Genomic DNA, 72,089 nt, shown 5'->3' on the forward strand with positions numbered 1-72,089 from the left:
TAGAAATTTTGAGTCGTTATCAAACGGGTTTCTTTGCTCATAAACTTGTTTGGGGAATAGAAATTAAGAAATTGATTTCTAGCCAGAAATCAATTTCTGTTTCAAAATTTTGTCATACGCAGCCTAGGAATCCCACCATATCTTGTCAAAAGCAATCTAGGTTTTCCCTTTAAGCAATCAATTGTGAGACCGGCACAATATGCACATGTCGCGTGTAGAACTATGTGACGAAGCATAGAAGCAGGGATGATTATACAATTATCGCGACATGGAATTTCTCTAAATCCATCTTGTGTTTTGACAACATATGGTGATATTCAGAGACCGACTCTACTTCCACCCTATAGATATCTAAATCAACCCCATTTTCATCAAAATGACAAAATCGTTCTCAATTTTTCAATCGCGATGTAAAGTGGATTGCCATACTCTTTCTTTTTTCTATTTTTTTTATTCTTTTGAGAATTTGTTATTATAATTAAGTATTACATATAATTTATTTTTTAGTGTATTAGAGGAAAGTACATAAAAATATTCCTATAACATTTTATATGTGTTTGTCTTTTTGACGAAAACTAGATGGACTTAGTTGTGTATAACAGGTAGAAGTAGCACCACCCTATCTAATTTAGCTCATTTAAGAGAGGTTTAGCCAAAACAAAGAGTGATATTCAAAGGCCGGCACTATTTCCACTCTATCAATAATTGAATCCACCCCAATTTTACCAAAAAGAGAATATCGTCCTCAATTTTTCCACTGCAATTTAAAGTGGATGGCCACACTCCTTTTTTCTAGTTTTACTTATTCTTTTGGGATCTAATTACTATGATTAAGAATTTCACATATTTTAAACTATAGTGTATCAGAAGTAAAGCATGTAAAAATATTCCTATAACGTTTTACATGCTTTGTCTTTTTTATGAAACCTCAATGGACTTAATCATGTGCACATTGTGCAGTAGGTGGAAATAGCGCCGCCCTATTTAAATTACTCCATTAAAGAAAGTTTACCCCCAAACCAATTCAACTTAAAAAAAAAGAAAAAAAAGAAGAGAGAACGTCCGATTGCCGGGGCAAGAAAGGAAACGCATTTTGACTTTTTCCCACTCCCAGTCCCAGTCCAAGTCCAAAATACCCAGAAAAGATAACGCCAAGTGGCGAACGTGCATCCCGCCACGTGGAAAGCACCCGGGGGCACGTCTCCCCAGAACCCCGCTCAAAGGAACCGTTCAACTCCACGAGGACGTCGTTCGCGGCTTCTTCTTCTTTCCTTCCTTCTCCGAAGCGAAATCCCGAAGCCGACCACCACCACCACCACCTCCGTTCTTCCGAGGTCCGACAATGGCGGACGGCGCCGGCGCGTGCGGCTCGGTGGAGGAGTTCCTGGCGGAGTGCGAGCGGTCCGGGGACGCCGCCTACGCCGCCTTCCTGGAGGTCCTGCAGCGCCTCGAGGACCCGGCCACCCGGGCCGGGGCGCGGGCCTTCCTGTCGGACCTCCAGCGGCGGCTCGGCTCCCGGCCGCCCGCAGCCGAGCAGTGCTTCGACCGGTTCCACTTCTAGATCGAGGAGATCGTCCTCGACCAGTACCAAGGTAGAACTCTCAGTCTCTTCTCGTCGTCTCGTGTTCGGAGCCGCCGGTGTGGCGCGGTGTCGGAAGCCTCCGATGAGGGAGCTTTCTCGGAATGCGATGAGTGGATCGTAATCTGAATCGGCGAATCGCGCTGAAATGATCGGAATATCGCTTTCGTCGATTGGAGCTTCTTTTTTTTTTTTTTTTTTTTGTGATTTCTTGTGCGAATGTGAAGAAGAAAGAACCGATGAGCTGCGACGGCATTGCTCCAAAGTTGATTTTTTTTTTTTTTTTGTCGCTTTTATGTTGAGGTTCGATTCGGAGGGAGACGATCGGAGGGATGAAGTCAGCTTTGAAATACTATGTGTGGTGCATGGATTAATTGTCTGTTGTTTTCACGAGAAAAGAAAAGGTGAAGTAGGATTGAAGACAGGACAAAAAGATGTTCAGTGGTGTACTTAGTCGGATTCGTCCTGGACAGAAACAGTTCAAACTGCTAGATCATTAGATGTGGTGTCTCGTTTCTGCCCAAGGCGGAAGCAGAAATTTTTTATCAATCCAGTCGATTTAGGAGAGGACGCCATTTTCTTGGCTGTTGAACATGAGCACCCTTTCGATTCGTCCTGAAATATACTAAACCATAGATAGCTAGCTGTAAGCATGAAAAGAAGTGGAGCCAATTTCGTGGTGGTCCACGAGCTAATTTTGATGTGTGAATTGGGCGAAATCCCCATCCAGGTGTTGGTGAGAGACCATACGGTACTTCAACGGGCTAATAGCTTTTACCCATGTCTCTTTTGTAGGTACCCACGGTGGAAACGGAACAGATCAGGGTAAGCGTTCCCTTTGACCGAGCACAGTACTGGCTCCACTTTCCCAGTGCTAGTCGATGATTAGAAGACGAAAATGAAGATATATTTTCCAAAATTTCTGCAGGATCAGAGAAGCTTTCTTTGATATTTTAGTTTATGGAAGACCGATGACTTAAGGGTGAGATATATTTTGGTACCTCAGCATATAAATTTTCCTTTTGCTCTTTCTTCACCTCAAATGTAATCACATTTTCATAGTATTAGAACCAAATCGGATCTATCATGAAGCTCCTTACATATAAATTCCAAACTAATAAGTAAAATTGTAGCATTTTCTTGATGTATCAGCCTTCCAAACTTTACTATCTCTGTGGCTAAGTCTTGCTTTCAGAATGTACTATAACAGGAGTGGTCAGTTACCTAGAACTTATGCTGGAATTGAAACTAGTTCTGATTCCGAAGGAGCAGTATTCATACATAACCAGTTACTTTCCCGGATAATTAGGATTTCATGGATCTCCAAGTATTTATATATAACTTGTTGCTTTTCCAAATTATTAGGATTTCATGGAGCACCGAGTGGTTTACCACTTATCATCTTTCTGTGAAGTCAGCTCCACTAGACAATTTTTGCAGGTTATCAGGGAAGGAAGAAGCTGACAATGATGATAATTCCTAGCATTTTCATCCCAGAAGACTGGTCATTCACCTTTTATGGAGGACTAAATAGACATCGAGATTCGATCTTCAAGGATAAGACTGTTGCTGAGCTTGGCTGTGGCAACGGGTGGATTACTATTGCAACTGCTGCAAAATGGTCACCCATGAAGGTGATTTTCTTTTCTTTCACCGTACTTCATACGGAGAGTTCTCCTTTTTGCTATTCTTGTTATATTTGGATTTTAGAATGCACTTGTAGATGTTCTAGCTTCTAGGATCCCAGATTAACTTTTATAAGCAAAAGAAGTTGGTTTATATGTGTCGATGTTGCTGCAAAATATCCTTGTGATGTGTTAGCGTAGTTTTGGTCCTCTTTGTTCAGAAGTTTCAGTTTACAATCTGATCTGAAGTTTGTCTATGATTGTAATGCAGGTGTATGGTCTTGATATTAATCCTAGAGCAGTGAAGATTTCTTGGATAAACTTATATCTGAATGCTTTGGATGAGAAGGGTCGACCTATATACGACAGTGAGGGGAAAACTTTGTTGGACAGAGTGGAGTTTCACGAATCTGATCTACTATCTTACTGTAGAGATAACGATATCAAACTTAAACGGATCGTCGGATGCATACCTCAGGTTCTGTTACAAGTGACAGTTTGTAGTTCTTTCAATGTTAATAACATGTCCTAACGGCTATGATTTCCTCTTGCTCCTCTTTACAATAGAGATGCATTTGTTTTGTGGAAAATGAATAATTTCGATAATACTTTCCTAAATGGATTGCTTGTATCTCTTACAAAAGTGAATGTGCAAAACAATATTTTTATCATCCATGGAAATGTTTAGACATAAATTGTTGTCGTGACTAATTATTTTAAGCAATATAAGCAATTACTTGTAGGATGTTTTCCATATTATTCATTTTCCATGAAACAAACAAGGCCTCGGTTTCATTTAGCTGAGCAGTTGTAGTTATTGTGAATTTGGCGTGTGCATAATTGAGTGACACTGTCAGAATTCAACCTCTTTCTGCTTTCCTTGTGCAGATCCTCAATCCCAATCCTGATGCTATGTCTAAGATGATAACGGAAAATGCAAGCGAGGAATTCTTGCACTCCTTGAGTAACTATTGCGCTCTTCAGGTTCATTTAGATTTCATGCTATAAGCTTTTCCATCTACCGCAAATTCAGATTTAACTGCATAATGAAACTATAGTTCTAAGTCTATGGTCTTTTGCTGGAAAACTTGCTTCTTTACCTCATCTACATATTGACAGTTTAGCTGCATTGAGTTTAACGTTCCATATTTACTTCAAATTATCAAACGTCTCCCGATTTCTTTGGGTGATACTGAAAACAGAAGTAGTCTACTGTTTGTTATCTTCATATTGGTTCCTTAAGTAGCTTTTACCTTTTGTTACCCTTGAAGAAAGTATAAAATCATGCCCGATAATTTTGATGTTGTTCTAGTGGAAACCCATCATGGTGAAAAGCCATGGTTTCACCCCCTTTGGTAATTAATTTCAAAGAATGGGCTAGTTTCTCTGCTCAAATCATCCTCTAAGGTGTTTGATCCTTGTTGAATTTGCTGGTTTTCAGCGTGCTTATCCTTTGTAGCAGCATGTCACCATATAGGTGCTCCATCAGTAGCATCCCTGCTATTTGTGTCCTATCAATCTTCTATTAACACGTTTTGGGTAGCATTTCGGAAGGATTGAAGAGACTACTTGAACACAATTCACCGCAATTGCAAGTTACTGAGAGAAATTTAAAGTTTGCATCACATGAACATGAATGACTACAAATTGACACCTGAAAATGTTTCGACCTATCTTGTTGAAAATCATATTAATATCACATGGGTCAAAATTTGAGCTATTTATGCAATGACACAAAACAAAATGAAATTCAACATGAGCATGGTGACACAACAGAATCTGCCATCCTTTATTCAGAACAGATTACAATATGAGGAAGAAGTTCATGAGCCAGTCCTTTTCTTGTCTTGATATACAATATGGGAATGAATTGAAGGTTGTTTGCAACCTCCTATTTGAGTTTTTGGCTATTTCTTAACCTATTCATTGCTTCCCCACGAGAAGTAGACAACGAGACTCGATTTTAATAAAGAGTTAAACTAGCAATGTAATAAAAATCTACAATAGTAAACAAATATCATATCGGATGAACAAAACATTTTATTGCAAAATGATAAGAATTACAATATACGATTTCACATCCCATCCATTCCACTCAAATGGCCATCATCAAGTGCAAAAACCAAAAGAAAAAGCCAAGGCAGAATCATCACTTCAATTGCGGTCCCTCCAAATAAAATTTCCCGCCCCCAAAAACAAAATCATCATGCCAATCGATGCTTTGATCATGATTTCGATTTTGTATCCAGTATCCTCTAAATTCGCGGGCAAGGACGCTTTTACTATGTGGGAAAAAGTTAGGGCGAAACAAAATATGGCTGTGCAAGTGAGCCAATATGCAATAAACGTATAGACTTCTCTTCTCCACAGGAGCCCAATGAGCAGCAAAGTAAGGGCGGAGAGGGAAGTAGCCAACGCCGTCGTGTTGACGGCGAAGGCTGGATTCAGGGAAGGTCGTGGATCCACCGCGACCTTCCATGCATTATTGGCGATCATCGCGGCGACGAACATTAATGAAAGCTGTTGACTCCTCACGGCTTCCATTTCCTCCTGTCAAGAGTACGAACGTCTCACAGAGAGAGATATAGAGAGAGAGAGAGAGAGAGATATATATATATATATATATATATATATATATATATATATATATAGAGAGAGAGAGAGAGAGAGAGAGAGAGAGAATGACAGCCGTACGGTGATGCGCCCCGAACGAATCGCTCCTTTCACGTACATCACCAAGGAAAACCCAATCAATAGAACGGTCCAAAGAGGGGCCCAAGGGGATGCTAACAAGTGTCGTCGGCCCCTTGGTTTGTGGGTGTTGAATGAATTCAATCCTCTCGATTTTGTGCCTGATTTAACGAAATTTTAGCCGCAACAATTTTATTTTTCTTGAGACCGAATATGGCAATTTCGTTGAGCGAACTGATCTCTAATAAAACCAGCACCAGTTGTCCCCGAGAAATTAAATCTTCACGACCACTCATTTTTCGGTCATCAGAAGTATCAGTTAGCGGCATCTCAGTTGACTATATAACATGCAGAGGTTGATTTCGAATGTTCGATTCAGTACTTTTTATATATCATATTTTCGACGATTGAATGGAAATAAAATAGTTGAAATTCGAGGATTTCCACAACCTGAATTTACTACTTCAAACCGGCAAAGAGGCCTAGCTTTGCAACCGACAAATTTGTATGAATATCTACTCTCCGTTTACTTCACAATAAATAAATAATTTTTAATAAAAAATTCCTAAAATATATCATTTATATCGTTCGCAAAAATGAATGAATAAAAAATATCACTTATATCGTTATCACTTCAAAAGAAGAAATGTGATATTAAATCAAGTAAGTGGATTTGTTTTAATCAAATAATGAATATGACATGAACATTAATATTTTAGGTAAAATAAATAAATGAACAAAATAATTAGCTTCGTGCATAAAAATATCAACGAAAATATTAGACATGAGATTTTCTATAATTAGCAAAGTTTACATAACAATGCAAGGCAAGATTTACAACACACACATATATACGTATATATTTTGGTGTGATTCATTATTAATTATACTAGTGCTGTAACTATTAATTATATCAATCTCCCTGAAGTAATACTTTTTCCATCTGGATGGTTTCATTTCGTGTTATTACCAATTTTGCAAAAGAAGTAATAACTTGAGAAAACTTGCTGTTGAGATTCCCGGGGTGGTCCACGATTGTTAGCACGATATTTTGCAAATTTACTACGTTGATTTCATTCCATTTGAAATTCCCATGATCTGATCCACCATAATCGAATTTGTTCACATTTTCAATAATCATTTCGCGTGAATCCAAGCAATAGAAAAATCTACATAATCTTGGTTTCTTGACAATGTTTCTACGACATGAATCTCGCCATTACTGCCTTATATCACGCCTTGAATGCTCCTTGCCCTTTTTGTTCTATTCTCTCCACTATATAAAACAATTGATTTCTTCATATATGTTCATGGAGATGAAGCAACCCGGGAAGCCTATGGAGATGGCACTGAATTTTGCGAACGATCCGAGATAGTCTGAGCAGCCGACCGCTTACTAGTACAACGTTCAAGATATAGCGACGTCATTCTCGACCATTGAGAACAACATTTTCCAGTTCCGAACGGCTGTTTTATTACGTTTTCTCATGGAAAGAGTGATCAGAGCGTTGCTCGAAACCATCAGTTGGCAACTGATCTCTCTCTCTCTCTCTCTCTCTCTCTCTCTCTCTCTCTCTCTCACTCTTTCGTTCGGCATATCAAACCACGCATGCTTCACATAAGTGTCTCAATAACATTTTCTGTCATTGCCCATGATTTGTTTTGAAATTACTTAAATGTCATGTCAAACTCTCGTGCGAGCCGTGGCGAAAAGAATGCGATGGAAAAGCTAGTGTGTAGCACGCTTGATTGGTGTTTTGAGAAGCCGGGTTCAGTTCTAATTCGTGACTCATGGTTTTGAATTTCATTCCTTTTTCTCTTGGGCATTGAAATCATGCATGCTTCACATTAGCATCTCCGTCGCATATTGTTTGTCATGGGATATGAACGATGATGCAATCCAAAATGACTCAAATTGAAATGCGACCTAGATCGAGGTGACTATAGACGATCGCGGTAGGCAAAAGGTACATACACAAATTTGTTTAATATTTCGGAAGAATTTTCTTGTTCGAATCAAGAGAACAGAACATGTTGATAACAATGCTACTCGAGCATGAAAATGTGCTTGGCATAAAGTCATTTCGAGCTCTCATGCAAGCAATGGCAACAAGAATACGATGGAAATGCCAATGTGTAACATGCGTGGTTTGGTGCATAACGATATGGGTTTGGATCAATGCTCCAATTTTATTTGGGATCAACAATTTGTCCATGTGCATTGTTTTAGCTGTCCATTCATGTATGGTCAAAGGCAAAAAGTATTCCCAAAATCCCTCTCTCTATCATTCTCTTCTTATATTTTCCTATTTTAACATTCTAGTTATCTCAATGTACTTCATGGACTTTGATTTTATTGTGAAGATCGAAAATTTTTTCTTGTTTTGTCCGTTGGCATACGGGTGTCTAAGTTCAAATCCAATTCAAATCTCTATTTTCTATAAAAAGCCCTCGACCTTTTTGTAACATTGTTCAGTTAGTAATGTTTATGTCCAAAATGATTTTTTGTGGGCATAAGTGTGCGTGGCAATGTAATCTGTAATACGTACATTTGTTATTTATACATCTCTATATCACTAAAATAGGTCAATTGACCACAACATAAGGGAGAGCAGGTTCCAACACTACTTGCTTATCTATCCAATCTCAAGTTCCATTTGTTTCGTGGAAAAATGGATAATTTGGAAACCGTTTCTCTAAAAATAATCATTTGCATCGTTTACAAAAATGAACAAATAAAAACATTCGCATTGTCCGAAAATATTTATACATATTTTCTATTGAATAATCGTTTCAATCGAAATGGATGATCATTTTAAAGAAAATGTTTTAAAAATTGTTTATTTTAGGCATAACAAATGGAGCCTCACTTCATGTTCCACTTTCAAGCTTTATTTCCTTTACTTTTGATCTGCTCCTGGTCGGCCCGGCCCGGCCTGGCCCCGCCCATTCACATATTCCCCTATGAGCTTCCGTTTATATTTTTTAATTCTAAATCTACTTATTTAAGAAAAAAATAATATGCGCCATTCTGAATTATTTTCTCAGCACACAAATCACTACTTTGTACGACGAAATTCTATAAATCTACACTTCTCACTTTTAGAATCCAGGGAAAAAATAATACATAAAATAGAGCAAGGAAAGGATGATTTTTTTTTTTTGGTGATTTTAACCTGTAAGATTAAGTCATTTTATTCCACGGAATATATACTATGACTTATAAATTGGATTGTTCCAAATTACTAATCTTGAAATTTCTGAGATATGGGTGCAATTTCCCCTCCTCGAGGAACGGAATGCATTAATGCTTAATTATTCAGGATTCCCTTTTAGTATGCGAGGCATGATTAGTGTCCAGAAATTCATGGGATCATATGTTCGACTTTATTCAAGCATGCGCAAACCTACTGGACGAATATGATTCGCATGCTTCCCAATGAGGTGAATGATTGCACCAGAATATCCCTTTAATAAATTAAATAGATTGCTCTAGAGGAAACATGACTTCATACAGTTGGTATTGATGTAAATAATTTTTCGCTAATGCGGATCTGGATGACTGTTACCTATGTGAGAAGAGACCTCGGGTGAGAGCCACAACCCTCGCTAGTAGACAACGATGACAAAGAAAGAAGAAAAATACTCAAAAAAATTAAAAATTGTTCATGTTAGCATTACTATGTCACATAAGACAGTTAATATCTACGTTGATGATTTTCAACTAAAAGGTTTATGACTAAATTAATCAAATTAAAATATTAATAATTAAGTTGGCATCAATACACTAAGTTTAGGATTTTTTTTTTTTAAAAATAATTTTCCCTCACTTATTGTTATGCATGAATCCTTTAACAATCATGTACATCAAAAGAAACTCTAGACTAGCCTAATTACTATAGGGTAAATTCTTTTCTTATAATTTTAGATTAATGTCACAAAAAATCTTAAATTGAAAATTGATGAACCCATCGTACTATATTTATTTTAAATTAATTTTCACATCTCAAAAAATCTACACCCATTGTTAGGTCTTTAAAGGAAAAGAGGAGATGATGACGACGGTGGAGGAGGAATAACTAGTGTACCACTAGGAATCCCACCACGGCTTGTCAAAAGCAATCTACGTTTTCCCTTAAAGCATTCAGTTGTAAGACCAGCACAATATACACATGTCGCGTGTAGAACTATTTGAAGAAGCATAGAAGCGAGGATGATTATACACGTAGCGCGACGTGGAATTTCTCTAAATCCAACTTATATTTTTGACAACATTTGGCGATATTTAAACCCCCCATGCTATTTCCACCCTATAGATTTCTAAATCAACCCCATTTTCATCAAAATGACAAAATCCTCCTCAATTTTTCAATTGCAATTTAAAGTGGCTTGCCATATTCCTCCTTTCTCTATTTTTTTTATTATTCTTTTGAGAATTAGTTATTATAATTAATTATTACATATATTTTTATTTTTTAGTGTATTAGAGGAAACGTACATATAAATATTCCTATAACATTTTATATGTGTTTGTCTTCTTTATGAAAACTGGATGGACTTAGTCGTATGTAACAGGTAGAAGTAGCACCGCCATATCTAAATTAGCCCATTTAAGAGAGGTTTAGTCAAAACAAGTAGTGATATTCAAAGGCCACTAATCGTCCTCAATTTTTCCACTGCAATTTAAAGTGGATGGCCACACTCCTCCTTTTTCTATTTTTATTTATTCTTTTGGGATCTAATTACTATAATTAAGAATTTCACATATTTTAATCTTTAATGTATCAGAAGAAAATCGCATATAAATATTCCTATAACGTTTCACATGCTTTGTCTTTTTTATGAAACCACAGTGGACTTAATCATGTGCAGCTCCACCCTATCAATGACTAAATCCACCTCAATTTTACCAAAAAGAGAAAACCGTTCTCAATCTTTCCATTGCAATTTAAAGTGGATGGCGACACTCCTCCTTTTTTTCTATTTTTATTTATTCTTTTAAGATCTAATTACTATAATTAAGAATTTAACATATTTTAGTCTTTAGTGTATCAGAAGAAAATCACATATAAATATTCCTATAACGTTTTATGGGCTTTGTCTTTTTATGAAACCTCGGTGGACTTAATCATGTGTAGCAGGTGGAAATAGCTACACCCTATTTAAATTACTCCATTAAAGAAAGTTTATCCCCAAATCAATTCAATTTTTTTATAAAAAAAGAGAGAATATCCGATTGCCGGGGCAAAAGAGGAAACGCAGTTGACTTTTTCCCAGTCCAAGACCCCAAAAAAGATAACGCCACGTGGCGAACGGACAGCCCACTACCCGCCCGCCACGTGGAAAGCCCCGGGGGCACGTCTCCCCAGACCCGCTCAAAAGAACCGTTCAACTCCACGAAGTCGCCGTTCGCGGCTCTTTCCTCCCTCCTCCTCCGACCCGAACTCCGAATCGCAATCCCGAACCCGAGCCTCCTCCGAACCTCCGAGGTCCGACAATGGCGGACGGCGCCGGCCACCCGGGCCGGGGCGCGGGCCTTCCTGCCCGACCTCCATCGGCGTCTCGGCGCCCCGCCGCCCGCGGCCGAGCAGTGCTTCGACCGGTTCCACTTCCAGATCGAGGAGATCGTCCTCGACCAGTACCAAGGTCGAACTCTCAGTCTCTTCTCGTCGTCTCGTTCGGAGCCGCCGGTGCGGCACGGTGTCGGAAGCCTCCGATGAGGGAGCTTTCTCTGAATGCGATGAACGGATCGTAATCTGAATCGGCGAATCGCGCTGAATCGATCGGAATGTCGCTTTCGTCGATCGGAGCTTTTTTTTTGGATTTCTTGTGCGAGTGTGGAGAGGAAAGAACCGACGAGCTGCGACGGCATTGCTCCATAATTGATCCTTGTTTTTTTCTTTGGATTTCTTGTGCGAATGTGAAGAGGAAAGATCGATGGGCTGCGACGGTATCGCTCCAAAGTTGATTTTTTTTTGGTCGCTTTTATGTTGAGGTTCGATTCGGAGAGATGAAGTCAGCTTTGAAATACAATGTGTGGTGCACGGATTAGTTGTCTGTTGTTTTCACGAGAGAAAAAGATGCTCAGTGGTGTACTTAGTCGGACTCGTCTTGGACAAAAACAGTTCCTTTTGCTCTTTCTTCACCTCAAATGTAATCACATTTTCATAGTATTAGAACCAAATCGGATCTATCATGAAGCTCCGTACATATAACATTCCAAACTAATAAGTAAAATTGTAAAATTTTCTTGATGTATCAGCCTTCCGAACTTTACTATCTCTGTGCCTAAGTCTTGCTTTCAGGATGTACTATAACAGGAGTGGTCAGTTACCTAGAACTTATGCTGGAATTGAAACTAGTTCTGATTCCGAAGGAGCAGTATTCATACATAACCAGTTACTTTTCCGGATAATTAGGATTTCATGGAGCACCGAGTGGGTTACCACTTATCATCTTTCTGTGAAGTCAGCTCCACTAGACAATTTTTGCAGGTTATCAGGGAAGGAAGAAGCTGACAATGATGATAATTCCTAGCATTTTCGTCCCAGAATACTGGTCATTCACCTTTTATGAAGGACTAAATAGACATCGAGATTCGATCTTCAAGGATTAAGACTGTTGCTGAGCTTGGCTGTGGCAACGGGTGGATTACTGTTGCAACTGCTGCAAAACTAGAGAAACCAGAAGACTAAAAAGTAGACCAGTAAATTTAGGAGACGGATTATTATAGTGATATGCACTAGAAAACAAATAAATTTACACGACCATAAATTATTTTTTGCTTACAGTTCTTGAACAGATGTAAATTTGTCGAGATTTCCAGGGACTGCACTTACTTATAAAGTACTCGCCGCCGCCAAAATCACAATCATGAGGGCTACCCATCCCTTCATGATGACTTCTGTTCGGTACCCCAAATACTCTAAATTTGGGGGCAAGGAGGCTTTTACCAGATGTGGATATGTAAGGGCGGAAAAAAGTACGGCCGAGCAAATGAGCCAACGTGCGATCGTCATGTAGGCCCTCCTCCTCGACGGGAGCCCACTTAAAAGCAATGCGAGCGCAGCGAGCGAGGAAGCCAACGACCCCGTGTTGACGGCGAAGGCCGGACTCAGCGAAGGCCGCGGATCGATCGCGACTGTCCATGCATTATATGCGAGCATCGCCGCGGCGAACATAAACGAAAGCGGTTGACCCCTAAGCGAATTGAGTTTCCGAGCGTTGGCATTTCGCCAGGTCCTCATCGCTTCCATTTCTGTACTGTAAAGAGGACGAACGTCTGAGAGAGAGAGAGAGAGAGAGAGAGAGAGGAAAGACGAGAGTTGAACGTCTGAGAGACATAGAGAGAGATATATATATATATATATAGAGAGAGAGAGAGAGAGAGAGGGAAAGAGGAGAGTTGTTAGCGGGGATGAAGGAATGACGGCCAAACGGTGATGCGCCCCGAACGAATCGCTCCACCCCGAACGAATCGCTCCTTTCACGTACATCACCAACGAAAACCCATTAATAGAACCGTCCAACGAGGGGGCCCAAGGGGACGCTAACAAGTGTCGTCGGCCCCTTGGTTTGTGGGTGTTGAATTCAATTCTCTCGATTTTGTGCCTAAATTTAACGAAATTTTAGCCGCAACAATTTTATTTTTCTTGAGACCGAATATGGCAATTTCGTTGAGCGAACTGGTCTCTGATAAACCGACTCCAGTTCTCCGCGAGAAATTAGATCTTCACAACCGCTCATTTTTCGGTCACCAGAAGTATCAGTTAGAGGCATCTCAGTTGACTATATAACATGTAGAGGTTGATTTTGAATGTTTGATTCAGTACTTTTTATATATCATATTTTGGACGATTGAATGGAAATTAAAATTATTAAAATTCTAGGATTTCCGCAGCCTGATTTCACTACTTTGAACCGGCAAAGAGGCCTGGCTTTACAACGCACAAATTCTTATGAATATCTACTAAACTTAAGGGTCCGTTTACTTTACAAATAATGAATAATTTAAAAAAAATCCTAAAAAAGATCACTTATATGGTTTTTGCAAAAATGAATTAATAAAAAAAATTTCATCATCTACAAAATATTGAAACTCAAATTGTTGTTTATAATACAAATATTTTTTGGCTAATTAATTCAAGTATTGTAAGTCATCATTTTGAGGAAATTATCCTTCAAATCATTCATTTTGTGTGAAAAAGATAGAGCATAAATATAATATGTCCACTCATCTTATCCTTCTATGGGTTTTCACTTCCGCGTTGATGTTAAGAAAAGTTATCACTTCAAAAGAAGAAATGTGATATTAAATCAAGTAAGTGGATTCATTTTAATCAAATAATGAATATGACATGAACATTAATATTTTAGGTGAAATAAATAAATGAACAAAATAATTAGCTTTGTGCATAAAAATATCAAAGAAAACATTAGACATGAGATTTTCTCTAATTAGTGAAGTTTACATAACAATTCAAGGAAAAATTTAAAACACACACATATATGTATATAATTTGGTGTGATTCATTATTAATTATGCTAGTGCTGTAACTATTAATTATATCAATCTCCCTGAAGTAATACTTTTTCCATCTGGATGGTTTCATTTCGTGTTATTACCAATTTGGAAAAAGAAGTAATAACTTGAGAAAACTTGCTGTTGAGATTCCCGGGGTGGTCCACGATTGTTGGCACGATATCTTGCAAATTTGCTACGTTGATTTCATTCCTTTTGACATTCGCACGATCTGATCCACCATAATTGATCATTTAGGAAAAAAGAAAAAGTTTATTTGTTAGTAGTTTCAGTTCAAATTTGTTCATATTTTCAATAATCATTTCGCGTGAATCCAAGCAATAGAAAAATCTACATAATCTTGGTTTCATGGCAATGTTTCTACGACAGGAATCTCGCCATTATTGCCTTATATCACGCCTTGAATGCTCTTTGCCCTTTTTGTTCTGTTCTCTCCACTATATAAAACAGTTGATTTCTTCATATATGTTAATGGAGATGAAGCAGCCCGGGAAGCCTATGGAGATGGCAGTGAATTTTGCGAACGATCCGAAATAGTCTGAGCAGCCGATCGCTTACTAGTACAACGTTCAAGATATAGCGATGTCATTCTCGACCATTGAGAACACATTTTCCAGTTCCGAACGGCTGATATACTATGTTTTCTCATGGAAAGAGTGATCGGAGCATTGCTCAAAATCATCGGTTGGCAACCGATCTCTCTCTCTCTCTCTCTCTCTTTTCTATCATTACTTATTATCTGTTTTGAAATCACTTAAATGTCATGTCAAACTCTCGTGCGAGCCGTGGTGAAAAGAATGTGATGGAAACGCTAATGTATAGCACCCATGATTTGTTGTTTTGAGAAGTTGGGTTCGGTGCTAATTCGTGACTCATGGTTTCGAATTTCATTCCTTTTTCTCTTGGGCATTGAAATCATGCATGCTTCACATTAGCATCTCCATCACAAATTGTTCATCATAGGATATGAACGATGATGCAATCCAAAATGACTCAAATCGAACTGCAACCTAGATCGGGGTGACTATAGACATTCGTGGTAGGCAAAAGGTACATACACAAATTTGTTTGATATTTCAAAAGAATTTTCTTGTTTGAATCAAGAGAATAGAACGTGTTGATTACGACACTACTCGAGCATGAAAATGTGCTTGGCATAAAGTCATTTCAAGCTCTCATACAAGCAATGGCAACAAGAATACGATGAAAATGCCAATGTGTAACAAGCGTGGTTTGGTGCATAACGATATGAGTTTTGATCAATGCTCCAATCCTATTTTGGATCAACAATTTGTCTATGTGCATTGTTTTAGCTGTCCATTCATGTATTGCCAAAGGCAAAAAGTAATCCCAAAATCCCTCTCTCTATCATTCTCTTCTTATATTTTCCTATTTTAACATTCTAGTTATCTTAATGTACTTCATGGTCTTTGATTTTATTGTAAAGATCGAAAATATTTTCTTGTTTTGTCCGTTGGCATACGGGTGTCTAAGTTCAAATCCAATTCAAATCTCTATTTTCTATAAAAAGCCCTCGACCGTTTTGTAACATTGTTCAATTAGTAACGTGTATGTCCAAAATGATCACTATAGAAGCGTTTTGTTGGGCATAAGTGCGTGTGGCCATGTAACTTGCAATATGTACATTTGTTATGTACCCATATCTATATCACTAAAATGGGTCAAATGACCACAACATAAGGGAGAGTGGGTTCCCGTGCTACTAACCCATCTACTTAATCTCAAGCTCCATTATGGAAAAATGAATAATTTGAAAACCATTTCTCTAAATATAATCATTTGCATCATTTACAAAAAATGAATGTACACAAATATTTGGACATTGTGACACTTGGAGTGCCATAACTTGGCACGGAGGGACACTTGAGTGCCATAACTTTAAAATGGTACACTTAAGTATCAATATCGGAGTAAAATGGGACACTTAAGTGCCACTTCGGCGAAAATCCGACCAAATGGCTGACGTGGCCATTTTCCGGCGAGTTTGGTCCAAAACGGCGTCGTTTTGCAAACTGACGTGGCGGAGAAAATGCAAAAACGATGTTGTTTCGTGTCTACGTGTAAATAATAATAAGAAAATTTAATTAAATTAGATTTAAAATTAATTTTATTTAAAATATTCAAAAAATTAAAAAAAAAAATTTAAAATTTTTAAAATTAAGAAAATTTTAAAAATTTTAAAAAATTAAGAAAAAAAGGGGGAGTCGAATGGGACAGCTGAGGGCTTTTCTAATTTTTTTTTTAATTTTTTAATTTTTCTTTTTTTTTTTAATTTTGTGAATATTTTAAATAAAATTAATTTTAAATCTAATTTAATTAATTTTTATATTATTATTTACACGTAGACATGAAACGGCGTCGTTTTGCATTTTCTCCGCCACGTCGGCGTGCAAAACGATGTCGTTTTGGACCAAACTCGCCGGAAAATCGCCACGTCGCCCATTTGGCTGGATTTTCGCCGACACTTAAGTGTCCCATTTAACTTCAAACCGGCACTCAAGTGTACCATTTGGGCTGTTCTTCTGCCCAAATATTTGCATTGCCTGAAAAATATTTATACATATATTGTCGTTAATAATAATTTTATTTTTCATCGAATAATAATTGCGATCAAAATAAATGATTATTTTAGAGAAAATATTTTAAGAATTGTTTATTTTACGTGAAACAAACTGAGCCTCACTTCATGTTCCACTTTCAAGCTTTATTTCCTTTACTTTTATATCCTTTGATCCACCTGGCCCGGCCTGGCCCATTCATGTATTCCTCTTTTAGCTTACGTTTTTATTTTCTAATTTTAAATCTACCTATTTAAGAAAAATAATAATATGCAGCATTCTGAATTATTTTCTCAGCACAGAAATCACTACTTTGTACGACGAAATTCTATAAATCTACACTTCTCACTTTTATTAGAATCCAGGGAAAAAATAATACATAAAATAGAGCAAGGAAAGGAAGGTTTTTTTTTTTTTTTTTTTTTTTTTGGTGATTTTAACCTGTAAGATTAAGTCATCTTATTCCACAGAATATATACTTTGACTTATAAATTGAATTGTTCCAAAATACGAATCTTGAAATTTCTGAGAGATGGGCGCGGTTTCCCCTCTCAAGGAACGGAATGCATTAATGCTTAATTATTCAGGATTCCCCTTTTAGTATGCGAGGCCTAAGTAGTGTCCAAAAACTCATGGGATCATATGTTCGACTTTATTTGAGCATGCGCAAAACTACTTAATAAATATGATTCACATGCTCCCCAATTAGGTGAATGATTGCACAAGAATCTCCATTTAATAAATTAAAAAGATTGCTCTCGAGAAAACATGACTTTATACGGTTGGCATTGATATAAATAATTTTTCGCTAATGTGGATGTAGACAGTTGTGGCCTATGTGAGAAGAGGCCTTGGGTGAGGGCCACAACCCTCACCTCGCCGGTAGTTGACGATGACAAAGAAAAAAGAAAAATACTCAAAAAAAAAAATATTATTCATGTTAGCATTACTATATCACGTAGGATAGTTAGCATTTATGTCGATGATTTTCAACTAAAAGGTTTATGACTAAATTAATCAAATTAAAATATTTATAATTAAGTTGGCATCGATACACTAAGTTTAGAATTTTTTTTAAAAAATAATGTTCCCTCACTTAGTATTATGCATGAATTCCTTCACAATCATGTACATCAAAAGAAACTCTACACTAGCCTAATAACTATAGGGTAAATTCTTTTCTTATAATTTTGGATTAATGTCACAACAAATCTTAAATTGAAGATTGGTGAACACGTACTATATTTATTTTAAATTAATTTTCACATCTCAAAAAATCAGTTGAGTGCTCAAAAAATCTACACCCATTGTTAGGTCTTTAAAGGAAAAGAGGAGATGATGATGACGGTGGAGGAGGAATAACTAGTGTACCACTAGGAATCCCACCCTAGCTTGTCAAAAGCGATTTACACTTTCCCTTAAACAACAAGTTGTAAGACTAGCACAATATTCACATGTCGCGTGTAGAACTATTTGACGAAGCATAGAAGTGGGGATGATTATACATGTATCGTGATGTGGAACTTCTCTAAATCCAACTTGTGTTTTTAACAACATATGGTGATATTTATAAACCCATGCTATTTCTACCCTATAGATGTCTAAATCAACCCCATTTTCATCAAAATGACAAAATCCTCCTCAATTTTTCAATTGCAATTTAAAGTGGCTTGCCATATTCATCCTTTCTCTTTTTTTTTTTTTTAATTCTTTTGAGAATTAGTTATTATAATTAAGTATTACATATAATTTATTTTTTAGTGTATTAGAGGAAAGTACATATAAATATTCCTATAACATTTTATATGTGTTTGCCTTTTTTTTTATGAAAACTAGATGGACTTAGTCGTATGTAACAAGTAGAAGTAGCACCACCCTATCTAAATTAGCCCATTTAAGAGAGGTTTAGCCGAAACAAAGAGTGATATTCAAAGGCCGGCACTATTTCCACCCTATCAATAACTGAATCCACCCCAATTTCACCGAAAAAGAGAAAACCTTTCTCAATCTTTCAATCGCAATTTAAAGTGGATTACCACACTCCTCCTTTTTTCTATTTTTATTTATTATTTTGGGACCTAATTACTATAATTAAGAATTTAACATATTTTAGTCTTTAGTGTATCAGAGGAAAATCACATATAAATATTCTTATAACGTTTTACAGGCTTTGTCTTTTTTATGAAACCTCCGTGGACTTAATCACGTGTAATAGGTGGAAATAGCGCCGCCCTATTTAAATTACTCCATTAAAGAAAGTTTATCCCCAAATCAATTCAATTTAAAAAAAGAAGAAGAGAGAATGTCCGATTGCCGCGGCAAAAAAGGAAACGCAGTTGACTTTTTCCCAGTCCCAGTCCCAGTCCAAGAGCCCCAAAAAAGATAGCGCCACGTGGCGAACGGACAGCCCACTACCCGCCCGCCACGTGGAAAGCCCCGGGGGCACGTCTACCCAGAACCCCGCTCAAAAGAACCGTTCAACTCCACGAGGTCGCCGTTCGCGGCTCCTTCCTTCCTCCCTCCTCCTCCGACCCGAACTCCGAGTCGCAATCCCGAACCCGAGCCTTATCCGAACCTCCGAGGTCCGACAATGGCAGACGGCGCCGGCCACCCGGGCCGGGGCGCGGGCCTTCCTGTCCGACCTCCGGCGGCGGCTCGGCTCCCGGCCCCCCGCCTCCTAGCAGTGCTTCGACCGTTTCCACTTCCAGATCGAGGAGATCGTCCTCGACCAGTACCAAGGTAGAACTCTCAGTCTCTTCTCGTCGTCTCGTGTTCGGAGCCGCCGGTGCGGCGCGGTGTTGGAAGCCTCCGATGAGGGAGCTTTCTCTGAATGCGATGAATGGATCGTAATCTGAATCGGCGAATCGCGCTGAATCGATCGGAATGTCGCTTTCGTCGATGGGAGCTTTTTTTTTTTTTTTTGATTTCTTGTGCGGGTGTGGAGAAAGGAAAGAACGGCATTGCTCCAAAGTCGAGCTTTGTTTTTTCTTTTGCGAGAGGAAAGGCATGAGCTCCAAAGCATCGCTCCAAAGTTGTTTTTTTTTTTTTTGGTCGCCTTTTATGTTGAGGTTCGATTCGGAGGGATGAAGTCAGCTTTGAAATACTATGTGTGGTGCACGGATTAGTTGTCTGTTGTTTTCACGAGAAAAAAAAGGTGAAGTAGGATTGAAGACAGGACAAAAAGATGTTCAGTGGTGTACTTAGTCGGATTCGTCCTGGACAGAAACAGTTCAAACTGCTAGATCATTAGATATGGTGTCTCGTTTCTGCCCAAGGCAGAAGCAGAAATTTGTTTTATCAATCCAGTTGATTTAGGAGAGGACGCGTTTTCTTGGCTGTTGAACATGAGCACCCTTTCGATTCGTCCTGAAATATACTAAACCATAGATAGCTAGCTGTAAGCATGGAAAGAAGTGGAGCCAATTTCGTGGTGGTCTGCGAGCTAATTTTGATGTGTGAATTGGGCGAAATCCCCATCCAGGCGTGGGTGAGAGACCATATGGTACTGCAACGGGCTAATAGCTTTTACCCATGTGTCTTTTGTAGGTACCCACGGTGGAAATGGAACAGATCAGGGTAAGCGTTCCCTTTGACCGAGCACAGTACTGGCTCCACTTTCCAGTGCTAGTCGATGATTAGAAGACGAAAATGAAGATATATTTTCCAAAATTTCTGCAGGATCAGAGAAGCTTTCTTTGATATTTTAGTTTATGGAAGACTGATGACTTAAGGGAGAGATATATTTTGGTACCTCAGCATATAAATTTTCCTTTTGCTCTTTCTTCACCTCAAATGTAATCACATTTTCATAGTATTGGAACCAAATCGGATCTATCATGAAGCTCCGTACATATAAATTCCAAACTAATAAGTAAAATTGTAGCATTTTCTTGATGTATCAGCCTTCCAAACTTTACTATCTCTGTGGCTAAGTCTTGCTTTCAGGAATGTACTATAACAGGAGTGGTCAGTTACCTAGAACTTATGCTGGAATTGAAACTAGTTCTGATTCCCAAGGAGCAGTTTTCATACATAACCAGTTACTTTCCCAGATAATTAGGATTTCATGGATCTCCAAGTATTTATATGTAGCTTGTTGCTTTTCCAGATTATTAGGATTTCATGGAGCACCGAGTGGGTTACCACTTATCATCTTTCTGTGAAGTCAGCTCCACTAGACAATTTTTGCAGGTTATCAGGGAAGGAAGAAGCTGACAATGATGATAATTCCTAGCATTTTCATCCCAGAAGACTGGTCATTCACCTTTTAAGAAGGACTAAATAGACATCATGATTCGATCTTCAAAGATAAGACTGTTGCTGAGCTTGGCTGTGGCAACGGGTGGATTACTATTGCAACTGCTGTAAAATGGTCACCCATGAAGGTGATTTTCTTTTCTTCCACCGTTCTTCATACAGAGAGTTCTCCTTTTTGCTATTCTTGTTATATTTGGATTTTGGAATGCACTGCTAGATGTTCTAGCTTCTAGGATCCCATTTAGAAGTTGGTTTATATGTGTGGATGTTGCTGCAAAATATCCTTGTGATGTGTTAGCGTAGTTTTTGATCCTCTTTGTTCAGAAGTTTCAGTTTACAATCTGATCTGAAGTTTGTCTATGATTGTAATGCAGGTGTACGGTCTTGATATTAATCCTAGAGCAGTGAAGATTTCTTGGATAAACTTATATCTGAATGCTTTGGATGAGAAGGGTCAACCTATATACGACAGTGAGGGGAAAACTTTGTTGGACAGAGTGGAGTTTCACGAATCTGATCTACTATTTTATTGTAGAGATAACGATATCAAACTTGAACGGATCGTCGGATGCATACCTCAGGTTCTATTACAAGTGACAGTTTTTAGTTCTTTCAATGTTAATAACACGTCCTAACAGCTATGATTTCCTCTTACTCCTCTTTACATTAGAGATGCATTTGTTTTGCGGAAAATGAATCCTTTCGATAATATTTTCCTAAATTGATTGCTTGTATCTCTTACAAAAGTGAACGTGCAAAAGAATATTTTTATCATCCCTGGAAATGTTTAGACATAAATTGTAGCCGTGACTAATTATTTTAAGCAATATAAGCAATTATTTGTAGAAATGTTTTCCATATTATTCATTTTCCATGAAACAAACGAATGTTATCTTCGCAAGAGTCTTAGAATCCTTCATTGATCTTCATTCACAGCAGGTTACCATTCAGATTTCTGCAAGGTGAGATACATGCTACGTCATTTCTTGATTCTAAGAGCCGTGCAACGTCATTTTAGGCAAGCTAAGCTACCTCGGCTCGTTCGACGTCGTTTAAGATGTTTACGTGGAGTGGTTTTTAATAATAATACGCCAACTCATTTTATAGTTTTTATCATAAAAGCCACGTAAAATTTTTTACTGAAATTTCTCGCCAAAGGCGTTAAGTGATATTTCTTCTCCGATTTGATATTTAAGTGAGCCGACAAATATTTTTTTTTGTACTAAAGCAAACATCATATATAACACTTTTTGTATTATTATACTCTTGTCCTTTATCGACCTCAATTTTTTAAATCAACATTACTACCTGTCATTGCAAGCCCCTTACTCAAAACTTGGGATAGGAACACCATAAATGTCATATCTTTCGTATAAAGCTCACTTGAATGTCATAATTTTTTATTGACCTATTAAGTATCATAAATTCTAAAAAAACGTTCACTTGAATGCTATAACTTTCAATTGATTGCTTGAGTGCCATAAATTTTAAAAATATTCACCCAAGCGTTGCAAGTCCCACATGGCATAGCACTTGTCTTAAATGTTTTTAAAAAAAATTATAATACTTAAATGATCGATTAAAAAAATTTATAGCACTCAAATGATCAAAAAAGAAATTATGGCGTTCAAGTGAGCACCGAACATAAGTTATAGCACTTAAATGATAGAAAAAAAAAAACTATGTTACTTAGGTGAGTGCCGTACAAAATTTATGACATTTGTGACTTTTTTGCCCCCAAAACTCTAACCTAACCTACCCACAGCTCAATCACTCACCTTCCCAGCGTGGTCCACAACTATCGCATCATCATTGGTCCGCTGCCACCTCTTTACCTTAGCCATTTCCCTATTTCTTGACTCGAGCTTGAGCATTCATGGTTTTGATGGCCGTGGTCCTATCTCACATTGTAGTGTTAGAATATGTCTCAAGTTTGAACTCAAAGCAAAAATTTAGTTTTTGAAAATAAATAAATGAAAGGAGGAAAAGGGGAATTTATGGAAATTTACTTTCCTAATCTACAGGGGTTGGGTTGGCGGCCAAGAAAAGAAATAAAAATGGAAAATAAGAAAAGAGGAAAGTTCAACTAGGACTGTCGACCGAACTACACAATTTCCTATTCATGTTGAGTCGGCCACTGTACGCCCTTACTCGAGTTTATGTGTGTATATATATATGCTTGGCTTGTGGGATTTCGCCTGCGGCTGTTGATGTGCGGAGGGAACCTTATCATGGGGCTCCAAGTTCGATATACATCCAAGTGAAAATTCTGCTTGTGTTTAATAGCCAATTAAATCTTATAGTAAGATTTGTATGATTATTTCGTAAAAAAAAATTATAATGATTAAATACCGTGAGTTATTCAGTATAATTAGGAGTCGGGAAAAATCGAGATTATTTGAGTGATTTTAGTGTAATTGTAATCCTCATTATATCATGTGATCTATGATAAAATTTATTGTTACTCTTTCCATGAACATAAATCACTTTATCAAATCGGCTCATTTATTTATTTTATTGTTCAATCATTTATTTCCACATCACAGAGCTCAGATATAGTGGCCATGGCCCCAAGGAGAGAGAGAGATTAAGACTTTTGGGTGTGTTGGATGGGTAGTGTAATCTTTTTAGTTGTCTTTGTCCGAAAATGTAGATTACAGATTAAAAAGACAAGAAGTATATAACAATATGGTATCAAGTTGAGAAAGGTTCATGAAATTTTTAAAAATTAATGTTTTTTTTTATAGAAGATCCAATTAAAGTGAAAACCTCATTTAGTCCAATAGAATTGCCTGGGAAATAATATGTGAACAACATGATTAAAAATAAAAATAAATAGGAGACATGGCCAATAATATTCTAGGTTCACTTCTTCCCGCCTTTTCCGCCATTAGGCCTTGATGGTCACTGCTCCGTGCCGCCACGACGTCGCTGCTGCCAAGTCTGCTTCATTCCGTTCATGCCATCGACGCGGCCACCGTTGGACCAGAACTAGAGAAACCAGAAGACAAAAAAGTAGACCAGTAAATTTAGGAGACTGATTATTATAGTGATATGCACTAGAAAACAAATAAATTACACGACCATTGCTTACAGTTCTTGAACAGATGTAAATTTGTCGAGATTTCCAGGGACTGCACTTACTTATAAAGTACTCGCCGCCGCCAAAATCAGAATCATGAGGGCTACCCATGCCTTCATCATGACTTCTATTTCGTACCCCAAATACTCAAAATTTGGGGGCAAGGAGGCTTTCATCAGATGGGGATAAGTAAGGCCGCAACAAAGTACGGCCGAGCAAATGAGCCAATATACGATCGTCATATAGACTCTCCTCCTCGACGGGAGCCCACTTAAAAACAATGAAGAGCGGCGAGCGAGGAAACCAATGACGCCGTGTTGACGTTGAAGGCCGGCTTTAGGGAAGGTCGCGGATCGACCGCGACCGTCCATGCATTATATGCGAGCATCGCCGCGACGAACATAAACGATAGCGGCTGATTCCTAAGCGAATTAAGTTTCCGAGCGTTGGCATTTCGCCAGGCCCTCATCGCTTCCATTTTCCGTACTGTAAAAAACGTGAACGTCAGAGAGAGAGAGAGAGAGAGAGAGAGAGAGAGAGATAGAGAGAGTTGAACGTCTGAGAGATAGAGAGAGAGATATATATAGATAGAGAGAGAGAGAGAGAGAGAAGAGGAGAGTTGTAACTTGTTAGCGTGGATCGAGGAACGAATCGCTCCTTTCACGTACATCACCAACGAAAACCCCATTAATAGAACCGTCCAAAGAGGGGCCCAAGGGGATGCTAACAAGTGTCGTCGGCCCCTTGGTTTGTGGGTGTTGAATGAATTCAATCCTCTCGATTTTGTGCCTGATTTAACGAAATTTTAGCCGCAACAATTTTATTATTTTTCTTGAGACCGAATATGGCAATTTTGTTGAGCGAACTGGTCTCTAATAAAACCGACACCAGTTATCCCCGAGAAATTAAATCTTCACAACCACTCATTTTTCGATCACTAGAAGTTTCAGTTAGCGGCATCTCAATTGACTATATAACATGCAGAGGTTGAATTTGAATGTTCGATTCAGTACTTTTTATATATCATATTTTCGACGGTTGAATGCAAATAAAATAATTAAAATTCTAGGATTTCCGCAACCTGAATTTACTACTTCAAACCGGCAAAGTGGCCTGGCTTTGCAACCGACAAATTCTTATGAATATCTACTAAACTTAAGGCTCCGATGAATAATTTAAAAAAAAAATTGTGAAAAAGATCACTTTTAACTTTCGCAAAAATTTAATTAAAAAAAATCATCATCTACAAAATATTGAAACATAAATTGTTGTTTATAATAAAAATATTTTTTTGGCTAATTAATTCAAGTATTATAAGTCATTCACTTTATGTGAAACGAGTAGATCGTAAATATAATGAGTCAACTCATCTTTTCCTTCTATGGGTTTTCACTTCCACGTTGATGTAAAGAAAAGTTATCACTTCAAAAGAAGAAATGTGTTATTAAATCAAGTAAGTGGATTTGTTTTAATCAAATAATGAATATGACATGAACATTAATATTTTAGGTAAAATAAATAAATGAACAAAATAATTAGCTTCGTGCATAAAAATATCAACGAAAATATTAGACATGAGATTTTCTCTAATTAGCAAAGTTTACATAACAATGCAAGGCAAAATTTAAAAAAACACACACACACACATATATGTATATATTTTGGTGTAATTCATTATTAATTATACTAGTTCTATAACTATTAATTATATCAATCTCGCTGAAATAATACTTTTTCCATCTGGATGGTTTCATTTCGTGTTATTACTAATTTGGCAAAAGAAGTAATAACTTAAGAAAACTTGCTGTTGAGATTCCTGGGGCGGTCCTCGATTGTCAGCACGATGTTTTGCGAATTTACTACGTTGATTTCCTTCCATTTGAAATTCCCACGATCTGATCCACCATAATTGATCATTTAGGAAAAAAGAAAAAGTTTATGTTTTATTAGTTTCAGTTCAAATTTGTTCACATTTTCAATAATCATTTCGGGTGAATCCAAGCAATAGAAAAATCTACATAATCTTGGTTTCATGGCAATGTTTTTACGACAGGAATCTCGCCATTATTGCCTTATATCACGCCTTGAATGCTCCTTGCCCTTTTTGTTCTGTTCTCTCCACTATATAAAACAATTGATTTCTTCATATATGTTCATGGAGATCAGAAACCCCGGAAGCCTATGGAGATGGCAGTGAATTTTGAGAACGATCCGAGATAGTCTGAGCAGCCGATCGGTTACTAGTACAACGTTCAAGATATAGCGACGTCATTCTCGACCATTGAGAACACATTTTCCAGTTCCGGACGGCTGTTTTACTACGTTTTCTCAAGGAAAGAGTGATCGGAGCATTGCTCGAAATCATTGGTTGGCAACCTCTCTTTTTCTCTCTCTCTCTCTCGGCATATCAAACCACGCATACTTCACATAAGTGTCTCTATTTTGAAATTACTTAAATGTCATGTCAAACTCTCATGTGAGCCGTGGCGAAAAGACTATGATGGAAATGCTAATGTGTAGCAAGCATGATTTGGTGTTTTGAGAAGTTGGGTTTGATTCTAATTTGTGACTCATAGTTTCGAATTTCATCCCTTTTTCTCTTGGGCATTGAAATCATGCATGCTTCACATTAGCTTCTCCATCATAGATTGTTCGTCATAGGATATGAATGGTGATGCAATCCAAAATGACTCAAATTGAACTACGACCTAGATTGAGGTGACTATAGACATTTGTGGTAGGCAAAAGGTACATACACAAATTTGTTTGATCTTTCGGAAGAATTTTCTTGTTCGAATCAAGAGAATAGAACGTGTTGATTACGACACTACTCGAGCATGAAAATGTGTTTGGCATATAAAGTCATTTCGAGCTCTCATACAAGCAATGGCAACAAGAATACAATGGAAATGCCAATGTGTAACATGCGTGGTTTGGTGCATAATGATTGGGGTTCTGATCAATGCTTCAACCCTATTTGGGATCAGCGGTTTGTCTATGTGCATTGTTTTAGCTGTCCATTCGTGTATAGCCAAAGGCAAGATGTATTCCCAAAATCCCTCTCTATCATTCTCTTCTTGTATTTCCCCATTTTAACATACTATTTATCTCAATGTACTTCATGGTCTTTGATTTTATTGTAAAGATTAAAAATATTTTCTTGTTTTGTCCTTTAACGTACGGGCATCTAAGTTCAAATCCATTCCAAATCTCTATTTTCTATAAAAGGCCCTCGACCTTTTTGTAACATTGTTCAATTAGTAACGTGTATGTCCAAAATGATCACTAGAGAAGCGTTTTGTTGGGCATAAGTGCGTGTGGCTATGTAACTTGCAATATGTACATTTGTTATGTACCCATATCTATATCATTAAAATGGGTCAATTGACCACAACATAAGGGACAGCTCCAATGCTACTTACTCATCTACTTAATCTCAAGCTCAAGCTCCATTAAGGAAAAATGAATAATTTGGAAATCATTTCTCTAAAAATAATCATTTGCATCGTTTACAAAAATGAATGTACAAATTTTTTTGCATTTTCTGAAAAATAAAAAATATATATTGTTGTTAATAATAATTTTATTTTTCATAGAATAATTATTTTGATTAAAATAAATGATTATTTAAAAAAATATTTTAAAAATCGTTTATTTTACGTGAAACAAAGGAGCGTCATTTCATGTTCCACTTTCAAGCTTTATTTCCTGTACTTTTGATCTCCTCTGATCCACCTGGCCCGGCCTGGCCCATTCATGTATTCCTCTGTGAGCTTACGTTTTTATTTTATAATTTAAAATCTACCTATTTAAGAAAAAAATAATAGGTGCCATTCTGAATTATTTTCTCAGCACACAAATCACTACTTTGTACGACGAAATTCTATAAATCTACACTTCTCACTTTTAGAATCCGGGGAAAAAATAATACATAAAATAGAGCAAGGAAAGGATTTTTTTTTTTTTTGTGACTTTAACCTGTAAGATTAAGTCATTTTATTCCACGGAATATATACCATGACTTATAAATCGAATTGTTCCAAATTACTAATCTTGAAATTTCAGAGATATGGGTGTGATTTCCCTCCTCGAGGAACGGAATGCATTAATGCTTAATTATACAGGATTCCCATTTTAGTATGCGAGGCATGATTAGTGTTCAAAAACTAATGGCATCATATGTTCAACTTTATTAGAACATGGGCAAACCTACTAAATGAATATGATTCGCATGCTCCCCATTGAGGTGAATGATTGCACAAGAATCTCCCTTTAATAAATTAGAAAGATTGCTATAGAGAAAACATGACTTTATACTGTTGGCATTGATATAAATAATTTTTCACTAATGTGGATGTGAACAATCATTGCCTATGTGAGAAGAGGCCTTGGGCAAGGGCCACAACCCTCGCTAGTAGACGGCGATGACAAAGAAAGAAGAATAATACTAAAAAAAATTAAAAATTCTTCATGTTAGCATTGCCATGTCACGTAGAACAGTTATTATCTACGTTAATGATTTTCAGCTAAAAGGTTTATGACTAAATTAACTAAATTAAAATATTTATAATTAAGTTGGTATCAATACACTAAATTTAGGATTTTTTTTTTAAAATAATTTTCCCTCACTTATTATTATGCATGAATCCCTTCACAATCATGTATATCAAAAGAAACTCTACACTAGCCTAATTAGTATAGGGTAAATTCTTTTCTTATAATTTTGGATTAATGTCACAACAAATCTTAAATTGAAAATTGGCGAACTCATGTTATATTTATTTTAAATTAATTTTCACATCTCAAAAAGTCAGTTGAGTGCATAGAAAATCTCCATCCATTGTTAGGTCTTTAAAAGGAAAAAAAGGAGATGATGATGACGGAGGAGGAGGAATAACTAGTGTACCACTAGGAATCCCACCATAGCTTGTCAAAAGCGATTTACACTTTCCCTTAAACAACCAGTTTTAAGACCAGCACAATATTTCACATGTCGCGTGTAGAACTATTTGACGAAGCATAGAAGTGGGGATGATTATACATGTATCGCGACGTGGAATTTTCTCTAAATCCACTTTGTGTTTTTAATGAGATTTGAAACCCCTATTTCCACCCTATAGATATCTAAATCAACCCCATTTTCATCAAAATGACAAAATTGTCCTTAATTTTTCAATTGCAATTTAAAGTGGATTGCCATACTCCTTTTTTCTATTTTTTTTTATTCTTTTGAGAATTAGTTATTATAATCAAGTATTACATATATTTTATTTTCTAGTGTATTAGAGGAAGGTACATATAAATATTCCTATAACATTTTACATGTGTTTGTCTTCTTTATGAAAACTGGATGGACTTAGTCGTATGTAACAGGTAGAAGTAGCACTGCCGTATCTAAATTAGCCCATTTAAGAGAGGTTTAGTCAAAACAAATAGTGATATTCAAAGGCCACTAACCGTTCTCAATTTTTCCACTGCAATTTAAACTGGATGGCCACACTCCTCCTTTTTTTCTATTTTTATTTATTTTTTTGGGATCTAATTACTATAATTAAGAATTTCACATATTTTAATATTTAATGTATCAGAGGAAAAGCACATATAAATATTCCTATGACGTTTCACATGCTTTGTCTTTTTTATGAGACCTCAGAGGACTTAATCATGTGTAGCATGTGGTGCGTTTGGAATTGGCCTTGCAAAGGGGCTTTGAGCCTCTAAAGATACTTAAGGCAAAGTTTGGGTGTTTGGGAACCACTTTACAATTCCCATTAAGCCAAAGTTGGCCTTCTCAAGGTGAAAGCCAAGGCAGGTGCAAAGGGTGCCTTGGGCTTTCGAATTTTTTCTCATACAATCTTACACCGTTCATCGTTTTATTTTTTCAAAACCATCCTATTCTACTGTTCATCGTCTTCTCGTGAAGGACTTGTTGCTCGAAGCTCCGCCGACGGCTCGGCATGGTCGCGGTGGCCTGTGAGACCGTCGCCGGAAGGGTGCGGCGTCGCCGGGAGTGGTGCGTGCGGGCGCGGTGATCGCAGGTGGGTCGCGGCGGGGGTCGCGCGGGATTGGGGCGGCGAGGTCGCGCGGGAGGTCCCGCGACCTTGCCGACCCAGATCCGGGACGGCGAGGTCGCGCGACCCCTCTGCGACCCAGATCCGGGCGACGAGGTCCTCCCGCGACCTCACCGCCCCAGACGGGTCGCGGCGGTCGCCGGAGGTCGCACGACCTCGCCACGACCCAGATCCGGGGGCGGCGAGGTCGTGGGACCTTGTTGCCCTAGATATGGGTTGCGGCGGGGTCGCCTGACGTTCGACAGCCTCCCACCAAGGTCGCGGGACCTCGCCGCCCCAGATCTAGGTTGCGGCGTGGTTGCCTGACGTCCTGCAGCCTCCCGCCGAGGTCGCGCAACCTCGCCGCCCCAGATCTGCGTCACGGCGGGTCGCCCGACGTCCGCTTGCCTCGTAGGGGGTCGCCCGACGTCCGGCAGCCTCGCCGGGTTTGCCCGACGTCCGGCTTCCTCGCCGGGGGTCGCCCGACGTCCGGCGACCCTCGCCGGGGGTTCGCCCGACGTCCGCACCCTCGCCGGGTTCGCCCGACGTCCGGCAACCCACCAGCGATTAATTTTTTATATTTTTTTTATAATTTGTTTTATCACAAAAGTCCTTTGAAAGTATAATTTTTCCAAACATCATTTTGTTCAAAAGATCTTTCTGATAGACTTTTAAATTGTAATTTACCAAACACATGATTGCGATTCGAAAAGTCCCCTCAACCTAAAGTCCTTTGCATTTTCCTAATAAATTTTCCCCAAAAGTCTAACCAAACGTAGTAGGTGGAAATAGCGCCGCCCTGTTTAAATTACTGCATTAAAGAAAGTTTAGCCCCAAACCAATTCAATTAAAAAAAAAAAGAAAAGAGAATGTCCGATTGCCGTGGCAAAAAAGGAAACGCAGTTGACTTTTTCCCAGTCCCAGTCCCAGTCCAAGAGCCCCAAAAAAGATAACGCCACGTGGCGAACGCACAGCCCACACTGGCCCGCCAACCATGTGGAAAGCCCCGGGCGCGTCTCCCCAGAACCCCGCTAAAAAGAACCGTTCAACTTCCGCGACGTCGGCGTTCGCGGCTCCTTCCTCCTTTCTTCTCCGACCCGAACTCCGAAGCGAAATCCCGAACCCGAACCACCACCTCCTCCGTTCTTCCGAGGTCCGACAATGGCGGACGGCGCCGGCGCGTGTGGCTCGGTGGAGGAGTTCCTGGCGGAGTGCGAGCGGTCCGGGGACGCCGCCTACGCCGCCTTCCGGAAGGTGCTGGAGCGCCTCGAGGACCCGGCCACCCGGGCCGGGGCGCGGGCCTTCCTGTCCGACCTCCAGCGGCGGCTCGGCGCCCAGCCGCCCGCGGCCGAGCAGTGCTTCGACCGGTTCCACTTCCAGATCGAGGAGATCGTCCTCGACCAGTACCAAGGTAGAACTCTCAGTCTCTTCTCGTCGTCTCGTGTTCGGAGCCGCCGGTGCGGCGCCGGTGTGGGAAGCCTCCGATGAGGGAACTTTCTCGGAATGCGATGAATGGATCGTAATCTGGAATCGGCGAATCGCGCTGAATCGATCGAAATGTCGCTTTCGTCGATCGGAGCTTTTTTTTTTTTTTTTTTTGATTTTTTGTGCGAATGTGAAGAGGAAAGAACCGATGAACTGCGACGGCATCGCCCAAAGTTGATCTTTTTCTTCCTTTTTTATTTTTGATTTCTTTTGGATGATTTCTTGTGCGAATGTGAAGTGGAAAGACGGATGAGCTGCGACGGCATCGCTCCAAAGTTAATTTTTTTTTTTGGTCGCCTTTTATGTTGAGGTTCGATTCGGAGGGAGACGATTCGGAGAGATGAAGTCAGCTTTGAAATACTATGTGTGGTGCCCGGATTAGTTGCCTGTTGTTTTCACGAGAAAAAAAAAAGGTGAAGTAGGATTGAAGACAGGACAAAAAGATGCTATTCGTCTTGGACAAAAACAGTTCAAACTGCTAGATCATTAGATATGGTGTCTTGTTTCTGGCCAAGGCAGAAGCAGAAATTTTTATCAATCCAGTTGATTTAGGAGAGGATGCCATTTTCTTGACTGTGAACATGAGCACCCTTTCGATTCATCCTGAAATATACTAAACCATAGATAGCTAGCTGTAAGCATGAAAAGAAGTGGAGACAATTTCGTGGCGGTCCGCGAGCTAATTTTGATGTGTGAATTGGGCAAAATCCCCATCCAGCTGTGGGTGAGAGACCATATGGTACTTCAACGGGCTAATAGCTTTTTACCCATGTGTCTTTTGTAGCTACCCACGGTGGAAACGGAACAGATCAGGGTAAGCATTCCCTTTGACCGAGCACAGTACTGGCTCCACTTTCCCAGTGCTAGTTGATGATTAGAAGACGAAAATGAAGATATATTTTCCAAAATTTTTGCAGGATCAGAGAAGCTTTCTTTGATATTTTAGTTTATGGAAGACCGATGACTTAAGGGAGAGAATATATTTTGGTACCTTGGCATATAAATTTTCCTTTTGCTCTTTCTTCACCTCAAATGTAATCACATTTTCATAGTATTGGAACCAAATCGGATCTATCATGATGCTCCATACATATACATTCCAAACTAATAAGTAAGATTGTAGCATTTTCTTGATGTATCAGCCTTCCAAACTTTACTATCTCTGTGGCTAAGTCTTGCTTTCAGGATGTACTATAACAGGAGTGGTCAGTTACCTAGAACTTATGCTGATCATCAATGGAATTGAAACTAGTTCTGATTCCCAGCAGTATTCATACATAACCAGTTACTTTTCCATAATATTTAACCAGTTACTTTCCCGGATAATTAGGATTTCATGGAGCACCAAGTGGTTTACCACTTATCATCTTTCTGTGAAGTCAGCTCCACTAGACAATTTTTGCAGGTTATCAGGGAAGGAAGAAGCTGACAATGATGATAATTCCTAGCATTTTCGTCCCAGAAGACTGGTCATTCACCTTTTATGAAGGACTAAATAGACATCAAGATTCAATCTTCAAGGATAAGACTGTTGCTGAGCTTGGCTGTGGCAATGGGTGGATTACTATTGCAACTGCTGCAAAATGGTCACCCATGAAGGTGATTTTCTTTTCTTCCACCGTACTTCATACGGAGAGTCCTCCTTTTTGCTATTCTTGTTATATTTGGATTTTGGAATGCACTGGTAGATGTTCTAGCTTCTAGGATACCATTTAACTTTTATAAGCAAAAGAAGTTGGTTTATATGTGTGGATGTTGCTGCAAAATATCCTTGTGATGTGTTAGCGTAGTTTTTGGTCCTCTTTGTTTAGAAGTTTCAGTTACAATCTGATCTGAAGTTTGTCTATGATTGTAATGCAGGTGTATGGTCTTGATATTAATCCTAGAGCAGTGAAGATTTCTTGGATAAACTTATATCTGAATGCTTTGGATGAGAAGGGTCAACCTATATATGACAGTGAGGGGAAAACTTTGTTGGACAGAGTGGAGTTTCACGAATCTGATCTACTATCTTATTGTAGAGATAACGATATCAAACTCGAACGGATTGTCGGATGCATACCTCAGGTTCTGTTACAAGTGACAGTTTGTAGTTCTTTCAATGTTAATAACATGTCCTAACAGCTATGATTTCCTCTTACTCCTCTTTACATTAGAGATGCATTTGTTTTGCGGAAAATGAATAATTTCGATAATATTTTCCTAAATTGATTGCTTGTATCTCTTACAAAAGTGAATGTGCAAAAGAATATTTTGATCATCCATGGAAATATTTAGACATAAATTGTAGTCGTGACTAATTATTTTAAGCAATATAAGCAATTACTTGTAGGAATGTTTTCCATATTATTCATTTTCCATGAAACAAACGAGGCCTCGGTTTCATTTAGCTGAGCAGTTGTATTTATTGTTAATTTGGCGTGTGCATAATTGAGTGACACTGTCAGAATTCAACCTCTTTCTGCTTTCCTTGTGCAGATCCTCAATCCCAATCCTGATGCTATGTCGAAGTTGATAACGGAAAATGCAAGCGAGGAATTCTTGCACTCCTTGAGTAATTATTGCGCTCTTCAGGTTCATTTAGATTTCATGCTATATGCTTTTACATCTACCGCAAATTCAAATTTAACTGCATAATGAAACTATAGTTCTAAGTCTATGGTCTTTTTGCTGGGAAAACTGGCTTCTTTACCTCATCTACATATTGACAGTTTAGCTGCATTGAGTTTAACGTTCCATATTTACTTCAAATTATCAAACGTCTCCTGATTTCTTTGGGTGATATTGAAAACAGAAGTAGTCTACTGTTTGTTATCTTCATATTGGTTCCTTAAGTAGCTTTTACCTTTTGTTACCCTTGAAGAAAGTATAAAATCATGCCCGATAATTTTGATGTTGTTCTAGTGGAAACCCATCATGGTGAAAAGCCATGGTTTCACCCCCTTTGGTAATTAATTTCAAAGAATGGGCTAGTTTCTCTGCTCAAAATCATCCTCTAAGGTGTTTGATCCTTGTTGAATTTGCTGGTTTTCAGCGTGCTTATCCTTTGTAGCAGCATGTCACCATATAGGTGCTCCATCAGTAGTATCCCTGCTATTTGTGTCCTATCAATCTTCTATTAACATGTTTTGGGTAGCATTTTGGAAGGATTGAAGAGACAACTTGAACACAATTCACCGCAATTGCAAGTTACTGAGAGAAATTTAAAGTCTGCATGACATGAACATGAATGACTACAAATTGACACCTGAAAATGTTTTGACCTATCTTGTTGAAAATCATAGTAATATCACATGGGTCAAAATTTGAGCTATTTATGCAATGACACAAAACAAAATGAAATTCAACATGAGCATGGCGAGACAACAAAAATTGTCATCCTTTATTCAGAACAGGTTACAATATGAGGAAGAAGTTCATGAGCCAGTCCTTTTCTTGTCTTGATATACATTACCCTTTCTCTCTCTCTTCTCTCTCTCTCACATGTAGCACACGCATGCGTGCACACGAGCACACTATCAAGTGAACAGAAGCTTAGTGTTTCTCTTTATTTTTAGTTAAATAATAACCACTCAGTGCCTGACATAAATTATGTTTTTGTCCTTCCTATTTCTATTCTTTTAAGCTTGTTAGTTTCTGCTTTTACCTAACTTTATCTGATTATTAGCTTAGTTTTAGTTTGAAACTTTTAGCTGACAACTTCCCATCCAGCTTTCAGTTGAAGATGGTATTTTCTTTCATTCAACTGAATTTTGTACTTGTTCTTACGTAATCATTCCAAATATTTTCATTGTAGAGTTAATTTTCTTTTCACTATGTTTATGTAAAAATTTAAATGCTTGTTGGTGCATTTCACACCTTAAAGTGCTGCTCATACGGATAGTAACCTAGGCTATATCATGTTGTTTTTGAGTCCATATATTTGTTTACTTTTCCTTGACTTTCTTGACCCAGCTTGTGCCGTAGGTAAGAACCATGTCCCTAACTCCTTTATATGTTTCTTATTTTAGGGCTTTGTTGAGGATCAATTTGGGTTAGGTTTAATTGCCAGGGCAGTTGAGGAAGGAATTGCTGTTATCCAACCATCAGGTATAATGATATTCAACATGGGAGGTCGTCCTGGGCAAGCTGTCTGTAGACGTTTATTTGAGCGTCGTGGTTTCCGTATCAACAAGCTTTGGCAAACTAAAGTATTACAGGCAAGTCATAACAACCACATGGAAACCTCAATATGGCTCCATTTAACTATATTCCATTCATTCAATATCCTTTGGTGTCATTGACATGAGAGATGGTGTTTCTAGTATACCCAAGATGAACTTCTTTTGAATGGTTGTTGTTACAGGCTGCTGACACAGATATATCAGCCTTAGTTGAGATTGAAAAAAATAGCCCTCATCGTTTTGAATTCTTTATGGGGCTTGCCAGTGATCAGCCTATTTGTGCACGGACAGCATGGGCATATGGAAGGGCTGGTGGCCGTATATCTCATGCATTATCAGTATATAGTTGTCAACTACGTCAACCAAATGAGGTATGTCTGGTTCATGCTCTTATATCGTGCAATTTTGCTATTTGAATCTCATAAATTTTCATTTGCATAAACTCCAGGTAAAGACAGTCTTTGAATTTCTGAAGAATGGATTTCACGATGTCAGCAGTTCTCTTGACTTATCTTTTGAAGATGATTCTGTTGCTGATGAGAAGATTCCTTTCCTAGCTTATCTTGCTAGTACTTTGAAAGAGAGTTCATACTTTCCTTATGAACCACCGGCAGGAAGCAAAAGATTCCGTAATCTAATTGCAGGCTTCATGAAAACATACCACCATATTCCACTCAGTGCTGATGTAAGTCGTTTAATATTATCTTTCATCTAGTCAAAACTGTTTCTTGACAGTCCTCCCTAGAAGCTTGTCTTCTTTGTCCTCCTTGATTCTGCTAAATTCGAGTGACAACAATCTCTCAAAATGTTTGACTACTCAGAGTAAAGAAATCGTGGTTTTATTGTGTCCTTTTTTGCTGATATTTGGTGTGAGGTTTTGCCAATGTTTCTCATCAACTGGATGGCTCACTGGCTAATTCTCGATCCATTTTTTGTCCTTTGCTGAAGAAAAACTATGTAGAGAAGAGATATATGTTCTTTCTAAATGGTCACTTTAGTCTAGAGTCATCCTATCTTTCCTTTCTTGTTTAACTGTACATATTTTTACTCCTAGCAACATTGATAGACTTAAATAACATGTATTCATACTAAAATATATAAGTTTCTGACCATGTTTTTTTTTTTTTTCAACTCTGATTCCAGAACATTGTCGTCTTTCCTACGAGGGGTGCTGCTATTGAGAATGCTCTTCGCCTGTTCTCGCCTCGCCTTGCAATTGTTGATGAACATCTGACATCAAACCTGCCAAGGAAGTGGTTAACATCATTGGTGATGGAGGTAATGATGCATATTCCTGATGCCATGCGTCTTTGCAGCAGTTGTTTACTCTGATGTTTTTCTAGTGTAACCCCAATAAAATGAGATCATTGAGGGAAAAGTTACTGATCTTAGATGGTTTGAATTTTTCGCAACTTAAGTAAGTGCTATGCATGTTTCTCATTATAATAGACTCAAACATGTCTATCTGCCCCAGGGAGTAGCATCCTTGGAGCATTACTTTGGCCTTTTTTTATCTTATTTGAAGGAGATATCCGGTATAACTCTTCTATAGCTTCACATAGAATGATTTTGAACTATAATTTTTTTTTTGCCAAACTATTGAAGTCTGATTTTGCTACTACACGTCTTATTAATCTAGCACAGGAATTCATGAGAAAACCATCCCCCGATCCTCAATAATTAAAAGCAATATCCACCAGCTATGGTTCCAATTAAAATGACCAGAATTTTATTTTTAATTGCTGCTAAAATTTCCTTTCCATGTACAATCAGATGCACGTTATGGACCTTTGAGAGAGTCTCACACCAGGCATTGTACCTGGACATCAATACATTTTTATGTGGGATCTCAAACCTGTAAAACGATCCCCAACAAGCCTGCTCACCTCTATATAGCAAGAATAATTCCTCAAAAAAAAAAAAAAAAAAAAAAAAAAAAAAAGAAAAAGAAGAAGAAAAAAGCATGCAGACAAGATCTTCGGAATTATCCTTGATTAGATTGATGTCCTACATATCTGTCTGACTCCTTTTTCATGGCCATACTTCCTACTCTCCTGCACCCTACTTATATCTTATATCTCTCCCTTAATAGAAGACTGATGCTGTGATGAAGGTGTAAAGCATTACATGTGGGTGAAGGAATTGTTGAGTCTCAACAATTCCATAAATAGGTAAAAGGAAATGTCAGTATTCAAAGTTGAGAACTTTGGCTCTGAGGCTCTTTTAACAAATTGAAGTTAAGTGTGCCCCTTCTCTCAAAGCTTGAGAAGTTATTTAATTGTGTAAAATACATCTTCACACATTTATTTGGTGCAACTGGGACCTCCTTTCAATTGATCAATTTCTTCTTAAATCCATTTTGTGCAAACACGGTTAAAATTGAATTTTAATATGTCGAGCGACTCACCATATTTTTTGTAAGTTACTTCTCTCTGTAAGTTTAGCAGTTGAAAATTTCATTTTATATAATATCGAGGACTTAAAATGTTCAGAAATTTGTAAATACTGACATTTAAAGTTGAAATCATTTCTAGAATTTGTTATGTAGACACCTTTGACATACATAAGTTGACCCAGATGGAGGCTTTTGCCATTTAATTGCCTTACTAAAGGGCATAATTGAAACAAATAAGAATTACAAGTCGTCCAAAAGAATTATCAACTTTATCTATTTGAACAGATGCCAGTTGGGACCTCCTTTTGAAATACTTCATTTTTTTTCGTCATAAGTTATATTTTTCTTATTTCTGTAGGATGCAGAAGCTAAAGATCCTTTGGAGGATGAAATTACAGTAATTGAAGCACCACATCAATCAGATTTGATGGTAGAGCTGATAAAAAGGTTGAAGCCCCAGGTGGTCATCACTGGGATGGCTCAATTTGAGTCTGTCACAACTTCAGCTTTTCAGCATCTGTTAGATATTACAAGAGACATAGGATCACGTCTTTTTTTAGATATATCTGAGCACTTTGAGCTATCAAGTCTTCCAGCATCCAATGGAGTCCTAAAATATCTTGCCGGAAACCCTTTGCCTGCACATGCAGCAATCATATGTGGGCTTGTGAAAAATCAGGTGAGTGAAGTACATCTTTTAAAGTGAATTAATGTTCATTTTGTTCATGGTGGCTCTTTTTTTATCGTTAAATCCGTTCTTGCAGAATTAAATGGGACTGTGAGATAACTTGAAGTTATACTTGTATATACAATTTAGTGCTTGTGATGATATGGCTATTGCATTAATTACTTATTTCAAAGTATTGATTGTGGCCGCATGCTTGGTAGGTTTATAAGGACTTGGAAGTAGCTTTTGTCATTTCAGAAGAACAGTCCATCTTCAAGGTGTTGTCGCAGACAGTTGAATTACTAGAAGGGAATACTGCAGCAATTAATCAAAACTATTATGGTTGTCTTTTTCATGAGCTTTTGGCTTTCCAACTTGCAGACCGGCGTCGACATTCAGAGGTTTGTTTGCACTTTTTATGTTGTCTTCAGCATAGTATTATGTCCTTGTGTAACAGTTGAAAAGCAAATTTGATATTGCTGGGACAATTATCAACTTCTCACAAAGCTTCGAAAAGAATCTCCTGGTCAGATAATTCTCAGCTAATAAACTTACTTTCAATTTCTGTTAAATAGGAGTTCTGACCAAAAAACGATGTTCTCTCAAGGCTATCTACTTGTCCCTGGCCAGAGAACTTGGCAAACTTTTATAACACAAAATGAAGCAAAACTTTCTTGAATAAGTTCCAGTTTACATCATCACTTTTCCTCTTTGGTACTTATATGGACATGGGTCATAAAATGCTGCATCATGGTCAAGTTTGTTGCATGGGCAGATTTTGTGAAAAATAGCAATTATTGATGGCCACTATTTTTGGGCTTCCAGTTTGCCATGGATATTTTTATCGTCTCATGTACGACTCTCTTTCTGCAATGGGCACACTATGTGCTAGATAATCCTATAATCTTTGTAGCAGTTCATTGATGTAGGTAGTAGGCTATCTTTGGTTCTTTTAAAGTAAGTTTTTGATATGAATGTGTCCTTCAGAGGGAAGCACAAAAGCCCACATCAGTTGATACAATTGGAATTGCGAATTCAGCTATCTCAGTCCTTAATGACTCTGAGTTGTCTATTAACGAGGATCAAGGCTCTTCTTTGATTCATATGGATGTGGATCAGAGCTTCTTACATGTGCCTCCTCCAGTAAAGGCAGCTATTTTTGAAAGTTTTGCACGACAGAACATGTCAGAGGCTGAGCTGGATGTCGGACCGAGTATTAAACAACATATTCAGAGCGAGTATGGGTTTCCAACAGATAGTAGCACAGAACTTATCTATGCTAACAGCTCGTTGTCTTTGTTCAATAAGCTGGTCCTCTGTTGCATTCAAGAGGGTGGGACCTTATGCTTCCCGGCTGGCTCAAACGGGAACTACATCTCTGCTGCTAAATTTTTAAAGGCAAATATTGACTGTCCCTACGCAATCTGCGGAAGGGTTCAAGTTGACTGAGAAGTCAATTAGTGAAGTGCTTGAGACCGTGAAGCAACCATGGGTTTACATATGCGGCCCAACAATCAGTCCTACTGGTTTGCTTTACAGCAATCATGAGATTGAAAAGATATTATCTGCATGTGAAAAGTTTGGTGCAAGAGTTATTATCGACACCTCCTTCTCAGGATTGGAGTTTGGTTCTGATGGTTGGGGTGGTTGGGATCTTGCAAATAGTTTGTCAAAGTTAAATTCCTCCAGCAATCCAACTTTTTCTGTGTGTCTGCTTGGGGGACTGTCATTTAAGTTGCTTACTGGAGCATTAAAGTTCGGCTTTCTGGTTTTTAACCGGCCAAATATGGTTGATGCATTCCACAGCTTTCCAGGATTAAGCAAACCTCATTGCACTGTCAAGTATGCCATTAAGAAGTTGTTGGGTCTGAGGGAGCGAAAAGCAGGGGAACTAATGGATGCTGTTGCCACCCATATAGAAATGTTGAAGAGTAGATCGAAGCAACTGAAGGAGGTAATAATCCTTTTCTCTGCAGGAAGCTTTCCATTTACTATGTCATGGCTTTTGCTGTTTTCAGATCCAGTCGTAAATCCGGTTATAATTAAGGGAGTTGCAGAAATGGTAATGGATGTTTGTCTGCTTGGTTTGACGTTTAAACTCCATGCCAGAGTGGGATTCCACTATGAAACATTAAAAGGGGCTCACTTGGGCGTAACTGTATTATAATTTCCTCTCATTCTAATTAGTGCAACTCTTTTAACAGTTGTGTCTCTGCCATAATGAAAGTTCTGTTCCATATGCTATGATAAGCAACAAGCACTCACTATTCAATAGTAAAAATCGGAAGAATAGTTTGTTGGGCACTTAACAGGTGGCTACATTTATTTACTATATAACTCAAGGCCCCTTTTGAGGTGGGAGTGGCAACTTTGTGGCTCATATACGGTACAATGGGTTTTGTCCATTTTGTAGTTGCAATGATGGGCATTTTGGTGAAATGCTCATCTCTACCCAGAATAGCTCATCCATAAGGAATGAATTGAGATCTGTAATTGTAGTTGCCTTTGGTCTCTACTCTATTTCCTAAGAGCACTAGAAATAGTTGGACCAGGTTGAACAACTCCTTGTCCAGCTACGATCTATCTTTCAACGTGATATGTGAGTATGAGCTGAACTTGTAGTAGAGATTTTGTTTCCCTCTCTTAGAAATGCTCTCCATTTGGTGACATATGGCTTTATGTCTGCCAATGGCACATTGTCATTGCTAATTAGTGTTGTGCAGACCATTAAGGCTTTAAATCAGCTAGTTTTGCATAGTGCTGATGTGGATGTGTTTCGTTTTATTTCTCATGCTATATCCTTTACTTTGTGGTACGTGGCAGACACTTGAGAAGAACGGTTGGGATGTTCTAGAGCCCTGTGCTGGTCTTTCGATGGTGGCAAAGCCTTCTGTTTACCTTGACAAGACTCTCTCCAGCAAGCCTACTCCTAAAGATGGCGTCTGCGCAGAAGAGGGATCTACATATGACATTAAGATAGACAACTCTAACATTAGGGAAGCGTTACTCAGAAGCACCGGTTTATGCATAAACAGCAGTTCGTGGACTGGGATTCCTGGCTACTGCCGCTTCACGATCGCCTTGGATGAGAATGAATTTGACCAGGCTTTGGGTTGCATAGTCAAGTTCGGAAGCGCTGTCAGTAGCTGAGCAAACAATGCAACGTGCCATGTGTGATCTAGTTTAACCACTGCTTGCCCTTCATTCTGTGTTCCGGTCTTAATAAGCCCGTGCTGTTTGGAAACTCTACCTGAGTTTCCCCTGAAATCCAGAGCATCGTGAAATGCTTCTTGCACGAACATTACAGGACAATGTCATTTGTCTGCAATGACGGTGAAATGTTTGCACATGGTTAGATTGCGCTTTCCCTGCGGTTATCATAGTTTTTTGGTTTTATGAATTTGTCTGCCACTCCTTGTTCTGTGTATAATGTGGAGAGCGTTATCCACAGGGTATGCCAAGAGAAATTCGATCTGCATCTAATTCAAGTGGTTGTTGCAACTCGACATTTCACTTAGTAAAGCATCTAAAATCTTTCATGAAATCTCGATCTTTTGGTAGAAAGATGAGTTATATCTTTTTTTTTTTTTTTTTTTTTTGGTAAATACAAGTTACAAAACTAAGAAAAATTAATGTCATAAGTCTACAATATCAATTTTATCACTAAGCAAAATATAAGATAATTCTCTAAGAGGTTGGGAGTAAAACGTAGTATCAAAATGCTTTGCTATGCTAACATTACCAATCATATCAACAGGTTAATGTCCTTTTTCAAAAATGTGGTGAATTTTGAAGAATTTTCAATAATCTTATGATATTCTTAAGTAATGTTGAATCAATATTATCTGTTATTTTTATCTGATTTAATAAGTTCGGTAATGAATTTAGGGTACATATCAATGATGGGTCATATCTTATGACAAGAAAACCTCAGATTTGTCTGCACATTTTTTTTTTTTTTTTTGGATCTGTTGATGAGGGCAGAGTTTTCTAGAACTGCCAAGAAGCTATGGAGTGTCTCTAGAATCATGCAGACAACTCTCCGTTTCTCCATGCGCACAGAACAATCCAGACAACTCCCCCCACCTATATAAACACCTCTCACCGCTCCTCTCCAACCTGCACAGATTTCACGTCGACAAGCCTTTGCAATTCAAGAGAATCGCCTCATCTTCATTGTTCCCTCAATCCTCATTCCATGACCATGGCCAAAATGGCAATCCTACCGCCACTCGCCGTCGCGGTCGCCCTCATCTTCTTCTCGTCCCTTGCTACTCCAGCCACTGCGCTCGTCCCATACTCGAGGTCATCGCTTTGGGACCTCATGTCTCTCCCTGACGACCCTTTCCGGGTCCTGGAGCACACTCCGCTCTCCCTCCCCAAGGGCATGCCCGATGCTGACGCTCCCCTTCCCCTCCTGGCGCGTGCTGACTGGAAGGAGACGGCGACTGCCCATGTTATCGCGCTCGACCTCCCGGGGATGAAGACGGAGGACGTCAAGATCGAAGTCGAGGACAACCGGGTCGTCCGGATCAGCGGAGAGAGGAAGGTCGAGGACAAGGAAGGGGACAAGTGGCACCGAGCCGAGAGGGCGAGCGGCAAGTTCTGGAGGCAGTTCAGGTTGCCCGCGAATGCCGACCTGGACAACATCAAGGCTTGGCTCGAGGACGGCGTCCTCAGGATCACCATCCCCAAGCTCGGCGACGACAGGAAGAGGCAGCCTAAGGTGATTCAGATCGCCGAGTCGGAGTCACAGCCATCTTCGCCACACGTCAAGAAGGCCGACATGTGAAGAGCTCCAGACTGGTCTCCCAGTTTCAACCGTTACGAGGAATAATGTTTTTGTGTTGGATGAACGAGATGTTTGGATTTATGTTTGATGACGTGTATAAGGTATAAACCATAAAAGAAATCTGTATTTTCTCAAAGATTATCAAAGATTGTATTCCTAGTAATGAGAGTTGAACAAAGTCTGTTTTGAACCAGGCTTGCGAAATCAAATGCTTTCTCCAAAGTTTCTCCTGTGATTGTAAGAACTAAAAGAAAGAGACTACGAGAAATTCCAGTGCCAAATCCAAAGATAAAATGCAAAAGGAGGAACACCCAAGAAGGTGAAACGTTCGCAAGAAATCAATATATATATTACATGCGCATGCAAGAGTTATTTGCCAAAAACTTAGTCCATGTAGCAGAAAAGAAACGGTAGGCACATCATCGAAGAAATTGGCGTTTCCCTTCGAGAAGATGATGATCTTGAATGACTCTTTTCATTGAAAGATTAACCCAATCCAAACATTTGTGCCATTATCGGAAATTAGCGTTTTCAGCTCTGATGTCTAAACAGATGACATCAAGAGTGTGCAGGTAGTTCCTTATGTTTCTCTTTTAAGATTTTCCCTGCTAAAATATGATGAGCTCATTTCTGGGATTGCACTTACAGACAATGGGGTTCATTCATCCATGTTAGGTCCAAAGATCCTGCCTGTTTATCATTTTGGGCACCGCACGCCAAGTATTTCACTCTTCCCTTCAGAAAAGTTTCGAGCTCCTCGATTGAGAGCAAACCAATTAAGATCTAGCTTTTCCGTGGGCGCCACAATGCTACTATAATCCTTGGATCAATCCCCGGATAGAGACATTGTCATTGGCTGGGATCTTTGGCTGGGATCTCTAGACCAAATTGCCAAATTGAGAATCCAGCCTAGCCATTCTATATGTTCTGTTCTCACCAAAAGTTGAGCCAAAGCGACGCTTCCTCCGCTGATGACCTTCTGCGGTCATGATTTGTCTTGAAGTATGAGGGCCGTGGTCTGCGGGCTATTCTTAATGTGTGTCTGTGGGAATGAACCAGGAACTCTCTGCCCAAGCATAAGTATTTCACGGTTTTGACATCAGAAAGAAGAAACAACCAACGATTTCTGAGGACGGTATGAGGACCCTTTTCAAAGCATGTGAAGGATAAAAAAAGAAACTATTGACACACTATTAATCTAGAGCAAACATAGTCTAGCGACTTTATGTGATATAAATTCAAGAGTTGTCATTATCATGAGCATCTTACCATATCGCTTTTCTTTAGATATATTCATCTCATTACAGTTTGGAAGAAAGGATAATTGAGTATAAATTTGTTGGCTGGTTCAAGAGCATTGCACAAGCCCGGCTCTTTCAACTTGCTTGCAGCAGTCGCAAATTGAACATGAAGAAAGCTTTCACTCTTTAGGCATATAATATTCTTGTTTTTTGAAACTCATAACTACCAACACTTTAGACCCCAATTACTTGCCTTTTCTGGTCTACTTAGTTGCCTATTTTAATTGATGAAATTTTACACTTTTTAATTAATAAATGGTGTGTTTTGGCTATATTGAGAGTGGAGACAGGCACTCTATATGAAATTGGAAGATGATCTTGAATAATTAGCAAATGAAGGAGATAAAAAAATATATTGATTTTGCTCTCAAGAAGATTACGCATAAATAGCTTGCCCACCTTTTCCACATCAAGTCGATGACATTTATTTGAAGATCCTGACAAATTTAGGAAAGCTATCAAGAAAGGGGAAGTTACATTTTTTGTGCTTTAATATTTCTTAATAATTCATAGCATGTACTTATATTATGGTTTGATAAATATTGCACCTTTACATCTCGAAACTACATGATAGGCTTCAAATCTACTTTATTAAATAAAACTACAATTATACTTCAGTAGAGAATTTGATTGATGTATATATTCATCTTGCAATAATTTTCTGTATATCATTTCTGTTGCAAAAATTTACGTCAACACCAACATTAAAATAATATAACAAGTACCATATTTGCATGATGAAGATTGCAATAAGAACGTGAGTAATGAGATTTCTCGACAAGAACCTTGCTTTCGCGTTTTAGCACTCGAGAATCCACGATAGCATCAATGGATTGTCTTCAATTAACTGAATTTAATGTCGACACGGCCGGGCCCTTGGTATCTAATCAAGCAGCTACAATGACCAAGTCGAGATTTACTCTAACTCGTGAGAGCTCGACCTAATTTCACTCCTGGTAGAACTTCATATTGAGTGTAGGTAATAATTTTCCCGACTTGACTAGCATGACAAGGGATCACCATATCTTGTCCTAGCATAGGTTGGCTATTGTAAAATAAATTCTCATTTTTATATGAAAAGGATATGGGAGAGAATGTTTTGCCAGGACATCAACGAACTTGTGGCTATTGTAAAATAAATTCTCATTTTTATATGAAAAGGATATGAGAGAGCATGTTTTGCCAGGACATCGACGAACTTGTGGCTATTGAAAAATAAATTCTCATTTTTATATGAAAAGGATATGAGAGAGCATGTTTTGCCAGGACATCTACGAACTTGTATTATACAATATATAGACCAAATTCATCGGTTAAATAGAGGAGCAAAAATCCCTCTCATCCGATGAAGATACAACCAGGACTCTAAAATTAGAAATGATAGGGATATTCTATTGAATGTGAAATCAACATTAAAAATGAATTACTGATTGAGAACGCTACTAGGAATGAGCCCTTTTTATACCCAACTCCATTTGTGTGTTTGTCTACACTAAACGTAAGAGAGTTTTTTGAGAAGGAGAGACAGTAAAAACTATCATAATGTCCACAACAGAAAAGTGTCAAAAAAATCCTAAATCTTTTACTTGGTGTCAATTTAGTTTTAAACCTTTTATTGGTACCAATTTAATTTCAAACCTTTTAATTTGGTGTCAATTCAGTTCTTCTAGCTAATTTTGGCTGAATTTTGTTGACGTGAACATCGATTGGCTGATGTGGCATGGTCGGTGCTAATATAGACAAATTTTAATAATATTTTAATAATTTTTTTTTTTTTGAATTTTTGAATTTTTGAATTTTTATTTTATTTTATTTCTTTTTCCTTTACCTTCTCCTTCCTCAAGCAGGTTGTTGGACCATGGCGACTGGCTAGAGGCAATAGCTAACAAGGTTGAGGTCGACCTTGCCAAAGGCTGCGAGGTCACACCGACGAGGGCTCAAGTCCTCGCTGGATTTGGTGAGGGCGAGCCTTGCTCATGGCTGGAGAGGGCTCGAGGCCTCACACTAGGCTGCCTCAAACCAGCCTCGCCCATGCCTAGGGTTCCGGCTAGGGCAAGCCTTGCCACCCAGTGTGAGGCCACCCTCACAACCTAGGTGGCCTCGAGCCAGCCCCACCCATGGCGAGCCAGCCATGGGTGAAAGGAAAAAGGAAAAAAAAAAAAAAGAGTGAAAGAACCACATATGCTACATGCCTGCGTCACATAGAATTGCACTTATATGCTCATGGGGATTTTGTTTAGCTTGAATATTATGAGTGATCCGGACGTGTCATTTATCTAAAGGATCTGCAATGGAGAGAAGTATCACAATCGGAAGCTTACGTGAACATTTTGGATTATGTCATGATTGATATGAGGTTTATTGGTGAAACTGAGGGGTTCGACTATGCCACGTTTGGCGACGTCGATTCCTTCGACCATGGAGTGTGCGTCCGGCCGTTGACCCAATCGAACCGTGCCGGCTGCATGAATTTCACTCAGAAGCAAATGACAAAAGCTGGTCCACATAGTGTCGGAGAGCAACCTTAGCTTCAAGATTGCAGAATCAAGCACAAGTACAGCGATTTCACCGAGTAACTTAGGACTTACGACCAAAAGATCAATTCATACTTCAAAGGGGAGAAAAAGAAGTGTTTGACACTCCCAGGCTTTCCAACATTAGCCCCTTCTCATACCAACTCTCTGAAACTCTCGCTATCACAAATGCCAAACGCTCATCACAATTCCACACGCTGGACTTGAAATCATCGTGGTTATACCCAACCCTCACGTTGCCTTCATGTTATACTAACGACGTCATGTTGATCCATGTAACAACTCCTCTACTTTGTAAGACCTAAATGGATCTACAGGATAATCGATACTATAGAAATAAAGTAGCAGTCTTAAAAATACATACATTGCCTATATGAATATTATGACAGCATTTCAAGGAATTGTATGCATCACTAGCTCTTTCCTCTTGTGCACCGCAATGAGCTTTGTGGTAGGCACAACCATGTCAAATATAATTTGCAACAGGCAGCAGTATTTCCCTTTGGCTCCATACGCAACTATAGCGAACATCATCCTAAATGACTTGAGCGCTAAGATGGTGAGTCATAAATACACCTACTATAGCGTGGATAATAATTCCACCATAGCGTGCTGTGCTGATGGAGCATGCAATGGTGCGCTTCAAGACCAAGGCTGTATACCGCGAGAAATCAAGCCAAGCATCAGTGTAGCGATGTTATCGATGCTCAAATTCAACTCAAGGATTGTAGAGTTAGGTAGGAGGGCTATTCTTTCACTATTCTTTCACTGAATGACAATGTTATGCAAATAAATAATTGCAGTAGAGTTTAGTGTGAAATAATTCACCGGCCAGATGATGGAATGTTAACTTTGTTGACACTTGAATTTCTACAAGCAAATCAAACACATATTTTGATAAAAATAAATATAAAAGTATGATATAAAAATAGTAAAAAATAAATAAAAACCGAAATAAAAACGAAAAAAAAAAGGAAAGTAATGAAAAAATGATCCAATTCATTCAAAATTGAAAGGGCTGGGTCAGGTATGTTGGGCCTGATCCACAAGCGCAGCCCAGACCATACCAAGCCCATCAGAGTAAGCCTCGGCCCGTTAACCCACTTGTACCAGACAACATCAAGCACAAGCCCATGCACAATTATTAGGTCCTCGCTGTTGCCATTTTCCCTTAGCTGTCTATTGAAAAATTAGAAGCGTAAATGAAAGGACCCGACCAACGCACTTTTTACATGAAAGGCATATATACGTACGTTGGACACAACCACCATGAAATTATGTAATACGTTATATGATACACATTCAGAGGCCTTTCTGTTTTCAATGATCGGCCATTTATGTGATATCGCAATAACATATTGGGATTGATTAAAATCATTCACCATCTTCTTTTGTCACTTTTTTTGGTTTTTCAATAACCATGGGAACCCGCGAGTCATGTGAATTCGGTAATTGATTCGTTGGTGTGTGTGGAGATTTTTGAGTCAATAGTTAAATCGTTTGTGAGTACACTATTAGGAAGAGATGCAAACAAGAAAGTTATTATGAATTGCCCGAATCCAACAAATCAAAGGACATAATTGCATAAGCTGCAATAATGTTCAATAATGGGGTAAATCCATCTCGTTATGTATCTTTGTGGGGGAACATTTGTAAGGCAGATAGGAAGCGGGGACCTCCAATTTTTTGTCCTCATTTTTCGATATATCTTTCTTGAATTGTGAGTACGTTGGTGAAAAGAGAGAGTTTTAGGCAATTAAGATCCCATATTGATCTCTAACGGGAGAGAGATAAGCAATATGGGCAGATTAATCTTTTGCACAATCCCCAGATTGATTAAAATAAAATGCGATAGTGACGTATCAAACTTTACAAAGAGGCTGGTGTAGATTGAATGAATATCTACAAAAGAGGACCTCGACGAGGATAGACGAGGATAGACGAGGATAAACTGAAGCGCGACATGATAAAAATGCTAATCTTGACAACGGTGTCATCTGATCCATTTAGCCAAATATAAAATGCAACCAATATAGTTTTTTTTAACAAAACTAATTTCATCTCTGCGACGCATCATATCAAGAGCCGCTCTCCCATCGCCAGTTTCTTCCCTCTTGTTTTTTTTTAACAAAGCAAGGGCCTGCGCGCATCACGTTAGTGCTCCCATGTTTTCGGGTCAGGAGGCCTCACGTTGCATGAACCTTCATCGTTCCCCTTCACCGGCCCCGACCATCGACGTTGACACCTCCGGGACTTTCTCTCCGATCCGATCGCCAACCGAGGTCAAAAGCTCTCTCTCATGGGGATAAATTCCACACTTTCTGTTTCTGCGGCTCATGAACGAAATGGAGCCCATGAGATTTGGCTAATGTTTGTGAGTAAATCAGGCACGATTGAAGCTCTATTAACAACTTGGACTTGCATGGTTGTTTTCGTGATGATCTGAAACTGAATCGTTTGCTTTGTTTTCCGTATGAACTCCTTGACGGAAATGCATATCACTTGTTTGATGAAATGCATGAACTAGATCGGTATGTAACTTCTCGATTCAATCCTTGAACGGAACACCATATTACATACAATCAATTTGTTCTTGATTCATCAAACCCATATTATGGCCGAACTTGTTTGAATATGATGCTCATTTGTCAACTAATGTCGCGATTCCCATCTTTCGTATCCTCAACATGTGACGGGAAAATCGCTGTCTCGTGGCTTGCTGATCTCTCTGGTTCCGGTTAGTAAGTGATCTATACGAAGAGAGTCGAGTTTCGAATATGAACTCTGTGGTGAAGGGGTGCGAGATCTGCATGGTCGTGTGCAAAAGAATCGAACGTCAGAATCGCCTTTGATCTTCATTGGGTGTTGTTCTCTTCCTCATGGTCTCGCGATGCGTGCACAAGAGGTGGAAAACTTCAGGAAATGTGACTTTTCTGATGCTGTGGTTTTCATTTCGTATCCCATGCTTAGATGGCTCGTTGACGGAGTGAGATAGCTTCGAATAGATATATTTGGGTTACATTCGTTTCCGGATAAATTCTCCTATTTTGTTTTCACTAACCAAGAAAATCAAAATAAAAAAATAATAATGAAAATTGTAGAAAAATGCAAGTCTTTGTTAGGCGGTTCTGTTTTAAGGATAATTTCATTTGATTGATGTCCTTCGAGTTTAGGGAGTCATCTCTTGAATCTTGAAATAAATTGAAATTTTAGGTTGTCTTTCTTAGATGAGATGGATGAAGAAAATAAATAAAAATAAATGAAAATAAATGATATAAAAAGTCCCATTTTCATTTATATTAGGATTACATCTAGGGGTCACTCACTTCTACGTATGTCTACATAGGCTTGTGTTTGTCCTGAGGCTTGATAATGAGACAATGAATATTCTTTATCTAACACCATATCGGGTTAAATTCTCTTGACTTTACTTTCTGTATTTACTTACTTTCGATACCTTGATTATGGGCTTGGCTTATTATGTGATGTTTTCATTTACTATGTTTCGATTATATGATTTAAATCTGAGAGCAGTCATTGCCATGAGGATTTAACCACATTGTTTTTCTCAGATATATTTGCCTCACCACAAGTAGTAAGACAGAATGTTTAGGTTTAAATTTGCTAGCCGACTCGAGGGCTTTGCTTGCACCTAGCTCTTTTAGTTTTGCCCGCATCAGTTGCAAATGGGACATGAGAAGAAAGCTTTCACTTTCTGGGCATACACTGATATGTGATCCTCATATCCACCGATGTAGCGACCTTAAATTAATAGATCAAATCTTTCTAATAGTCTAGCTTTTGAGGCCTATAAGCACAATACGAATGTTATTTTCCAGCACAGTCAAATCCTATATGACCGATTCAATTTGTTTCTATTAGCTGGACATAGTCAGCTAGAGATACATAAATATTGTGAGGATGAATTAGCTCCTAACACGATCTTAGTCTAATGACGCTGTATGGAATCTGAATCAAAGAGAACAACACAGTCGTGCTGTGAAATTTAGCTCATAGATTAGGACTCGGACCTTGAAAATCTCATGATGAGCAGTTCGAGCTTCCGTCCGTCTCCAAACTCCGTGCTGAAATTAACGTGAATAGGAACTGCTATGAACTTCGCAAACTTACAAAGGTGAGGACGCTTAGGTGAATGCAATTCATCCCCCAAGACTTCAAGCTAGACTGAAACATCATGGTCATAGCCGGCGTCTTCCACTTTCATCTAGACAAATCCACAATAGCCAAGGCTCGATTCCTCGCCATCGGCATTCGGCGCCGATGGTGGATATTCTATCTCAGACGTGCTTTTTATCAAATACGATTTCACAGATTGATTCTAACCCTTTGATAACCAAACCATTTTATCACATTTTTCCAATTCCACAGGCCAGATAATTGCATCGTTCGACATTCTCAGAGATTCTCACCATCTTTTCTTATGAGCCTCTTTGGAATTCCCCGTGTAAAAAATAAAAACCACGATTTTAATAAGCCTACGGCACCTGATTATGAATTTAAAATGAAGAACGACATAACGGAATGCAGAAAACCGGAGAGAAAAAGAACGAATAAAAGCATATATATACCACAACAATGACACATCTTCTGATTCCGCTCTCCCAAGCTTTTTCACTCTGAAGTGTGTCAGAGAGGATGATCTGGAAGAAATGGAGTGTCTCCAGCACCAAACATAAATTTTATTTCTCATTGATATAACGGAATTTAGGACAACTAAAATCATTTGAATTAGGTTGTCGTTAAATGATTTGATAGTTAAATATCTCGAAAATATCAATAAGATTTTGAAAGAAATACGAAATCTTGATGGAAAATTAGATACCTACAAATTCATGAATCCATATTTGTTGTTAAATCCGATTGAAACGAAGTATAAATATATAACGTGGCAAACCCATCCTAGAGATGAAACAGCCACGGTCCAGGGTTTAGCATGTTGAGTTGAAAATTTAAATTAAGGTATCCTGGATTTTTTTTTTCCTTTTTGATTGATTTGGATTGAATTATCATTATTGATAGTTATATTAACATCTTACTCAACGTTTCAGTTATGCTAGCTAGGTGATTTCCATTCAAAGCAACGGTGTATGTGAATAATATATCTAAATAAAGATTCCATATAGTAAATGCTCATATCTCTTTTCCGGGATTGGTTAATTAAATGGTTATGTTTTAACATCAATAATATCACAATCACTTAGTTAGCCCAGACAAGACGAGTAACCTCAGGTTTACGGATGTATTTAAACATAAATTGTAGCTGACGGTCTTGCTGCAATTGGAGCAATTATTCGAGATCATCAACAAGAATGAGCTTGCACCTGAGCTTTATGGCTATAAATCACAGGCTTGGCTTGACATATGTTCGAAGAATGGATTCATGATCTCAAACGGTCAAGAGTAGAATTGCATTCTTCAATTGCAGAGTCACGAAAGTGATCCTAGCTACTCACAATATCATAGCAACTTGTTAGGTTTACAGAATCTAAAAATGATAAGATTGCAAATAGCTCCAAATAGAGAACAAAGACAAAATGACATACGCGGTATATTGGTTTGAATTAATATACGGCATAGAGTGATACTTCCTGTGTTCATCTCGATTCAACCTAAATCAGGTGCTCACCAGCATTACTGAAGATGGAGACTTGGAACACCACATTGTTCCCTTTCAATGAGCTCAAACACAGACATCTCCTTTCCTCATAGACGAGTTTCTCTTGCAGACGTCGGCCAACCACCGGAGAAGTTCACGGTGCAATATTGTTGACAGGTGCTGAGCTGCACCGGCCCCGATCTATTTGAATTCTAAGTGCTGCAATTTGCCCATTTTCGACACGTGTCTCTCCATGAATTTGCAATGAATGATCTGCCCATGTAGATAATTTTCCAGTTTATTGGGTCGTTCCAGGTTCAGTTTGCATAATTTCCCGTAAGCATATCGGTTTAATGTTTCCAATGGTTTCAAACCTATCACTTGAATCGACACACACACGGACATAAAGAATATATTACGATTAGTGTCCTGATTGCCTTTTTACCTAGTTCCATTACTCTGTCAATAAAATGGTCGATTAGCCATGTAAACCTCAGCGAAATAACATGTCATGTCGTTTCTTATTTGAGATATGTTGGTGATGAATGGAGATCGGAGCGGTACCTATGTCGGTGATGAATGGAGATCGGAGCGGTACCGCTTTTTCCTTTCATAACAAGAGATTGCCAAACCAACATTTGGAAGAAGGGATACTTTCAAATTCTCTAGCTTTTTCTAGGGCAGTAGGAGGCCTTGGATGAGCAGAACAATGAAAAACCCTCTGATCAGGGCTCACTTGACATTTAGCTTGTTTGGTCTGAGCTATGGTAAGGAAAGGAGAAATGTCATGAGCACATATGTAAAATATTTCGAGTTACAACGAAATGATTTAGCAAGCTCTTCGTATCAGACATAAGTACTACCTACAATTTGGGCCACCCAAATCAATGCCATCAATCAACGTACCAAAAGTTTATCATCAAATTTTTAAGAATTTGAAAAGTGACTAAGAATAGCATGTCATGTGCACATACACAACTTATAAAATGGCAAGTCACAACGAAATTCTGTTACTCTTTGAAATTCGAAGCTTAGTCCTTTTTGGTTCTAAGCATCTTTATTTTAAATGTTACATCAGTATGAAACTCACAAATTGTAAAAGGAATTCAACACGTTGGAAGGCTGATAAGAAGGTAAATGCAATTTATTCATTAGTTTCAAACATGGCGAGGAACCCTCTGAATCTTCAAGGTCCATGAGGTCTTCAGATTCTCCCCATTTTCTCGAGAGGAAGTCGCCCTCTGCGTTTGATATTTCAACACTGCTAGAAGGATAATGCATCTATATAAGCACTTTTGTCAAATATAATTGCATGAGAAATAGAGTTTCACTCATATTTAAAAACTTTCAGTTGACCATGAGCAGTGTAATGGTGCATAAAATTTCCACATCCCTTCTAGAACTAAAACACGTCACCTTTGACATTCTTTTGTTAAACCAAACCAGGTTCAATAACCTGGAACCAAGGCAAGTGCTGAACTAGAGATCCTTTCTGAGAAGGCAATGATAAAAGAATAACCAGCTCAAGAGAGATACCCAAAGTAGAAAATGTGTGCAGGACTTCTAATCACAAACAGCCAATGCATGGAAGTGGCCAGGCCTAGAAATGATAAGATTGTAACAAGCTCAGAAAAGAGCGCAATTACAAATATAAGTGCACTTTCATCCGGTTCATCACAATAGAATAGCAGCATAAATTGCCCTTAGCTAGTATATGGCCTAAAGTGACACTTCCGATGTTCATCCCATTCAACCTAAACATTGTCCCTATCAGTGAGCTAAAAAATGCGGACATCCCCTTCACTCGAGACAAGTTTCACTCACAAACTTGGAGCCACCAACACAGAAGTTTGCTACATTGCAATGTCAATAGGTCCTGATGGTCACCAGCCAAAATGTGTCCGAGTACCTAAGAGTCCCAATTTGCTGGTTTTCTTGACATTATGTCTTTATAAATTCACAAGGAACGGTCTGCCCATGAAGACATTTGACCAGCTGATATATTACAAGGCATGGGATGGAAGCATAAACTGAAGAGAAAAGGCATATAAGATGTGCATTTATGCTAGTATTTGCTAATTTCTAGAGTCCATATTAGCAGTCTAAATGGCTTGATGAGATAGTCTCTAATCAAAACTTGCAGTCTCAAATCAAATATCGCAATCCTGTGCTCTAAGACTTTACAATAAGTACGTGTAATCAATATGGAGACATGCATGGGTTAGGTGAATATCCAAGTCACCACTCTTGCATTGTGATATGCATCGAACAAACATGTAAAGCTGCACCTAGGGTCCTAGATGGTTGCAAATACACAAAAAGGAAGTAATCTTAATCTTCTTTTCCCTGGCAATAAAGAAGTAATCACCTTTGCTTCTTTTCATAGCACCGAGGTGGTGGGACTAATTTTTGAGGTCTAGGGCCGCACTACCTTCCCTTCATTTCCAATTGCAAGTTTGAACCTGCTTGCAATAGTAGCTCTCGTAAGTGTTGCGTGCTGTTGTAGTGAGCTCAGTCAACCCAAGCCTAGGCCTGATGCAGTAGTTATGGCTCAAGCTGGACAATTCGTGTCGCTTCTTCTTCCCAAGCCTAGGCAGCCAGATAAAGTACCAAGTAGTCATCTTTGGGAGGAATTTATACTTAAAGTTGAAATCATTAAATTCTCAACTTATAGTTGTTATTGCCTTTTTAACCCTTTGACCTTGTCTCCACACCCACCTGTCACTAGGTTATTTCCTAATTACCGTCTGACTTATTGCTTTTCCCTAGTTCCTTTACGCAGTTGTTAAGATGCCTGTTTTACTCATATAACCATGAACACTTCAAGGAAGATAATATATCCCTCGGTTTTAAAGCAAATTAACGCGGGAAAAATTGCACAGTGGGGCGCATATATAGAATAGGTGGCATTCATAATTGACATATGCCAGTTATGAATGGAGATCTGAGCCTTACCGCCACTTCTAACTTAAGAAAGAAAAGGGATACTTTGATTTGAATTCTCTAGCTTTCTCAAGGTAGTAAGAGGCTATGACACTTGATTTCAAATTCAAGTTGAACAAGAAGAACACATTAATCAAACAGGACAGCCTGAAGCACATCCTTTTTGGTTCATTTAGATTTGGAATGTGGCATTAATGAGTGTTCGTCTAGATTATTATAAACCTCACAAACCCAATCGGAATAGAAGTACACTCCATTGTTAGGATATATACCTATTTTGAAATATATACCCATGAAGACTTAAAGGAAAATAACATGTCATGTGGTAAAAGTGACTCCTTATATTTTTGACAGCATGGAATTCTCTCTGAATATTTCCAAGTTTCATGATTTTTTCCATTTTTCATGATGGGGGGTGATAATTACTGATGGACCCCTTCCTTAATCAGACCCTTTCTTTAAAGGCAGGATCATCTGGAAGGGGTGAGAAGAAGCGTCCAAACATGAGACTTTGAACAGTATATATCATCTCCATTGATGAGAGCTCAAAGACGCAGAATCTCTCGCCAATGCTCGTGAGGGAAGCGCAGGAGATGTGCTTTAAGACCCTAATGTGGAAGGAATTTTGAAGAACATAGTCCTAGATGAAGAAGAAGAAGAAGAAGGCGAGGATTGAGGACGGTCTCTACGAAACCAGCTCCACGTAGACCGCAGAAATGATGGGAGTATGATCTTATTCTTTGATGAAGTGAGTGGGGGACTGACTGTCCAGACCCAATGTCGCCCTTGCCCTTCCCGTCGTCTTCTTCGGCAGCAGCGTCTGGTGGATGATGGGCAAGACGCCGCCGTTGGCGATGGCCACCGAGCCCAGGAACATGCTCAGCTCCTGTTCTTCTTGTTGTCCCTCGCCGCATTCCCAGCTAGCTCCAGCACCTGGATCGACGCAACAAAGTCAATCGAGAGTGAGCAGACTTTTACGAAAAGAAAAGGCATTTGTCTTCATTGTTGCAGATTATGTGTGAAATGCTTGACTCACGAGATTTTGAGGAGCTGTGTAATGTGTCTGTGAAATGCTTGTGTGAACTGTATGATCATTTTAGATGACAATAATCGGGAAATTGTCGGGGCATCGTTTGTGGTTCTTCATTCTGTTTTTGTCCCTAATTTTTCATTAGCCACTTTAGATATGTGGATGGAAGAAATATTTTACACATTCCATTTCTGACATGTTTTTACCTCAAATTGCATCTCACATCGGACATTTCTTTCTTCATATGTAAATTGAAACCAAGCAATAGAGAATGAACCCCACATCTAGGAATTTGATTGCTTAGATTGAGATTACTTTTCATGATTCCATGGCCATGAACCAAACATGGCCTCAAGTGGGTTTGAGCTGTCAGCCTAAAATCCCTCCCATACTTACATACCTTGATTTGCTATGCTCTGGGTGATCGGTCAATTCTAAATTGGTTGGATTAAACATGACTGAATCTTTTTCTTCTTCAGCCTAGCAAAATGTCAGTATTTCCAAAATATGCCCAATTGAAAGCAACTTTTATGGGGAATTTGACTTCTCTCCGAATTTTCCAAGGTTAAAAGTGTATCCAAAAATCACTTACCCCGGTTGAACTCTTTTATGCTTACCTATGCAGGTTGCGGACACTGCGGAGGACACTGTCGACTTTATCTTGAGAAATGAGTGTGGTTCTCAACACAAAAGACGCATTTTTCTTTTTGTGGTTTCTGAACATTATCAATTCTTTGGAATCCGACACAATCTTCCCATGATGTGTTTTGCCATATCTTAATTAGTGACTATTAGTCGCTAGTCTTCAGTGTATTTATCTTATTGCGTTTCACATATGTCGTTCCCCAAAGGCAGCCAGCATCCCATTTGAATCAAGTAGAATTAAAGGAATAATTTATGGTTCTTCTTGCTCTTTTCTCAACCTATGCAATGTCAATTACATACTTGATTTTTGGGAGATGTCCCAATCTTCCTTCTTACATGTATATGCGATGTGACATAATTGGGACAATTTTTCATAAATGTCGGCATATCATGTTTATCTGATGGTAGACTTGTTAAAATGGGTTATAAGACTATTTTTTTGATTATATGAATGACTTAAATTCAAAATAATATCGGTATTAAATAAGTTCACAATTTACTCTCACTTCATTTTATATTTTCTTAAATTAGTTTAAATATGGAAGTGTTTTAATAATATGAATCAAATCATATATGAATTATGTCGAGTATAAGTAATGTGATTTGTATTGTATGAAAATAAGTCAAAATAAATAAAATCTGTTAATTTGAATTTGACCATCTACGACTAGATTCAATTTATGCATTTGTCAAGTCTATCCAGCGTCTTTTGTCATGGCATTGGAACCATCATTGCGACTTAAGGGGAGCGACAGACACGAGAGTCCCGCATTGGGGGGAGAAAACAATGTGATGGCGAAAAAAATCGGAGGGACAACATTCTAAAAACACACGATCGTGGCCGACGGTGACGAGACGACGGACTTTGCCTTCACGTCATTTTTCCCACGTTTCATCTTTAATTCCATCGTTCTAATTAGCTCGCCACATGGCTGTCTTTTAATATCGTTCGGACAGGAGTCCCGTGACCATAAGAATTGACAGTGGGTCTCTTATATCCTTAGCAGGTCGGCTCTAAAATAAGTTTTTGTGGACTTGATTTTGGATAGTAAAGTGAATTTCATTTTTCAGGTCACATCTATAACCCCATTTTGCATGAAATTTTACTGTATGGTCTATAAATCTCATGTGGAAACTCAGTTCAACAATTGATCCCGTGGGCTCAAATCTATTTGATTAATGATTGAGATGATATTCGATCACACATTTTGTAGAGCATATAATAATTTCTCATTTCAGACCTGCTTGTTTTTCTTGACCTTTCACCAAAATTTTATTCCCTTAGACCATATTAGTAAACATGTGTATCATTTCAATGGGCCTAATTCTTGACTCCTGAACATCACACATGAAGATGTGGTCGAGCCTGGATAGTAGTTGAAGCTCGCCCGTTCTTCCTGGACCTTCATTTCCAATGGTTGCTGGTGCCTAGCCGGTGGAAGAAGTGAGTGAAAGAAAATAAAATAAAAAAAGAAAAATAGGAATAAAAATTGAAAAAGTATCCAAATATTATTAAAAATTATCCATATCAGTGCCGATAGTGCCCCATAAAACACCTTGTGTTCATTTTAGTGCTGAGTGGCCAATTTTGATTGGACGAATTGAATTGATATAAATATAAAAGATTTAGTACTTAATTGATTAAAAAATATTTATAATTAAATTGGTATAATTATAATAGATTTATGATTTTTTTAAAATAATTTTTGCGATCTTTGGCACGTGAATAAAATTTCCCAACTCTTTGTCTAGATGCTTCAATCATTACACTACATTCTCAAAGAAGAAAGGTCATGCACTGATTAAAACACTTACCTAACCCACCCCGTGAGGGAGGAAGCGGTGTGGGGCACATATAGGGCTATCCTCCACCAGGCGAAAATTCTCACTTCCTTGTGGTTTGCGTAAGCATTGGCGCAACATCATTCACTGATTTGCTTGGTTCTTCTTGTGAGGGTATATGTGCAAGCACCTACTTCCACTCATATTATATATTGTCGAATTCCATCTTGAATCATTTCGATCTCGTGCTCGGATCATATGATCAATTCATCATGATAAAAAGGTAAATTGGCTCTTGGATTGATGCTTCATAATATGTTTGTAGACTCACCACTCGCATTGAACTACCTCCACAGAGTTTTCTTGATGGAAAACAATAACTATCCACAAACTCATCCGAGTTTCCAGTACTTTCCTCCTCCATCGGCATGGATCGATCCAAATTCCGTATCATCCAATGACAATAACACTCCAACGTGGGTTATTGTTGGTTTAGTCATTGTTGCCGTCATGCTTTGTGGTTTCCTTTTCTACTACATCTACATCCGGAGGCGAGGGAAACCGGGGCCACCGGGGCCGCAGGGGCTACAGGGGCCGCCAGGGTCGCCGGGGAAGCCAGGGCCATCGGGGCCGCCGGGGCCACCGGGGAAGCAGGGGCCGCCGGGGCCACCGGGGCCGCCGGGGCCGCCGGGGAAGCAGGGGCCACCAGGGCCGCCGGGGCCACCAGGGCTGCGACCATGCTGGTGAGGGCGGTGGTGGCAGTGGTGAGGGTGGCAGAGGCGGAGGCGGTGGCGGCGGCAAAGTGAGGGTGGCAACGGCTGCGGTGGGGAAATTAGCCAGCATGGATGGCCCATTTATTTGCGAGAAGTGCAAGCATGGAAGAGTACTAGCTTTTTCAAAGTAGAAATGCCCTGACTGGGGGCACTGGATGGAGCGGCCTGTCTAATCTAGACAATAAATGAGACAGAAGTTACAATAGTTTTTCTTATCTTATTGTGTGCTTATGAATTGAGAAGCTTCTATTTATGTTTGTGTGTGAAACTTGAATGATGCACGGTGATAGATCATCTACTCTACTAGACAATGTTGGAGATTCGATGTGATGAATAATCTTTGTGTTGGAGGGTTTTTTGAATTTCTTCTTATAATACATGAGCAGTTTTATGGTCATTGATAAATAAAATTTTTTTAATTATAACGAATTATAACTATTTGCATTTTTTCGTAATTTCTATACAAAATGTCGTAAATCGACCAATCAATCCAACATACATAATAAGAGTTCTTGCTCTTGGTGGAGAACCGTTTGACAGATTTGCTCTATTATTGCCTCATATTCCGAAGAGAGTCAACGGAACTAAGTTAGCTAGTGATATCGGCAAAATAAAACAGACTATTTTATTTGATTTTTTGGGTGGGCTTCGTACTCCAATCTGTACGGGGAGAACTATTAATCCCTACTCAAAATGAAGTGTTGAGGAAGGACATATCCAAGAAGTGTTCCATGAGTGAATGGAAGTGCGGTCGTGACATATAATCCTGAAAGTCTGACGATCAATGGATGAGACGACATCAATTGTTTCTCATAGGATCCAGCTAGCACAACGATTCTTTAATTTATATCGGTGTTGTTGTGGCCACGGTTTTCCATTGCCAAAAGATGGAAATCAGAAGAGCAAAAGGAGCAATGGGATGGGATCCTTATAGTTTATCTAAAGAAATAAAATCCTACTGATGATGCCTAATGAAACCCACATTGCCTTTTTAGTAACTTCCATTGTTCATCTATATTATTAGGCTTAGCCTCGTCGCCCTCTAAGGGACCATGCACTAACTTGCGAGAAATCAAAACCTGTATCTTGTCTTTCCATGTACTATAAACTTCTTTATGACGCAAAAAACAGAAAAGTAAAAAGATAAACAATTATCAAAAAAATATCGGGCTTAGACATTGCACTACTAGACAACCACACCACCAATCAAACACAAGGCTTGATACAGTCGGAAGATAATGCAATCGAATGGCACGACCAGGCTATGCAGAAGATATAGTATATGATTAGAAAAAATAGAAAGAAACATCCTATGTAACAAGTCAAATGAGTAGAATCAAGTTTTTAATAATGAAGTTGAATCGAGTTCAATTTTGAGCCCTATATACTATATTGAGTCGAGCTCGAGCACAGGGATTTGAAACCGAATTTTGTTCACATTCATGATTCAATGTCAAAGCGTTGATTTCAAGTCAGATTTTGCGTAAAAAAACTACTTCAAATCAATAAATAGCTCGATCGCATCTTTATAATTTTTTTGTTAAATGAAATACCTTATCTTACGGTCTTTAGGGCATTGACCCCACTAAAAATATATGATGGTTACATCCTTGCATGCTGACAAGTATGATGCGAGTCGTCTTTAAAATTTCACAAGCCTCCTCCGAAACATGAACATATCCAATCGAAGCACGACTCCCGAAAAATAAAACTGCAAATCAATCTTGCAAGAAAGTTTGAAAAAAAGGAATATTGGAGGATCTCTTCTTATCGTCCCCCTGGATGAAACCGAACATCCATTTCTCAGATCATAATATAACACGAATTGAAGTGTTATTGACTGGGGCAGTTCTGGGAAAAGCAAGTAAAATGCTTTGGGCCGATGAGGACACGACTGGGGCAGAAATCATACTTTTTTCACGACGACGAAGACCATAAAATCAAATGCTATTGGTCGATGAGACAAAAAAATCAAGGCTGCCGATGAGGACGCGGTCGGGACAGAAATCATACTTTTTCACGACGACGAAGACCATAAAATCGAAGACCATACAATCAAATGCTATTGGTCGATGAGACAAAAAAATCAAAGATGCCGATGAGGACGCGATTGGGACAGAAATCATCCATTTTCACGACGACGAAGACCATAAAATCAAATGCTATTGGTCGATGAGACAGAAAAATCAAAGATGTGGCTGACGCAAGCTTTCGGAGGGTAGTCAAAGGAAAGTGCGGAAAATTTCCCTTACTTGATGGATTTCCAAAATTATTGATACAAAGTTCGAGAGAACCGGCAACAATACATCAAAAATTAACCTAATGTAGAATCAATTTCTTCCCAAGATTAGATGGACCAAAATCGACTCCACCCCTATAATAACAGGCAATATATTCCCGCAATATAATCTCGTAGTGAATAAAAATAATGCCAAAATGATAAAAACAGACAAAAGCAAGCACGACAAGTTTACGTGGAAAATTCAATGCGAAAAAAATTATGGACGATTCAAAAACTTTCACTAATCACAAAAAATAGTAAGATGCACAGAGGTTCTTCTTTAGTAATATATTAGAGATTTAATAACAACAATATAATGATATTTTGTCACTGTAAAAGCGGATTAATATATATGAAGTAAGAAACCCTAATCGCGATTGGAGAAATTTGAAATAATTTAGGAATGGAGACGACGGATATGAGATTTGGATCAGCCTGTTATTTCAATATATTCTAACGTTTTATGTGGTAATTCGTACTAGAGCAACTGGACCAGTGAAGAATAATCCTCGCTTGTCCAGTGCTCCAACATCTTCTTCTCCCTTCCTCCAGTCCGTGAAGGCACTGCAGAAGTTCCGAACATTGTTTCTGGCACCTATTTCAAGGATGTGGACTCTCTCAGCTTCGTTCTCCAAATTGCGGACTTCTTCCCGAAGACGATCGGCGAAGCTCTTAGAGGACATCGCATATCCCACAGGACGCTTCATCGCGGTAACTGCCCCCTTCAAGAGATCCCATGCAGTAGCAAGGCCACACTCGATCAACATTTCTCCTTGATTTTTTTCCTGAGAAATAAAGAGCGAGAAAACAGAGAGAGAGAGAGAGAGAGAGAGAGAGAGAGAGAGAGAGATAATGATAACGGTGAAAAAAAAGCAGCAGATATTGAAGAAGCAGAAGAAGAGGAGGAGGAGGACGAATCAAGGCGCAGAGATTTGAGTGCAAATAAAAGGATGAAGGGAGGGACCACGGAATAACAATGAATGGAGAAAGAGCAGTGTGCTGCGCATTGAATTTTAGTTATAGTTGCCTCATTTCAGAAGTTAAAGCCAGAGAACCCAAACTATGGTTTACAAAATGATATGGCGTAATGGTGATATAGCACAACTTACTACTTTTGGTGTTAGATATGCGCAGTGGGATTTGGCAAGACAAAATGGTCATGCCAAATCCAATAGTCGATATCAATTTTCTTTCATTTGATGGCTGAGATCATCCAAGTAACTTTGGGCCCATTACTTTATTACATTAATTTTTGTCAGTTAAATCTATGTATTTGTGCAATTACTCTTCTTTTCAAGAATGGTAGATAATGATTGAAAGGATGTTGTGGAAACTTCAATCATGCATAGTATACTTCAATCAAATGCGAATCCTTTGGAGATATTCATATCATTGAAGTCTAAGAAAGGTCGAACACAATGCTCAGTGACCGAGGCAAAGATGCTTGACCATGCGTCATTGAAGTGAAGTGACAAAAGGAGCGATGAGGGGTTCAAGGAACGTTCAAACCCATTTTCCAACCACAAAGCTCTATCAGACAAAATAGTACGTGTGGACCTTACTTTTGCAAGCATGGTACAATCATGGGGCTGTGGTAATAATGCACGGCTGCCTTCTTGAAAATAACAATTTTAATAATCAAATCGTTCATTACGCAATGATTATTGTTAATAGGAATTCATATTGTCAAATTCCTGCCCTTTATAAAAGATGCGATTTAATTAAACACCAGTTAAAATGGTGATACAAGAAAAAAATAACTTATAAAACTTCAAGCGACATTACCAAACTCTCGTGATTGCAGTTATTACTTGGCAAAGAACAAGGAAAATGTAATTTAGTCATCATCCTTTTGATAAGATGGGATAAATCCTCTGTTTCATTGTATACAATGTCTAAATGACACAAAGTTGCAGTTCAATTATTTCCCTCAATATATTCCTTGACGAATACAAAGGGAATTGTCTACCCACATGCATATTTGAACAAGCAATATATGCATATGAAAGACCATAATATAAGCACATAGAATGGGAGAACACAATAATATGTATATTCACAGCCTTCACTATATGAATGTGGACTCAAGAGGGAGTAGGGACACCCCATTTATCTAATGTCTAGTCAAATTATTGCATCTTGTGGACATGAGCAACATGCATAGCTTTTTCCCAATGATAAAGCTCTATCGATTGGGAATCCTATGAAGACATTCAAATCATTATAGCTTGAAAAAAAGACAAATAGATTGCTCGGTGATTGAGGCAAAGATGCTTAACAGTAAGACATTGAAGGGAGGTAGAAAAAAAAAGGGGAGTGACAGTGGTTCTAGGAACATAGGTCACATGAAGCAACGAGTAGCAATTGCTTTAGAGGAGAATTTTAGGGCGATTTCATCCGAGAGATATATAGTCCAATTCACTTTGTCGATTCTCATTGGATGAGCTAAAGACATTAAAAAAAAAAAAGGCTTGTAATAATAAATTATGAAATTATATGGATCTTACGAAACATGTTATGTAACTAATATGGCTAACTATATGGCAAATCTCATGTGCTCTCAAACAAAGTTAAGTGGTTTAGTGCATTTATTGTTATTAAATCCTTTATAATGATAATTCGCGAGTTTTGTTAAATGGTTCCATTTCCTTGTGGACTCATCTTTAGCTCTGATACACGCCAAGTAGTTTGAATGTATTAATTCTCATTTCTAGACTCAAGATCTACCATTATTTGAAAGAGAGGAGTATCAAAAAGGCTTCTCTTGCTAGTGCGAGAGCATGAGCAAAATCATGAGATAGGGTTTCGCTTCTGAGCTAGAGGATGGTCTGCGAGCAAGTCCAAATTAAAAATTGTTACCATCAATTGTTGAAAGAATGTTGTTGTGTTGATTGTTTACTGGTTAGGTGGTGTTTTAGAGCTTTGCTCTAGGATTCGCAAATGGGTTGGCTCGGCTTGAGCACGACGCGGCCCTCGCCACATGGGTCGATAGCCATTTGGTTGGCCCAGAATAATTAAAAATGGCCCAAGGACCAAGCCCTTGGAGCAAAGAAAAAATTAAAAAGAAAATGTTGACACGAAATAAGCCCTTTAGTTTTGTCATTTAAGAATCTGGATATGAACTGGCCAAAAAAGTCATGGATACTCGGAAAAAAAATGTGAAAGTCTAATCTAATGTAAAGAACTCCTATGCATTCCTTAATCAGCTTAGCACTAAATAATTCACGAGCCTTTTTAAACAATGTTTTATCATAACTATTGCATTAAGTTATATTATATTGGACAAATCATAATACTCAAGTATACACATGATTAAGCAGTACAAATAGAATGAATAGCTAGAACTTATATGTGAAACGTATGCTAACTCAATATAAATTTGGAATGTCATTTTGATTCCTATACTCTTAAATTTGATAATTTTAGAGGGAAGGAGCGTTTACTTTCCCTCCTCATTATTATTTTTGGTTTTGTGAAAAATATTTCTGAGGAATGTGTTAGTCAAAGCAGAATGCACTTATTAAACAACCAATTTACGTATGATCAAAAAGGAAAATAATAAATTTACAAAAATATCGAGCTTCCGATGGCACTACCTTTAGTAATATCACATATATTGTCAACACCTAAATTTTTGTCAACGATTCAAGCTTCTGTCTTTATAAAAAGTACAAAAAGAGAGAATACCAAAAACAACGAAAAAGAGCAAGAAAGAATTGATAAACAAATAAATAAATAAACTAATCAAAAATTAGAAAATGATGGGTTTTAAAAAGGGAGGCCTTTCTGGTTCGTGGCCCAACTCACCAATTAGGTCCTAGAAACTACAGCCCCTCTATAGCCCACCCTACATGCTAATAAAGTCACAACCCATTCCCCGCCGAATATCGCTTGAAATCTTGAAATCCCATCATTTCCGACGCCATTCGCTGTCGTACGCCATTAACCGGAGATGACATTGGGTCAATTTTCCAATAAGAGTATCTTTAAATAGAAATCTCGAGTCCACACACCCGTGGAAATTAAGGATGTGTTTGTTTGCGTTTTTTTTAAAAATTGTTAGGAAAGAAATAGAAAAAGTGTTTTTACCTCTGAGAACAATTTCCAACAAAAACGTGTTTGGTAAACTTATTCCGGAAAAAAAATAAATGGAAACACGTTTGGTAAATTTGTATAATTTTTTTATTTCTTTTTTTTTTCTATTTTTTCTCATTTTTCCTTTTTTTCTTTTTTTCTTCTTTTGGCCGGTCGCCGGCCTCGCCATGGCCGGCGGCCTCGGCCATGGCCGGCGGCCTCGCCCAGCACGGCGAGGCTCGCCGCCCCCGGCGAGGCCGAGCCTCGCCGTAGCCGGGCGAGGGTCGGCCTCGCCGGATCGGGCGAGATCGAGCTCGCCCCAGCCCGACGCCCGACATCTCGCCGATCCGGGTGAGCTCGATCTCGCCGGCCGCTAGGCGAGCTCGGCCTCGCCGAGGGCCGGCGAGCCTCGCAGGTGCAGGTGAGGCCGCCGCCCTCGTCACCGGGTTGCCGGCCATGGCCGAGGCGGTGACCGCGAAAGAAAAAAAGAAAGAAAATAAGAAGAAAAGAAGAAAAAATAAAAAGTATTTCTAAGTTTTGTTTCTGTTTCTTTTTTGTTCCGGGAACAAAAAAGAACAAAAAGGAACAGAAAAGGCAAACGCACTCCAAACGCGTTTTCCTTTTGTTCTTGACCAGGGAACAAAAAAACAGAAAAAGTGTTTAAAAACACAAAAAAGAAATACAAACAAACGCTGCCTAATATTTCTACAGAATTGAAGTTGCCAAAGTGGGATTTTCCATCCGCAAGTGACATAAAAAAATACTATTCATTCCAGCGAAAATAAGTTGCAAATAACAGACTCTTGCGATTTACAAAGACGAATATCAAGTCACGAATTCAACATACGAGCAAATTTAAAGACGAAAATGCCTTCCTAACAGTAAAAGGGACAAGAACAACTAACATAATCACCACCAAGGACATCTAGGAGGAGTAGGGCGATGGAAGCTCGACAGTGGCTGATAGGTGACAAGCAGATGGACTTACTTTTATGAGAGAGATCGATGTATTCTTATTCTGAGTTGTGATTGAGTTGTGATTAATTATTGATGAAGCCAAGAAAAAAAGTGAAAAAAACACCAAAATCCTAAATTATGTCTATTGTGATATATCTAACTCATTTTTTTTGTGACACTAAAGATTTCATACTATATTTATATGACATATTTACTCTCATTCAATATTTTGTCAATGAATATTATTAAAAAAATCTGTCGTATGGGTGACGAAAGGTAAACGGTGTTAACGTGATGCTCAAGTGGCTCAAATGAAATAAGAACAACTTCAATTAAAAAATAATAATACTAAGAACAACTTCGTTTTGTCTAAAAAAATATCGAAGGAAATCTTGACAAAAAATAAATGTATTATACAGGTATATGTTTAAGATTTTTGACGTTAGAAGAAAAAAATTTAGGGAAATAGGGCATGGACATAATTTTGAGTTTTTGACTTAAGAAAAGAAAATAAATGCGACAAAAATAATATAAATTAGAGTTTTTGCCGGCTTTTTCGAAAACGACGATGGGTTCTATTTTCCTTTTTATTTTATTTTATTTTATTTTCAAATTCAATTTCTTTTTCATCCAACGAACAACCACCGGCTTCTTCTGTTTGCCCCGTTTTCCGACACAAAATCAGAATCATCTCCATCCATCGCTTCGCGCCTTTTTTAATTCTACGTTGTTTTTCTCTTGATGCTCGCCGCCGCCAATCTTCAAGCTCGGCGTATTGTCCCGGATGACGATGACGACTCAGATTGGCCTTGGCTGCCGCAGTTGATGAAGAAACGCCGGACCGGCGGGAGTGCCGAGAGTGAAATCGGAGAATCTCATTTTTCGAATGGGCAGATCATATATCCAGATGATGATCCATCCAACCTCAGCCTTAGCAATCGTTAAAGCTCTTGCACTCCACCCTAGATCCCCTTTACAGCGAAATAATGGAATTGAAAAGACGTTATTGAAGTGGGAGCGAACAGAACGAAGCAAAAGTCAACATAGACATATTCTGGAGCGAATCAAAATTCAACTCGGAAGTTCAATTGGACATGAAACAGCCCTGATGATGGTTCAGCGGCAACGGTAGCATGAGCTCGAGATGGCCCAGCCACAAATAAATCTGGTCTAGACATGGGCAAGGACAAGAAAAGCGATGACTCGAATTGGAGAAGAATTAGTGTCGCCGTGACTCGAGTGTGGATTCTAATGGTGTCGTTCACTGTGGGGATGATCTGAATTGGTCGAGATGAATCAGGGGAATCCAGAGCCAGCGAGAGCAAGAGAGAAAAAGACGCCAAAAAAAAAAAAAAAAAAATCTGGTCGGAGAAATTCTGGAGACAGAGAGTCCGAGATGCCTTGGATTGCAACTTAGAGAAAGAGCTTGGTGAAGGTAGTAATGCTATAGCTAACATCCTTTTTATTTAATACATGTTATTAACGAGTATTGTTCTAGTAATCTATTGGATTATATCATAAACACTATATGTAGATGGAACGAAAAAAATCTTCAAGTGGGCATTAAACACTGCCAATGCAATCATAGAAATGCTTTTTCCGCAGTTAAACAATGAGGAATTCAGTAAAACATTGGTGTGGAAATTTTCTTTAATTGACTAACTCCGAAAAGATGGAGCATAAATTGGAAATTGCTTTGCCACGCATATCAAGATTCAATTCATTTGACGGAATAAACTCCGAATAACCTTCACATGAGAAGAAACTAACAAACTTCAATCTGCATAGCCCACACGCGAAAAAGACTGATCATCAAATTTTCAAGAAATCAAAAAGAGACAATAAAAAGGATCTGATGTAGGTTCACTGGAGCTCATAAACTCATGGTCGCGCCTTGAAATTTTGACTCAGTATTTGGCAGAAGGGAAGTGTATTCAATGTTACTATCCTCAACAATTCTAGAGGTCAGGTTGAGCCATCGAAAACTTTATAGAAGGGCCTAATTTGAGAGATTGTCTCCTGAAATGGAAGTTGCAGAATCGACATTAGTAATCAGATTCCTCCGCGTCACGGCTCCTGCCCACATGGTGATTATTAAGTCTAGGATCAAGGAGAGGCATCATACGCATTCACATGGGAACAAAACTCATGCTTTTATCCATTTTGCCAAATTGGAAGCAGAATTCAGCCTAGCAATTTTTTAAGTTCCATTCTAACCAAAAGTGAGCTAAGCCGATGCTTCCTCTGTTGAGTCGTATTGCATAGTATTATTATTCACCCAAGTCTTATCAGTAGTTCTGGAGGTGGATACTCTGAACACAAGATCCTCCCTTTCAATAAAGCTCGAACACACGCGTCTTCCACCTTGAGAGAAGTCTCTCTCGTGAATGCGGCCCAAGGGCAGATAACAATTCCATAACGTTCGTGGTTGATGAGCTTCAATGGCCATGATTTGTCTTGATATACGAGAGCCATGGTCTGCAGGCTTTTCTTAATGTGTGTCTTTGGGAATGAACCATAAGCTCTCTACTCTAGTAGACATCTCACAATTTTGTCATTAGACAGAAGAAAACAACCGATGATTTCTGAGGAAAACTGTATGAGGATGCTTTTCAAAGCATGTGACGGATCACAACAGAAACTATTGACACAATGCATGGTTAACCTAGAGCTAACATATTCTAGTGACTATTTGATTCAAATCCAAGAGTTTCCATTGTCATGAGGATCTTACCATATTGCTTTTCTGCAAATATGTTCACCTCACTGCAATTTAGAAGAAAGGATAATCGAGTATAAATCTACTGGCCGATTCAAGAGCTCTACATAAGCACTCACAAACAGAACATGAATAAAAGCTTTCACTCTCTAGGCATCAACTATTCTTGTTATATGAAACTCATATCCACTGACACAGCAACTAAATCAATAGATTTGAGTCTTTCTAATGGTCTAGCCTCCAAGGCCTACAGGCACACCAGCATCATTTTCAGCACAATTGAAATTGATACGACCTAGAAATATACGAGATCCCCCAGCACATGCATATGCACATGCGAGAGAGCTAGAGACAGAGGAAAACTAAGAGGATGAATTAGCTCTAACAGAGTCTCTCTTAACCTAACGACGTCAAATGTTCCTGTATGAAATTCAAATCAAACATGAGAACAATACAGTCAATGGGAGAATTAGCTAACATATTAAGATTTACACCTCGAAAATCTCGTCATGAGGAGCTCAAACTTCCGTCTTTCCCTGAAATCGTGCTAATGATAGTACATAGGAGCCGCCAACAAAGCTAAGGACACTTGGGGGAATGCAATTCACTTACGGCCAAACAAATCCACAACTGCTGAGGCTTGGTTCCTCACATCGGCATTTTTTGGCAGATATTGTATCTCAGATGTGCTTTTATCCAGTATGATTACTTGGAAAATGGAGTCCACTCAAATTTGAGGACAGATCCTGTTCTTGTTGTCCCTCGCCGCATTCCCAGCTAGCTCCAGCACCTGGAACGGCGCAACAAAATCAATCGAGAGTGAACAGATTTTCGCGAAAAGAAAAAGCATTTCCGACAATTACAAGTTAAATTTTCACCGGAACTTTTTGTTGAGAATTCAAGCGTACGTGGTTGTAGAACAACCACAACAAAAGAAGAAGGGCGAAAAAAAGAAAAGATAAATAATGAACTAATTATATAAATCGGCTCCAGCCCATTTTATCCACCAAGTAGGCCGTTCCCTTCTTCTTTTCCCCGCCCTCTCTGAAGACTGGAGGCGCAAGCGGAAGCCGAGGGGGAATCGCGACATCCGGTGAGCGGAGAGCGCGACGTCCGGGAATGAGCTCAGCGTGAGAATTTCATGAAGGTGATCAGGATTGCCTAAGCATGACATTAGAAGACGCGACTATCTGATCCAGTCATGTGTATCGATTAAAAGTAATCCTGCTCCCACAAGGACTAGGAACGCTACCTCAAGCCGGGCTCCACGCCAAGGACATCTAGGATGGATTGGGTGATGGGACCCCAGCGGTGGCTCGATGCAGATCGACTTTTATAGCACTCCACGCAGCTTAAATGAAATCACAACGATCTAATTTTTTTGTTGGAAAATCATCTAACGGAGGATAAATGTATTGCAATGAGACAAATTTTAAAATTTAATTCTGACATCACAAAAAAATTCACTATAAATGTGTCACAATAAATCTAGTTTGGAATTTTTATGGTTTTTTCAAGAAAAAGTA

At 38.7% G+C, this 72,089-nt stretch overlaps 2 protein-coding genes and 1 long non-coding RNA gene across 3 annotated transcripts; all 3 read left to right on the forward strand.

Moving 5' to 3' along the window:
• The first annotated feature begins 31,458 nt into the window (after positions 1-31,458).
• LOC104452450 (methionine S-methyltransferase) lies at positions 31,459-42,619 on the forward strand. The gene is given in 13 exon segments (XM_010066912.3): positions 31,459-31,816; positions 33,296-33,489; positions 33,751-33,957; positions 34,369-34,464; positions 35,901-36,089; positions 36,236-36,424; positions 36,502-36,738; positions 37,197-37,331; positions 38,807-39,127; positions 39,337-39,516; positions 40,103-40,521; positions 40,523-41,069; positions 41,939-42,619. Coding segments are annotated over 13 exon segments (3,291 nt in total). The 5' UTR covers positions 31,459-31,566; the 3' UTR covers positions 42,266-42,619.
• A 590-nt stretch (positions 42,620-43,209) lies between these two features.
• On the forward strand, positions 43,210-44,111 carry LOC104452453 (22.7 kDa class IV heat shock protein). The gene has a single exon (XM_010066919.3). The coding sequence runs from the start codon at positions 43,314-43,316 to the stop codon at positions 43,905-43,907; it is 594 nt and encodes a 197-aa protein (XP_010065221.2). The 5' UTR covers positions 43,210-43,313; the 3' UTR covers positions 43,908-44,111.
• Positions 44,112-56,789: 12,678 nt separating this feature from the next.
• On the forward strand, positions 56,790-58,373 carry LOC120296402. The gene is made up of 2 exons (XR_005553354.1): positions 56,790-57,264; positions 57,958-58,373. It is a non-coding gene; the product is annotated as an uncharacterized LOC120296402 (long non-coding RNA).
• Positions 58,374-72,089: the final 13,716 nt, after the last annotated feature.

This window comes from Eucalyptus grandis, chromosome 7 (assembly GCF_016545825.1).
Source record: "Eucalyptus grandis isolate ANBG69807.140 chromosome 7, ASM1654582v1, whole genome shotgun sequence".
Classification (NCBI taxonomy): domain Eukaryota; kingdom Viridiplantae; phylum Streptophyta; class Magnoliopsida; order Myrtales; family Myrtaceae; genus Eucalyptus; species Eucalyptus grandis.

What these genes read in the sequence shown, in the direction of transcription:
- LOC104452453 (XM_010066919.3), top strand. Translation starts at nt 43,314, where the DNA reads ATGACCATGGCCAAAATGGCAATCCTACCGCCACTCGCCGTCGCGGTC.